This window comes from Helianthus annuus, chromosome 6, assembly GCF_002127325.2.
Source record: "Helianthus annuus cultivar XRQ/B chromosome 6, HanXRQr2.0-SUNRISE, whole genome shotgun sequence".
In the NCBI taxonomy this organism is placed as follows: domain Eukaryota; kingdom Viridiplantae; phylum Streptophyta; class Magnoliopsida; order Asterales; family Asteraceae; genus Helianthus; species Helianthus annuus.
Window position 1 is genome coordinate 118,606,646 of NC_035438.2, and position 72,089 is coordinate 118,678,734.

General features: G+C 38.1%; 1 protein-coding gene and 2 long non-coding RNA genes across 5 annotated transcripts; 1 reads left to right on the top strand and 2 right to left on the bottom strand.

Moving 5' to 3' along the window:
- Positions 1-40,311: 40,311 nt before the first annotated feature.
- On the bottom strand, positions 40,312-41,829 carry LOC110864150. Its single transcript, XR_002549672.2, has 3 exons — positions 41,444-41,829; positions 41,307-41,356; positions 40,312-40,455 (listed from the first exon to the last, which is right to left on the bottom strand). It is a non-coding gene; the product is annotated as an uncharacterized LOC110864150 (long non-coding RNA).
- A 3,555-nt stretch (positions 41,830-45,384) lies between these two features.
- Positions 45,385-52,529, top strand: LOC110865829 (polyadenylation and cleavage factor homolog 4). Of its 3 annotated transcripts, none has more exons than XM_022115150.2 (7): positions 45,385-46,454; positions 47,201-47,302; positions 47,717-47,965; positions 48,552-48,653; positions 48,744-49,127; positions 50,123-51,418; positions 51,983-52,529. In XM_022115150.2, the coding sequence occupies exons 1-7, from the start codon at positions 46,059-46,061 to the stop codon at positions 51,992-51,994; spliced, it is 2,541 nt and encodes an 846-aa protein (XP_021970842.1). In that variant the 5' UTR covers positions 45,385-46,058; the 3' UTR covers positions 51,995-52,529. The 3 variants fall into 3 exon arrangements, with proteins under 3 accessions (XP_021970842.1, XP_021970843.1, XP_021970844.1); XM_022115151.2 differs by having other exon boundaries at positions 48,753-49,127; XM_022115152.2 differs by having other exon boundaries at positions 48,765-49,127.
- Positions 52,530-65,561: 13,032 nt separating this feature from the next.
- Positions 65,562-68,527, bottom strand: LOC110864149. The gene is made up of 3 exons (XR_002549671.2): positions 68,324-68,527; positions 66,571-66,621; positions 65,562-65,713 (listed from the first exon to the last, which is right to left on the bottom strand). It is a non-coding gene; the product is annotated as an uncharacterized LOC110864149 (long non-coding RNA).
- Between the last annotated feature and the right edge of the window lie 3,562 nt (positions 68,528-72,089).

The window sequence follows — 72,089 nt, forward strand, 5'->3', positions numbered from 1 at the left end:
CACTTTTTCCAACATTAGTACTAAAAAAGGGTTAGTTTTATGCCATTATTGATGTAATTTATATGTTGCATTTTGTGCACATCAAATACCCCCACACTTAAATCTTTGCTTGTCCTCAAGCAAAACTCTTTATAATGTGGCTTTATTCACTCCCAAATGGAATGGGTAGAAGAGAAGGTTTTTGGGCTTGTCATAGAGTGTCGGGATTTTCCAAGATCGTTTAGGTTTTATTTTTATTTATTTACAATCCTATTCTTCATGATTTATTAAAAACATCTCATAAGTAACGTACCTCTTTAAAATTCCATTTATATACAAGTTCACATACCTCACGGGAGAATCACTCAACACTCGGCCGAAGGTGTATTTTTAGTGAATCACTCGAGAGCGGCATGGAACTTACTTCTACCATAAGCTTGCCAAGCAATCAATCCACCTTTTTAACTTTATATCTTTGTAAATATCAAGAGGACTTTCTGGGTGAAGGGTTAGGCTTGGGCTAAAGGTGAGTGGTTGGATTAGTGGTTAGTAGAAAAAGGGCGAAAGGCGTAAAAAGCGTCGGTTTTCGTAAAACATTTTGTTTTTGTGACTTTTTATTTTTAATGAATTATTTATTCAAACAAGCCTTTGTTTGAGGAGCTTTGTTTGTTTATTTCCAACTTCATTATATATATATATATATATATATATATATATATATATATATATATATATATATATATATATATATATATATATATATATATTCCTAGGAAGTCACACGAAAACCGAGCTTTGTTACTAAAATAAAGGGTTAAAAATAAAAAAAAGGTTTAGGTGGGTAAAAAGGGTTCTTTTGGGTTAAGAAAATGAAAAAGTTTAGGCTCAAAGGGGTTAACTAGGGGGATTTTGGGTAGGTGGTAAAAAAAATTGAAAATAATGGTGTTGAAAGAAAAGGGTTAGTCCTAATGCCTCCATCATTTACTTACTTGGGTTTAAGTTGGTAAGGACCGGGAATGCATTGTCGTGGCAAGTTCTAGAGTTGTAAGAACCAAGCGGCTATTCACACAAGAAACGAAAAATGAGCATTTAGTGTAAAGGTATATTTGTATGCTCGTTAAAGGCTCAAAACTCACTTTTGTGGGAAAAAGGGTTTTCATGTGATCAAGCATATATAATCAAATTTTAACTAAGCTTGTCGTGCCTTTTCATAATTTTCTTATGTTGGTTCTTTTTATCACGACGCTATCGGTTGTAAACTTGTAAAAATATAACCTTGTTAGAACTTGAATTCCCCAACTTAAACTTAGACAAGTAAAAAAAATGAAAATTTTTGGAAAAAAATTGGGGTGATTAGCGGTTCCAATTAGAGTTTTGTGTAAGGCTTGTTATTAGGACTTGCAAAATTCAAGGTTTTAGCTCCCCCCCCCACACACACACTTAAATTACACATTGTCCTCAATGTGTCCTAAAAATAAGTTTTTAGGTTGATTGAATGTGTAAAATGGTGTTAAAAAGCAAGATTTTATGTTATTGGCAGTCTGGACACGGCCTCGTGTTCAGGTGCCAGTAACAAAAATTAAAGAAAAGAAACAGAAGCCTGGACACGGGGGCGTGTTCAGCGAACACGACCCGTGTCCAATTACCTGAACTGGGCAATTCTCTCCAGGATGTGTAGCACGGGGCCGTGTTGGCTAGGCACGGCCCGTGCTGAGCTTACTGTTGTTGGTGCACTACATCTGTCGACTTCGTCTTGGATCGAGTCCTATATTATATTGTATAGATTAGGGTGCATTTTACGAGAAAACTGGGAAATGTATGTGTTTTAGCTACAGGTTTCGCTCATAGGGTCTTTAGCTGAAGGTTTTGCTTATTTGTACATGAAGGTTTCGCTTATATGGACATCATGTCCATATGAGCGAAATACCCTACCCTATATATAGGCGCATGAGCGAAACAATATGTACGTGTTCTTGTGATCCATACCGAGGTGTTGCCGGTGTGAGATTTGGCTGTAAACATTGTCAAATCAATAAGATCAATAGATTAAGTGAAGAATCAGCTATTTCTACCTTCGTTTCTTGTTATTCCGCACCTGAAACGAAGTTGAACACCTCTAAACGACTCAATCGGGTCAGATCACGATCCTACAATTGGTATCAGAGCTCAGGAGGAGGAGTTCTGCAGAGAATAGCTGGAATTCATCGAGATTTCTTACTTCTACACCTTCTTTCATCATTTCAGAAAGTTTTACCGGTCGAAATTCGCTCAAAATTTCACAGATCATAGACAATTGGACATAGACAAACCCTGGAAAGTTTCGGACCAAAATACGGACTAAAAATGGATCAAATTGACCTCCGATTAGGTTTCGCTTATTCGGACATTGTATAGTTTCGCTTATTTGACTACCTAGTTTCGATCTTGTGTCATAACATTGAGAGGTTTCGCTCCTGAGTAATCAGAGGTTTCGCTCCAAAGGCCCATTATTATCTGATTTCGCTCTTGTGTAAGGCAGGTTTCGCTCTTGTGTCGCCATTATCTGAGGTTTCGCTCATAAGACATATCTGGTTTTGCTCGTGTGTCAACAAACCCTAGTTTCGCTCATTTGAACATCAGCAGTCTCGCTCATTTGAACATCATAGTTTTGCTCCAGTGGACATCCTTGTCTAAGGTTTCGCTTTTGTGTGCAATACCTAGTTTCGCTTATTTGTCACTGAGTTTGAAAAACGCGCTAAGTCATCATGGATACCGAGTTCTATAATGCATTTGCAACACCGTCTGGTCCATCAGCTATTGTTCAAGCCATGACTATAGAAAACAAGACGGGAACAACCCAAAAGTCCCCGAAATTAATGAGTATCGAAGAATACTATGGGTGGAAAGATAGATTTGAGAACTGGGTTCAGGCTAACCATCTTAGGTCGTGGGAATGTATCTTAAAGAAATACGTGTTACCTCGAACAGATTTGCAAGTTCTTAAAGAGTTATCAGAATTCAGTGAACAAGAAAGAAACATGTATAAAGCCGAAAAGATGATGATCAGTCTGCTTCAATAAACGATCAAAGAAGATATCTTTATCTTGTTGCAGCATGACAAAACATCAAAGTCGATTTGGGATGCTCTTCGTATCAAATTTGAGGGTAGTGAAAATATGATAAAGAGCAAAAAGGCACTGCTAAAGAAAGAGTTTGATCTGTTCAGTAGCTTACCGGGAGAGGATACAAAGAAGTTAATTGAACGGTACTGTCACCTAGTGCGATCAATGTCAATGTTGAGTATTACCAAAGATCGTGAAGAGTGGGTAGACAAGCTAGCTGATGCGTTACCGCAGAAAGAGTGGGGAACATATTTGATGATTCTGAAGAACACGGGTGTTTATGATGGGTTGACTATATCTCAGTTTATTGAAAATATTGAAAGTCAGGATTTGGAACAACAGAAGATTGCTAGGATGAACAGTCCGAGTGGTCAACAGGATGTAAAGATGTACTATAAGGGTAGTATTCCGGTTCCTGAATCTGAGAGAAGTCCGAAAATCCAAACTGCATTCAGTGCTGGAGATTCATTAGAAAATGCTGATCAGGTTCAACCAAAAGCAGTGGATTCTCAGCATTTCCAAGTGTCAATCCTAAAGAGTCAAATACAAGTTTTCAGTCTCAAAGCACAAAGACAGGAAATGGATACGTGATTCAGTGCAACATCGCTCTAAATCTTCCAGAAGGTCAAAGTTTTTCAGAAGACACTGCTAAAGACCACATGGCTCTACTTGGTTCTGTGTTGTTATCTTATGAGGGTCTAATAGCTGGTCGAATCGGAAATCCTATGCTTACAAAGGAGGATTACGACCAGATAGACGCTGAAGAGATGGAACTAATGGATATCAAATGGTGTCTCGCGAGTGTTCTTAGACATGCTGAAAAGTTCAAAACGATTACTGGGAGAAATGACTTTCTTGATGCTCATGTGTCTACTTTAGGTTTCGATAAATCTAAAGTTACTTGTTTTCGATGCAGGGAGAAAGGCCATTTCAAACGGGAATGCAAGAACAGAGAAGCTAGTGGAGCTCAGAATCCGTTCGGAAAAGACGATTACTACCGGAAAGCCATTTATTAGTAAGTTGGTCAATCACAAGATTCACAGACGGCTCATGGTAGAAAAATTGAGGATTCAAAGAGAGCGTGTTTAGTGGACTTCAACTGGAGCAATTACATATCTCATGATAGCAAAGCCTGTTTAGTTGATCAAGATGATGAACAATTACCTGAAGGCTTCAGCTGGGATATGTTTGTTGATGAAAGGGGAGAATTCAAGGCTTTCATCGCTAAGATTGTTAGAGAACCAGACATGTTTGCCACATGGATGAAATCTATTGGAGAGACTGTGAAGAGTGTGGATGAAGATTCTGTTGTATCTGATGAAAGTATAGAAAGTACTGATGAAGTTTCTTAGAGTACAGATGAGAGTGTGCTAAATGATGTTACTTCAGAAAAGGAAGTTGTATTTGATCAAACACCATCAGATTCTGGTTTATCAGACGCTGATTCTGAAAAATCTGTACAATTTGATCAGTCACCAATTGATAGCAGTAGTGACGATGAAGAAGAAAAACATATCAATATTTCTAAAACTCATCTTTCTTCTGAAAGTTTCATTTCTATTTTGCAGATCACATGGAGAAACTGAAGGAAAAACGAGCTGCTAAAGAACAACAACAAATGAAAACTGAAGATGTTGCTCAGAATGTGAAAGTTGAAAAAGTTGCTGAGGAGATGGTTGAGACTGAGAAAGTGAAAGAAGCAGAAAAGGTGAAAGAGGAAGAAAAGGTGATTGAAGTGGTAAAAACAATCGAAGTTGAAAAGATTGTTGAAGTTGTCAAGCCTTGCCCAAAATGTTTGGAAGCATGCAAGGGATGTGCAGCAAAAGACGGAATCATTGCTGAGTATGAGAAGAAGAAGGAGCAGTTACTGTTCAACCTTAACTATGTAAAAAAATCTTATGATATCTTGAACAAAACAGTAACTGGGTAACTGGTCTCCAAAAGACAAATTCAGAAAGAGAACAAGCACTTACGATGATGAATGTTGTTATGATGACAAAGCAGAAAGCAATCAATTTCTACATCGAAGAAAGTGCTAAATGGAAACAAGAGTTGCAGACCGAAAAGATCGAGAATGAGAGAATTAGACGTTTATTACAAAGTTATTCTAGTTCTGATTATCTCATTGATCGTATTTACCCAACTGTTGCAGGTATGGAAGCTTTTCAAGATGAGAAGCCAAAGAAGAAAGATTGTGGTAAGAAACCGACTGTTAGTTATAACAAGTGTCCGCCTCCAATTTGGGAAGGGCATTCTCCTAGAAAACCAAATGAGGAGCAACTTGCAAAAGCAGTCAATATAAAGCTAAAAACCGACACAACTGACGTTTTACCAGATAATATTGATGTAACGTTTACCTCGTCCGATACAGATCATGAGTCTGAGTTAATCAAAAAGGTGGTCGATCAAGTGTTGGATACTGAGGAGGAATTCGAGTCAAAGTCTGAGTCTGGAGGGTCAAATTCGTCAGTCAACAGTTCAGAGTCGTCGGTCAAACGGTCTTACAGTAAAGAATTTTTGTTATCGAAAGCAAATTTGGATGATGAAACATTTGAAGTTGCATACACTTTAAATGATTCGGACAAATTATACTATGACAAAGAATTTCCAATAAGAAGTGTTCGTTTGGACATGATCGAAAAGGTTTTCAAAATGACAGAAATTAATATTTCTGAAATAAAAGATTTAAATCTTACTAGAAAACCTAAAAAATACACTTCAAGAGTTCAACAATGTTTAAACAAGAAAAAGGGTTATAATTCTGGTTCTGGTTTTCAAAAGAAACCTAACCAAAATCGTAGCTACAAAAAGAAAGGTTTAGGATTTATTCCACCAGAAAATCATAAAAATGATAAAAATTCTAAAACTAAAACAGAATTTGTGTCAGGTGGAAGCTCAGAAGAGGAACAGAAGAAACCATTCTGGAGACAATCAAATCAAGAGTTTCTTGCTGAAAAGAAGAAGAATGAAACTGAAGTGTCATATCTAAGAGAAACTCGTATCTGTTACAGATGCAATGAAGCTGGTCACATTGCATGCAATTGTCAGAAAAACGCCAAAACAAAACAGGGAGTTTCTCAGAAATTGAAAGAAAAGATTGTTGATGTTGAACCACCAACCAACAGATTTAAAATTTTTGAAAACTCAAAGTATGAGGTTAGTGAGTGTTCTAAAAAGAATTTTTATAAAAAGAAAGAGAAAGACAACCAAGTATGGGTTGCTAAAAAGGTTAATGATAATGTCGGCAATGAATCTGGTTCCACAAAGCCAGAAGAGCCACAAGATGAGGTGAAAATTTCAGTGAATGATGATGAGTTTCCATCATTGAAATTTGAAGAAGTTAAAAAGAAAGTTGGAAAGGTTGAAATCTCGAATCAGTTTTACAACGAGAAAACTAAGTTTGATGTCGAGAAAACATTCAATGGGAATGTTAAGAAAATTTTTGGGAAAATGCTGAATGGGAAAGCAAAGGGGGTTAAAGATTTTTATGCTACTAAAAAGGCAACATACAACCCCACTATGCAAGAGTTGAAAGTCATCAAGTCTGAAAAGACTTGGATGGAAGTCTGTTTCCCTTGAAGTCTTAGGACTACGCCGGAGATCCCAAGTTTATATCGTGGATCAGGAATCAGCATCATTCTAGTGTTTAAAAAATTTGTTTTTAAAAAGGTTTGAAAGTTGTTAAAATTGTTTGAATAATTACAGGTGAAAGGACTACGCCGGAGCTTCCAGGTTGGTAAGTGAGAAGCAGGAATCGGCATCTGTATGATCAATCCTACAAGTGGTAAAATGGTGATGTAGATGTAACATTCCTACAACTGGTATAGCTTGGTCATATCTACAAGTGGTATTGTTTGTGATTTTACAAGTGGCTATCTTTACAAGTGGTACAGAGGTTGCTTAACTGCAAATGGTAAATCAGGGACATTAAGTTGTACTTGATTTACTACATATGATAGAAATAGACAAGATAATGAACCATATCCCCATACTTAACAAGTGGTAAACTTACAAGTGGTAAAAACAAATTCATTTTCCGAAAAAATCATTTCGATTAAAACAAACTTAAGTGTTTTGAGATCTAAATGAGAAAATGGTTTGTGATAGGGGGAGTTCTGATTGTTTATGCATAGAGAATGATGAACTGATGTGATTCGATATCAGTTGTCAAGTTTTGTATAGTTTGTTTTACATTTCATGTTTCTAGTGGGTCAAGAGTTTAGGAAGTTTTCAAATTTCCTTTGAAATGTGTTTGCATTTTAGGGGGAGTAAAAAAATTTAAGAAAATCCAAAAACATTAGAAAATTTGAAAAAATTCAAAAACATGACAAAATCGAAAATGAGTTTTGTTGTGAAAAGAGGAAATGATAGTACATCAGTGGACTGTTACAACATGCTAAAGAATTGGAAAGATAAAAATGTGATAAACAATCTCACTGAGGATATGCCAGTAGGTTTTTACACATTTAGTAAATTATGACGAGTTATAAACTAAATTTCAAACTTGCTTGTTCTGTGGGTTAACAACTTCTTGGATATATAGGTAACCCCTGAAATCTTGTTTGAAAGGTCCCTTATTCTGAGATACTAGGTCTTTATGCTCAGTGATATCTGGGGTATTATCCCGGGACTTCTGCTGTATGGAAGTACTGACCTAGTCCCCGGATAATGCTTTCCGCAAAAGCTTGAAACATAGCTTCGCCCTCAGCATGCTGATGAAACAATAAAATTGATAGTCGCTGCTGTTGAAATCAAAAGATCCTCTAAAGGGGACACACCAAAAGTCGAAGCCGTCATCTCTCTGCGTCTATGGAAGTATCGACCTGAGCTCTCACGGCCCTCGCATCTAACCCCTGACATATATCAGCTGTGGTATACTCACCTGTAAGACTGAATATTGGGATCTGGATACGGGAGTATATTCAAGTAGTAGGACACACGAATAAGTTAGTATCTAAAACATTAATATTTTATCTCAGATCAATTGAATTTTGTGTGAAAATTTAAGTGGACCAATATACTGACAATCTAGGTGAATTGTTTAGAACTTATAATGTAATGCAGCTTAACGATGTTAGTGACATGTCTCAAAAACTGATATGATCCTCTTACACAAACTCACAAAAATATTGTTTGTAAATATTTCATTTCTGTATCTTGTTATTTCTACAATTGATGTCAGTCTTTGTCTTTACAAGTGATGTCAATTACTTTCTTTCAGAAAATCCAAAAAGATTTTGTGTGTGTTTTAGCATAAACTTTTGAAAATGTCAAAAAGATTTTCGACAACTGATATTGGGAAGCTGATTTTCAAAATTCCGGGTGCTAAACATGATGACATTGTTGTGAAGGGGAGTGTATTGAACATCAAATGTGTTTTGAAAATCAACAAGTGGTTCATCATAGAGAAAGTGATTTGAAAGAGAATTGTAGTTGGTGCATATGTTTATAACAGGGAGTTAGTGTTGGTGCATTCAAATTGTTAAATTTAGAAAATTTACTTCTGGGATAAGAATGTGCAGGAATAGCCAGGTTTCGATCTTGGACATAAAGATAAAGAGCCAGGTTACAATTCCTGATTGAAGAAAGCCAAGTTTCGATTATGGAAATTAGTCAGTGGACAAGGTTAAAGCCAGACAATGATCCTGATGCAGATGTTGCTGAAGAACAAAAGAATGCCAACAAATCGAGAGGGGGAGTCTGAAGATAAAGAGAGAGAAATGCCCAGAGACAGATCAAGACTGAAGAAGTGAAGACACAGCATTGTCGTGACTCGATGGACAACTCCGTCAACATCTGAGGGGGAGTTTGTTGGTGCACTACATCTGTCGACTTCGTCTTGGATCGAGTCCTACATTGTATTGTATAGATTAGGGTGCATTTTACGAGAAAACTGGGAAATGTATGTGTTTTAGCTAGAGGTTTCGCTCATAGGGTCTTTAGCTGAAGGTTTCGCTTATTTGTACATGAAGGTTTCGCATATATGGACATCATGTCCATATGAGCGAAATACCCTACCCTATATATAGGTGCATGAGCGAAACCATATGTACGTGTTCTTGTGATCTATACCGAGGTGCTGCTGGTGTGAGATTTGGCTGTAAACATTGTCAAATCAATAAGATCAGTAGATTAAGTGAAGAATCAGCTATTTCTACCTCCGTTTCTTGTTATTCCGCACCTGAAACGAAGTTGAACACCTCTGAACGACTCAATCGGGTCAGATCACGATCCTACAACTGTAATGAAGAAATTTTTGTCGGATGGCCCTGTTTTCGTGCATGAGGCTATGTTTCTTGTTTCCCTTGTTATCCTTGACCATCCCATGTGTGTTTTATTCATTATAACACCATCCAAACCTTAAAACCATCATTTCATTAAAAACCATAGAGAGATACATAGTCCTAAAATGCTACTAAGTTAGATAAGCAAGCACAAGAAGCATAAACCATGGAGTTCTAGCCTACAAGTTATTTTAATTAGCAAAATTTCCAAGCAGCTAATAGTCTTGGTTGGATGTGGCTTTATAGAACTCCTTCTTTCGGGCATGGACTCCTCATATGTCGGCGAGCCACTCCTCTATCTCCATTGGGAGGAGAAAAGAGGGCTCGTTAGCGTTGGTTTGAGGAGTTGCAACTTCCACCGGGACTTCTTGTAGATGCTCAAGGGAAGGTTCCGCTGGAATGTCGTCCCACCCGGTAGGGTTGTTAATCCCGAGTGCTAGGTTCCAATCTTCTTGTGGGATGATTGGCTCCACGGGAGGTGTTACAAGAATATTTAACCTTTGGTGCAAAAGGTTAATTTCTTGAAAGCTATTCTCCAGCCCCACCATAAGATAGTTGATACGGTCAATTAGGACCTCCTCTACTGAAGTCATTTCATCGAGAGCTTCCCTTAACGCTATGACATAGTGTACAAGTGTGGCCTCAATGGAAGGCCTTCTCCCTCTTCGACTGTTTGATGAATGCACGGAAGATGTCTCGCTGTTTTCACTTGACATTCTACAAAAATAAACTAAAAATAACTTATTTTGCTGAAACAGTAGTTTGGACACGGCCCCGTGCTCAATGAGCACGACCCCGTGCTCATCTTTCTGCAGAATTTTGAAACAAGGAATCTTGAAGTTCTAAGTTATTTTCTTGACTTGTGAAGTCTTTTTGAACATTAGTAACTTAAAACAATGTTATACAACTTATTTTTAACAAGATTCTTTGAACAAAACTCAATAATCCTTGCCATTAAGCTTGAAACTTCAAACTTTAATGGAGATTTTTGGAGAAAGATGAAGAACAAGGAAATGGATAAAAGAGGAAAGGACAAGATGGTTGTTGGAACCTTCTTTTAGAACATACCTAGGATGGTTAGGAGAGAAGATTCTTTCAAATCTCTGTCCCTAGATAGTCCAAATGTGCAGAATTCTTGGCTGCATTTATAGAAAACGACAGCATGATGGACACGGCCCCGTGTCGGATGGACACGGCCCCATGTGCAGATAGAATCCTGACACAGTTTGTCCGTATTCTGACGTAAAAGTCAGAAGGGAATCTTTTGGTGGACACGGGGGCGTGTTGGCTGGACACGGCCCTGTGTCGAGGGGCTGACTATGAAGTTTGTCTATTTCTAAGGAACATATTCGGATCGGGCGGTTCCTTACTGGATGGAACAACCCCAAAGTGCCTAAGATACCTTAATTGCTCTAGACTAAGACGAGAACGCAAGAGGTTGTCGGTGAGGGTAATTCCTATGTTTATTGTAGGTGGACAAGTCCAACCCTTTTCCGGGCTCTCGTTAAAGAAGGTACATGCCGAATCGCTCAGGTCTATGTATGCACCGAACGAAGTCGATGGAGAGTCCTTCACGGCACAATCGGCACAGGGACGACTATCGTCCAAGTCTTTGCTAGAGTTGAAGGTAAGATTGGAAACAACAAGGTTGTTTTCATGCGACCCCAACAATTCTTCTTGGTCATTGTCTTGGGATGAATTAATGAAATCCTTCCTAAGCTCTTTTAACCAATTAAGAGCTAGATTTTCTAATTGAATTAACTCGTCAAGGAGCATTTCTACTAGAATATCCGGTTGGGCGCATTCGAGTGAGAGATAGTGATTATTTTTACTTTCGCCCCTCTTAAGGTTATGGGGAGACGATGGGTCTATATAGTGGGGCTTATAATTTAGAAAAGAACATTCTAATTCTTTATGGTTGCCGCCACATAATCGACACCACGTACCATAAGAGTGCCGAAAGTAAAAAGAATTACCATCACTCATGTTTGTGTCAGAAATTACCAACCGCCGGGATCTAACGGTTCTGTTTTCAGTAACTGAATCTTGGGCACGGGGGCGTGTTGAGTGAGCACGGCCCCGTGTTCAGCTTACTGTCTGACTTAAAACCAGATTACCAGTTCCAATGATTGGGCACGGGGCGTGTTCAGCGGGCACGGCCCGTGCTGAGTTCTGCAGAAGCTGAAAAATTAAGAAAATCCAAAAAATAAAATAAAATAAAAAAATGATTAGGCCGTTGATTCCTAACTTTCTTAAAATCCTTGTGTCCCCGACAACGGCGCCAAAAACTTGATGTGCGTGAAGTGTAATATGTTCTAGGTGTATATTTTAAGCCCCTTTTACACTTTTTTAGCCAAGTTTTAAATTTATAAAACACGATATTTACTAACACTAAACACACATATGGGCAAGTGCACCCATCGTGGACGTAGTATAGTGTTGGTAAGATACCGAGGTCGTCCAAGGACACAAGAGCTTTTAGTACCGGTTTATCCTCAACGTCTAATCAAATAAAAAATGTTAGAAAAAGATTTTTAAACAAAGAAAATAAAATTAACTAAAATGCTGAAAAATAAAAATAAAAAAAACAGATAGACAAGATGAATCACTTGGATCCGACTCGTGTGTTAGTGTAACCTTTGATTATTTTTGCACTTTTGCACTTGTTTAAGAGATTATCTTAGTTATTGTAGTAGGCCCCTCTTTTGAAGGTGATGTTACCCTCAATCCAGTAGTTTGAGTCAGCAAGGATACAATCCTAAAGGGTCGGATTATTGAAAGATAATTAATTAAGTTATTAATGCATAATATGGTAGGCCCCTCTTTTGAAGGCGATGTTACCCTCAGCTAAGTAGTATGAGTCAGCAGGGATATAGTCCTAAGTAGCTGGGTTAAAGTTTTAATAGTCGTTTAACTTATGAGGGGATCAAAGAGTTTGGACCCCCGCCATCCAACACCTTTGGGCATTGAAGGAGGTCCTACTAAATTTGACCCAGGTCCTTTGCAGGATCTATACACTGAACAATGGCAAGACTCTTACCAAACCGTTCCCTTAACCCCCGACCAGGTAGCCAACATACCTCCATATAGACCGTGAAGATATGAACGGTGAAAATCTTTTATTTTATATAGACAGTAAAATAATGCCAAGACACCACGGACAAACGATAAGGAAGAATCACCTTCAACACAAGAAACTAGTAATTAAAGTCATTAATACAAAACCAATTAAAAAGTGCAAAAGATTAAAAATAAAAAGTATTACACTAAACACTTGTCTTCACCAAGTGATGTAAGAGACTTAGGCAAACATGCCCTTTGATTGTCAAGAACTCTTACGATCAATCTTGGATCCCGAGACGACTCGCACACTCTATGATGGACAATGGATGATGGTGGTGGATGATGGTGTTATGGTGGTGGTGGGTGGTGGGTGAAGTGTGAGAGAGGTGATGTGCCAAGGGATGAGTTGAAATGGCTCCAAGCACTCCTATTTATAGGCTGAACAGAAGCCTGGGCACGGCCCCGTGTCCATCTGACACTCTCTCTCTTCATTAATTGTAATTCGCAATTACAATAAATGCGCCTGCAGCAACTGGACCACGCCCCCGTGTCCGCTGGGCACGACCCCGTGGTGGGCAATAGAAGCTTCTGTAGGTTTGTCTTTTCTGCTGCTTCCTGGGCACGGCCCCGTTCCGCTGAGCACGGGGCGTGTTCAGTCTTCTGAGTTCTTAGTTTTGCTTGGGAAGGTGCTGTCGAGGGGTCGGGCAATCCACTTTTGTTCCTTTTCTTCTATTTATGTTCGATTTTGCTGTCTTTTTGCTTCTTTTGTTAATTTGAGCTCATTTAATCCTGAGAATACAAAAGGAAGACAAAAGCACACTTTTTCCAACATTAGTACTAAAAAAGGGTTAGTTTTATGCCATTATTGATGTAATTTATATGTTGCATTTTGTGCACATCACAAATCCTCCCTTAGGACCAAGGTTGGAGCGTTCCCATGACTTTTCTTTCCACCCTTTCCACTGTTTTTTTCCCTTTGAAGATTGGCCATGTTCAACAAGATTGGCCTTCACTGTTTCAGGACCATCAACCTTTTTGGGGCCACTTTGTTGTCTTCTTCAATCTGAAGACGAACAACAAGATCTTCAATGGTCATTTCCTTTCGCTTATGCTTGAGATAGTTCTTGAAATCAACCCAACTTGGTGGCAGTTTTTCAATCATTGCAGCAACTTGGAATGTTTCGCTGAGCATCATTTATTTTGCATGAATATCATGAAGGATAACATGCAATTCTTGGACTTGGCTCATGACCGTTTTAGAGTCTATCATTTTAAAGTCCAAGAACTTAGCCACCACGAATTTCTTAGTTGTTGGTGCATTGAATGTCTGTTTACTACGTCTGTATCGAGTCTTAGGTCTAGATAGGTTAGATTGGAGCACGTAAATCAAATTAGGGTTTTAGTTTGTAATTTCGCTCCAATTGACATTCATGTCATTTGAAGCGAAATCAGGTTCTAATGTAATTTCGCTCCTGATGCATAGTTAGATGATTTCGCTCCTAAGTATATCAGGTGATTTCGCTCCAACATATCCAAGGGATTTCGCCCGAAATCACAAGGTGATTCCGCTCCTGTCATTTGGAGAGAAATCAGTTCAACCATAAATACCTGATGTGTACTTTCATTTAGAAACGATTGGAGCGAAATCAGAGTCGAGGTGCTGCCGGATTTTTGTCAGAATTCTTGTAAATGACTCAGAATACAGTAATAGAAAAGGAAATTAAAGGATATAGCTGTTGTGGCTTTGTCTACATTGATTCCGCCTTTGTATACGAAGATGAACTACCTTACACTGACTGTTTAGGGTCATAACACGGTCCAACAACTGGATGAAATCGCAAAATTAAAACTTAAAGTTCAAGAGGTTGAAATTGAAAATGAGCGAATCCAGTTGAAGCTTAGGAGTTACAACTCCGCAGGCTTTGTTTTGCAATACATTGTTCCAAAACCTATTAGCAAAAACAAAGCTGGCGAAGATGTTTACTCTGATGGAACCGGGGTGGGTTTTCATCAAGTTCCACCACCAATGTTGGACAATTATTTGAAAAAACAATCTGGGTTGGTTGAAATTGAAGAAGAAAAAGAAGTGAAACTTCCTGATACAATTGATGTCACGTTCACATCTTCCGATGACGATAGTGTCCAAACTGATGTTGTAAAAAGTGTTGTTGATAATGTGCTAAAAACGGACAGTGACACTACTGAGGAAGATGGATGTTTCTTGGACAAATACATTCCGAAACAAAAGTCCAAGAACAACTTACATGAAGAACCAAATCTTGTCATGTACAAGATGTTGGGTTCAGATAAGTTGTTTTCGGATTCTGAGTTTCCCATTGAGAATGTAAATATGAACAAATTGACAAACCTTTTCAAATTGGTTGAAGTTGAGTTGTCAGAAGTGAACAATCTGAATCAAACAAAGAGACAAATGAATTTTGAGAAAGATAAAGCTTACTAAAAGAAACATGTTTTTCCACCGCGTTTTTATAATAATAAACGAAACAATTGGTCGGGTGGTTATCAAGGGGGTAAGTCTTATCAGAAGAGAATGTTCATAACAAGAAGTTTGTTGAAAAGAAAGTATTTGTGAATAGTTCGAGTTCATTGACTGATGAAGAGAAAAATATCTTTTCAAAATCAAATGAAGAATTTTTCGAGAAGAAAGCTTCACAATCTCAGTCTGAAGGCACAAGTCGGGTAGCTGACACCCGAACATGCTTCAGATGCAATCAAGTTGGACATATTGCACGAAAGTGTACCAACTTGAAGCCTAAGACTGAAGTTGTAAAGGCTCAAATGAAGAAAGATGATGTGAAGGGAAAAGCACCAATGTTTGTTGAGAAAAAGGTGCTGAAAAATCAAATCACCAAGATAAAAAATGAACCTTTAAAGAAGTTGGTAACTAAAAATGACAAATTTTACAAACGGGTTGCATCATCTCAACAAATTTGGAAACCCAAAGAAGAGAAACAAGCTTTATCTTCACAAGAGAAAAAGGTGGTGAATTCTGTCCCAATTGTGGATGATACAAACTTTCCACCACTTCAAGCTAAAAATTTTAAGAAACAAAACGGGAAAGCTGTAGGCAATAAGGTAACACCCAAGGCTGGTCAGGCTTGGGTGGATATATTCTTCGTTGAATAAAAACTTGACTTGCCAGAGCTTCCTTGATCGCGAAGCATGAATCGGCATCTTTATTGAAATTTTTAAATCAATTTGGGTTATATGCAGGATCTTCCAAAACTCGTTTCGAGATGGATCATGGATAGTGGAGCTTCCAGACATATGACAGGGAAGACTGCATTGTTGTATGATGTTAGAAATATCAATGGAGGTTATGTAGGATTCGCAGGTAATCAAGGTGGTCGAATTATTGGTGAAGGAACGTTATCCAATGGGATTGTGATGTTTGAAAGAGTTAATTACATTGCTGAGCTGGAGAACAATCTACGGAGTATCTCGCAGATATGTGACAGGATGTATACCACTCACTTCACTGACAAAGAATGTTTGATCTTGAAGCCAGGATTTGTTATCCCTGAAGAATGGATTATCATGAGGGCACCAAGAGTCAATGATCTGTACGTGTTGGACATGAGCGTAGCTACTACTACCACGGGTCAGGCTCATTGTTTTGTGTCCAAAGCAACTGAGAAAGAATCGAGATTGTGGCACCGCAAGATGGGGCATATACATCTGAGAAAAATGAATCATTTGGTTCATAATGATTTAGTATTGGGTGTTCACATCAAAGGTTTTCATCTGGAAGGGGATTGTATTAGCTGTGTCAAAGGCAAGCAGAAGAAAAAGTCACACCCTACAAAGCAAGTCAATTCAGTATCAAGACCTCTAGAGAGACTTCACATGGATTTGTTTGGTCCTGTGAATGTCAAAAGTATTACAGGAGACTACTACTGTTTGGTCGTTACTGATGTTTATTCCAGATTTTCGTGGGTCTCATTCTTGAAGATGAAAGATGAAACGTTTGACAGTCTGATAGCGTTGTTCAAGAAGATTGAGAATCTGTACCAAAGGCGTATCAAAAGAATCAGAAGTGATAATGGTACTGAATTTAAGAACAACAAGATGGAAGAATTTTGTGATGAAAAGGTATATTGCATGAGTTTAGTGCTCCGTACACTCCGCAGCAGAATGGAGTCGCAGAACGCAAAAATCGGACGCTAATCAAAACGGCTAGAACAATGCTCGCAGATTCAAAGTTACCGATAAATTTTTGGGCTGAAGCTGTTTCCGCCGCATGCTATACACTTAACAGAGTTCTCACTGTCAAGAAGTTCAACAAAACATGCTTTGAGCTAATCAATAACCGCAAGCTCAACCTGAAGTATCTTGAACCGTTTGGGTCACCGTGTACATTTCTTGAACCTTATGGCAAGTTTGGTCTCAAGTGCATTGAGGGTATATTTGTTGGTTATGCAAGTCCTTTACGACGTGTCTTCGTTCCAAGTGAGAAGCGGATTATTGAGCATGCAAATGTTGAGTGTCAAGTTTATACCATGCCACCACAAAATCCTGGAGATTCATGGCGTTACAATTATGACAAGTTGTGGGATTCGTTTGACATGATGGAAGAACAAGAAGAGGAAGAAGATTTCTTTGATGAGTTGGATATTTTGCGAGAGTATGAGTTGCAGCAAAGATTCCCAGCTGAGTATTCTAGACGACCACGGGAAACTTCGAATGATGATGAAGCTGGTCCAAGTAATGCTGGTGAACACGATGATGTCCAACTAGATGAAGTTGCTCCCGGTAATCAGTCGACAGAGAATGATACTCAAGAAGCTGAGAACATGCCAGTATTTGATCATGGAGATTCAGATTCTGAGGGGGAGCAAATCCAGATTTCAAGTCAAACAAATCCAGTTAGTGAACATGATGCAGATCAGAATGTTACTAATCTGGAAGGCAATGTAGATGTTCCAAGCGAAGTAATGCTACGAACTCTTTCATACCATCCAGAGGAGCTGATCATTGGAGAACTACAAGCAGGCGTTCGCACGACGTCAAATTGACCAGGGCCTTACATGTTTTTATTCTACAGTAGCACCTTTACAAACTGAATTTTCATTGAGTTGTTTCATTTCATAGATCGAACCGCGAACTTACAAAGAGGCTCTTACTGAAGATTCTTGGGTCAATGCGATGCAAGAAGAAATGAGTCAATTTGAGAAATTAGGAGTGTGGAAGCTGGTAGATTTACCCGAAGGTCATAGGAAGATAAACACAAAATGGGTATTTAAGTGTAAAAGAGATGATCGTGGAGTTGTTGTACGAAACAAGGCTCGACTCGTAGTCCAGGGCTTTAGTCAATAGGAGGGTATCGATTTTACTGAGGTTTATGCTCCCGTGGCACGACTAGAAGCAATCAGAATTTTCCTGGCATTTGCATCATGGAAGAACTTCAAAGTGTATCAGCTAGATGTAAAATCGGCGTTTCTTTATTGGAAGGTTAAAGAGGAGGTTTATGTCGGACAGCCGCCGGGCTTCACCGACCCAATCCACAAAAACAAAGTTTATCTGCTGGACAAAGCGCTGTATGGTTTACACCAGGCCCCGAGAGCTTGGTACGAGACTCTATCTCAACACCTACTAGCAAACAGCTTTATCCGAGGGAAAGTGGATGCCACTATCTTCACTAAAGAGGTCGACGGTCATCTTCTGATCGTACAAATTTATGTGGACGATATAATTTTTGGGTCAACAAATGAGAAATTGTGCAAAGATTTCGAATCAGTCATGAAGCAGAAATTCGAAATGTCATCAATGGGGGAGATGAAATTCTTTTTGGGACTTCAAGTTGAACAACTACCTGAGGGAATTTTCATTCACCGGACGAAGTACGTGCATGATATTCTAGAGAAATTTGGGATGTCAGGTTCTACTCCAACTGCTACCTCACTTGCGACGAATCATGGGATACCCCCAGATCTCATCGGAGACAGGGGCAGATGAGACATTTTTTCGTTCCATGATCGGTTCGTTGATGTATTTAACTGCTTCAAGGCCTGATATAATGTACCCAATGTGCCTCGCAGCAAGATTTCAATCTAACCCGAGAGCTTCACACATGATTATTGTGAAAAGGATATTACGCTATCTGAAAGGAACTCCTTCATTGGGGTTGTGGTATCCTAGAAAAGGCGATTTTACACTCGAAGGGTATTCCGACTCGGATTTCAGATGCTGTAAAGTCAAAGCAAAATCAACAACAGCAGGTTGCCAGTTCTTTGGACCTCGGCTGGTCACCTGGCAGTGTAAGAAACAAACTTCTGTGGCGCTATCCACATGTGAAGCGGAGTACACATCTGCTAGCAGTTGCTGCTCTCAGATCCTGTGGATACAGCAACAGATGCGCGATTACGGTTTGCAGTTTCTTAACACACCTCTCTTTGTAATGAGGCCGCTATAAATATAACTAAAAATCCAGTACATAACGCTAAAACTAAACATATAGAAATTCGTCATCACTTTATTCGAGATTGCTTCGAAAAGAGATTGATACGAATTGAGAAAATCTACACTGACAATCAGAAAGCTGATTTACATACCAAAGCTTTTGATAAAACACGGTTTAAATTTCTTTTGAAAATAAATGGTATGAAGCTTTTCTCAGTGTTGGATGACATTATTGGCGTTGATGAGGGTACTGTTGTAGATGATGATGAGAAACAATCTGCAATGGTTTGTCGATTTTTTTACCTGTTTTGGTATGTAGGGGGAGTAGATATAATATTTTTCAGAAAATACAAAAACAGTAAAAAATTCAAAAATACAAAAATATGATAAAATTTCAAAATCCAAAAAACAATATAAAATCTGAAAAAGAGTTTGTGTGAAATAGGGAAAATGATAGTACATCGGTTTGACAGTTACTGTACGCTAAAGATTTGTATAGTATAAAGATTTAAACAATCTCACTGATGATGTGTCGATAGGTTTTCGCACATTTAGTAAGTTTGTTCGGGATATAAACATAAAATTCAAACTAAACTTATTTCGTGGGGAACACTACTTGGATATATAGGTAACCCCTGAAATCTTGTTTGAAAGGTCTCTCTTTCTGAAATACTAGGTCTTTATACTCAGTGATATCTGGGGTATTATTCCGGGACTTTTGCTGAATGGAAGTTCTGACCTAGTCCCCGAATAATACTTTCCGCAAATGCTTGAAACATAGCATCGCCCTCAGCAAACTGATTATACAATAAAATTGGTAATCATTGCTGTTGAAACAAAAGATCCTCTAAAGGGGACATACCGAAAAGTTGAAGCCGTCATCTCTCTGCGTATACGGAAGTATCGACCTAAGCTCTCACGGCCCTCGCATTTAACTCCTGACAGATATCATCTGTGGTATACTCACCTGTAAGACTGAATATTGGGATTCTGGATACGAGAGTATATTCAAGAGGTGGGACACATGAATAAGGTAAGTTCTTAAAACATCTAATTCGTATCCCGAACAGATTGAAAAGTGTGTGAGAATTTAAAGTGGATCAATATATCGACAATCTACGTGAATTGTTTAATTCTGAGTATGAATTAAAGCTTAACGGTACTTGTGACTTGTCTGATAACTGATATGATTCCCTAACACGCTCACCAAATATATGTTTGTAAATAGTTTACATTCTGCAATTGAAGTTTCTGTATTTCATTTTCTAGTTTAGAAACTTTATTAAAAATCCAAAAAGATTTTATTTCTGCTTTATTTTAGACAAACCAGAGTAGAAAGTTGATTGTCTGATTCTCAGAAGTTGAAGCAGATGCAGGAAGTTCTGGACCGGAGAATGAGAAGAGCTTATCTTGATTAAAATCTGAGTGTTGAAAAGTCAAAACAAGTTCATTAACTTGATACTTGTTATTTTCAGAAAATGTGTGAAAAATTGTTGTTTTTAAATCAGTTTAATTAGTCAAAGATCAACCAAGGTCATTAAATTGGACTTGGTAGATTAATTAAGTAATCAGGGTCATTAACTTGACCCTGAATACTTGAGTGGATTTCTAGAACTGATAGATAGTGTGATTTATTGTTGAAAAGATAGATTGTAATGTTAGTGGTTGAGTAACAGGTTGTGGATTTCATCATTCCTATGGCTCATAAAGTCAAAGTTTGAACCAGATCAAGATCCTAGGTCCCAGCATACCGATAGGGGGAGTCTGTGAAATGGGGAGTCTAGAGTTCTGGAACAACAGTCAAAGGGGAGACAGAAGACAGAGCTAAACCAGGATCCTGAACCTGTGAAGGAAAGAGTTGTTGAATTGAGAAGACAAAGTTTGGAGAAAAGACCAAGACTGAAGACTCGATGCCGAAGACTTCGTCAACATCCAAGGGGGAGTCTGTTGGTGCATTGATTGTCTGTTTACTACGTTTGTATCGAGTCTTAGGTCTAGATAGGTTAGATTGGAGCATGAAAATCAAATTAGGGATTTAGTTTGTAATTTCGCTCCAAATGACATTCATGTCATTTGAAGCGAAATCAGGTTCTAATGTAATTTCGCTCGTGATGCATAGTTAGATGATTTCGCTCCTAAGTATATCAGGTGATTTCGCTCCAACATATCCAAGGGATTTCGCCCGAAATCACAAGGTGATTCCGCTCCTGTCATTTGGAGTGAAATCAGTTCAACTATAAATACCTGATGTGTACTTTCATTTGGAAACGATTGGAGCGAAATCAGAGTTGAGGTGCTGCCGGATTTTTGTCAGAATTCTTGTAAACGACTCAGAATACAGTAATAGAAAAGGAAATTAAAGGATATAGCTGTTGTGAATTTGTCTACATTGATTCCGCCTTTGTATACGAAGATGAACTGCCTTACACTGACTGTTTAGGGTCATAACACGGTCCAACATTTGTGCCAGCATCTTCTGTTTTATATTTGCGATCCAAAGACTCCCACAATTCTTTGGCAGTCTTTGCTTTGCAATACACATTATACAATGTGTCCACCAAACCATTCAAAATAAAGTTGTGGCACAGGAAATCCGAATGATTCCAAGCATGCATCGCGCTCACGGATTGAGCATCCACATCCCCTTCATCAACATGGGGTTTAGGTTCAGTCAAGAACCTTGCCAAGTTCAGCGTGGTCAGATAAAAGAAAATCTTTTGCTACCACTGTTTGAAATTCACACCACGGAATAATCTATTCTTTTGTTCCTACACCTATGTGGGACAAGGAGTTTTACCAAATTGAGATATTCATTCATACAACCAATTTCCAACACGTTTTTACCTGTCCTTTAACACCCCGTCGTAACACCCATCCATATTGAATCGACCACTAACAAGAGACACAAGTTTTGTTAGTGCACTACGTCTATTCACTTCGTCTTGTATCATGTATTAGAATAGGATAGGTTAGAATAACCAGTGCACGAGGTTCGAGAAACGAAAGTTGGTGAAATAGCAAGTAGGTCCGCTTATATGGACATTGTCCATATAAGCGAACCACAAACACATAGGTCCGCTCATTTGGACGTCACTATGAGCGAACCTGACTCAACTATAAATAGTGCACATGTTTAGTTCATTTGGTACGGTTCTGAAAATTGTTTGTGATTCATTTGTAACGTTGGAGCAGACCTAGACCATTGCTTGTGGAAAGGAACTCTGTCAAATTGTAATCAGAAAGCAATAAAAGAGAAGAAATTAGAAAGGAATAGCTGTTGTAACTTCATTTACGTTGATTCCGCCTTCGTATGTGAAGATGAACTATCTCGGCTGACTTTTCAGGGTTGGAACACGGTCCAACAAGTGGTATCAGAGCTCAGGACGAGGAGTTCATACTACTACAACTTGATTCTACCGAATTCTCTGATTTCTACTCTCTTTCTCTCATACTTTTTCGATTTGAGGTGGTTCCTACGGTTGAAATTGTCTGATTCTTGAGTATTACGTGCGGAACATACAATTAACAAACCCTAGAAAGTTTTAGATTAAAACTCGAATTAAAAATGGTTAAAATTGGGTAAATTGTGAGATTCGCTTTTACGAACATTCGTAGGTTCGCTCAAAATTACCTATCAGGTTCGCTCGAAATTACATATTAGGTTCGCTTTTTCGACACTTTCGCTCGAAATAACTGAATTGGTCCGCTTGAAAGTGCCAATTCCGCTCATACGAACTTGGTAGATCCGCTCGAAAAGACAACTTCGTAGATCCGCTCGAAAGAACTTGAGAGGTTCGCTCGAATAGACATCTGATAGGTTCGCTCGAACGGACAAATAGATGGGTCCGCTTGAACGGTCCGCTTATTTGATCATATTTTGGTTCGCTTATCAGGACATTTTCTGTTCCGCTTATCTGTCACTTGCAAACATAGTTTCGCTTTTCTGTCACTGTTCAAAATCTTGAAAATTTTTCTAAGTGTTGGTTGAATTTTCAGGTAATTCACGAATATAAGAACATGGCTAGTGTTGATCATGATAGATGGTGGAAAGCAGATTATGCAAGATGGGAAATCGGAAAACTCAATGAACCATTCAAAGAAGCCAAGAAAGCCGAAAGATGGAATGACGTTTTGGAATGTTACATGGATCCATGGGAGAATCCAGTTGTTGATCCATCAAAGGTGAATTTTGAAGCAGTAATGAATTTGCTTCCAAGAGAAGCTACTTTTAACACACGAAGGTTATCAGATAAAGAGTATTTGCCGGATTTGGAGAAAAAGATAAGAGAAGTTTGTTTAGCAAGTCTACCGAAGGTGGTAGAATTGAAGAAGAGAACAGAAGAAAGGATGAAAAAGATAGTTGAAGATATGAAAAAGGAAGCCTTAGGAAAAGTCGAAACTGAAACAGATAAAACTGATAAAGAGTGTGCTGATGATAGCAAAGAAGTCGATGATGAACAGATTCTGGAGTTACGCTTGAACTGTGAAAAGCTTAAATCTGAGAATGTTAAACTGTTAAACGATTTGAACAGTTTAACATCAGAAAACAAAATTTTGAAAGAAAAAGAAAAAGATTTTGAATGCAAAAGAAAATCTTCAGAAAATGAAGATTTCTGGATAAAAATGGAGATCAAGAATTTGAAAGAAAATGAAACAAGATTTCAAGAACAATAAAAAGTTTTGGAAAATGAAAAATCTGTGCTTGAAAATCTTAAAATTGAAAATGAAAAATCTATCAAGTGACTTGAAAATTGAAAAATCTGTGCTTGAAAATCTTAAAATTGATTCAAGTCTCATCTTGAAAGAATATCTCAGCTTGAAAATGAAGCTGAGAATTCATGAAACAAGATTGATGAACTTGAAAAGAAATTGAAGGGTTTTGTGACTTCATCAGATAGATTAAATTTTCCCTGTCCAAAACCAATCAATTCTGTTTCAATAAGTGACAAGGTCACAAATTTTGACAAGGTCAAAATTGAAGATTGTGATGAAATATCTGATGATGAAAAAGAAAAGAAAAGAAAAATATTTTTAGATTTACAAGAAAAATTTCAAAATACTGTTTTGCAATCTACTGAAATAGGTGAATGCTCAAAGCAAAAACCTGTTAAGAAGAATGCAGAACAGAAACAAAAAGATAAAAATTTGAAAAATGTTCAAAAAGATAATAAAAGCTCATCAGATCGGTCATCTAATCAAAATCAAAAATCACAAAAATTTAAAAATGAAAACTCACAAAATGTTGGTAATAAGTGGTGCAGGTTTGACCACAGTGCTCAAATGCCAAATCAAAGATACAAGAGGAGTGTTGACTACCACAAAGCCAGACAATGCTATGATCTGAGCGTTTGGTGTGAAGGTGGTACATGGTATGATAATAGGGTGTGTTACAACTGTGATTATCAAGGACACATCGCTGTTAACTGCCAAAGATGGAATTATGAGATGAGAAGATGCTTTAACTGTCAAATCAGAGGCCACATTGTCAGAGATTGCCCAAGGAGATCGATGGGAAGATCGAGGGTTGAATCTCAGAGAATAGTAAAGAAACCAGTCAACGTCAAGCCCAAAGAACAGAAGGTTCAAGAACCTAAAGTTCAGGAAACAAAAGTAAAACTTTCTCAGGGGCAAAAAGACAGACTGCGAAAGAAGAGGAAGAAAGCCAGAGAATATATGGAGAAGATCTTGTCCTCGGGTTCACCGGACAGATCGAATAAGAGTACTGATGAATCGCTTCACTCGACAACAAAGTCAAGTAAACCGAATTCGTCAGATGCAAATCTGAGGACAAAAGAGAAGATAAAGAAGAAGGTAAAATTTGGTGGCAATGATTCTATTTCTTCGGAAACAAAGGAGCCACATGTCGGCGATGAATCTGACAGATCAAAGTCAGACAAGCCACATTCAGGCAATGATTCTGGTTCGTCAAAACTAGAAAAGCCAAGTTTTGAGGTAAAATTGTCAAAACACCCAAGGCTGGTCAGGCTTGGGTGAATCTTTTCAAATGAAAAACCCTGACTTGCTGGAGTTCCCAGGTTGGTAAGTGTGGAACAGGTATCGGCATCTTTCTTGAGAAATTCACAGGTTGGTAACTGTGATATTTCGAGTTACAAAAGACTAATCAAGGACATTAAGTTGTACTTGATTTCTCTTTCCGACAAGTGATTAAAGGAAAACAATGTGATGAAAGAACCCCGAATTTATGAAATGATACACAAAACTAATTTTCCGGAAAAACCATTTTGATTAAAACAAACTTAAGTGTTTTGAAATCTAAATGGGAAAAGAGTTTGTTGTCAGGGGGAGTTCTGATTGTTTATGCCAAATGAATGGCGAATTGAAGTGATTCGATATCATGTTGTCAAGTTTGTACAGTTTGTTTCAAATTTTCCCAGAAAATCAAAATTGAAACATATTTTGATTTTAGGGGGAGAAAAATTTTAAAAAAATTAGAAAATTTGAAAATGCCAAAAACATTGAAAAGGTAAAAATGAGTTTTGTTGAGAAAAGAGGAAATGATAGTACATCAGTGGACTATCACAGCACGCTAAAGAAATGAAATGTCAAATGTGATAAACGGTCTCACTGATGATGTGTCGATAGGTTTTTACACATTTAGTAGATTTATTCGAGATATAAACCTAAAATTTCAAACTTGCGAAATTTGTGGGGAACACTACTTGGATATATAGGTAACCCCTGAAATCTCGTTTGAAAGGTCTCGTAGTCTGATATACTAGGTTTTTATACTCAATGATGTCTGGGGTATTATTCCGGGACTTTTACTGAACGGAAGTTCTGACCTAGTCCTTGGATAATACTTTGCCTTAAATGCTTGAAACACAACATTAGCCCTCAGCTGATTAGACAATAAAATTGATAATCATTTGTTGTAGCTAAAAAGATCCTCTAAAGGGGACATACTGCAAAGTCAAAACTGATATCTCTCTGCGCATACGGAAGTATCGACCTGAGATCCCTCAGTTCTCGCATTTAACCCCTAATTTATGTACAGATATCATTGTAGTATACTCACCTGTAAGACTGAATATTGGGATTCTGGATACGGGAGTATATTCAAGAGGTGGGACACTTGAATTGAGCTAAGTTCATAAAACATCTAAATCGTATCCTGAATAGATTGAAAATTGTGTGAAAATTTAAGAGGATAACTATATCGTCAATCTACGTAAATCGTTTAGAACTTAACATGATTAAAGCTTAACGGTGCTAGTGATTTGTCTCATGAACTGATATGATCCTCTTACACAAACTCACAAAAAATATTATCTGTATATATTTGTTTACTGCATTTCATTCAAAAACAAAAATCCAAAAAGATTTTCGGAGTGTTTTAGCATAAAAAATTTTTGAAAAATCAAAAAGATTTTCGACAACTGATGTTGAAGAGCTGATATTCAAAATTCGAGTGCTAAACATGATGAACAGGATTGGGAGAATATGTTGAAAACTTTGAATGTCATATACAAATATTTTGAAAGATTGTGTGCTTAGTTAATCAAGGTCATTCATTTGAACTTGATGTAACTATACAGATTGATGAATTAATGATTTCTACCTGTAAGTTTCTTAAATTCAATTGTCATAAATTTGTGAAACTTATGTTGAGATAGAGAATGTGTAGGTTAAACAAGTTTTGGACTTCATTATTCCCAACGGAAGCTAACTGTCAAAGCTTGAACCAGATATCTCAGATTCTAGCATATTGAGAGGGGGAGTCAATGAAAGGGGGAGTCTGGATCAACAGTCAAAGGGAAGATGGAAGTCAGAGTCAGGTAATGATCCTAAAACCTGTGAAGAAAGATTGAATGATGTGAAGACAGAGAGTTGAAGAAAAGACTAAGACCAAAGACTCAGGAGCTGAAGACTGCTGAAGACTACGTCAACATCCAAGGGGGAGTCTGTTAGTACACGGAATGTCTGTTGACTTCGTCTACATCAAGTCTTAGGTCAATATAGGTCAACATAGGGTCTAGAATGTCAAAATCATGAATTATGTTGTAGGTTCGCTTATGTGAACATATGTTATAGGTAGGTCCGCTCATAGGGTCTATATAGGTTCGCTTATAAGACATCAGGAGGGTTCGCTTTTATGTCAAAGTGATTGGTTCGCTTATATGTCATGTCACTACAAGCGAACCATGCTACACTATAAATACCTGATGTTTGTGATTCATTTGTAACGTTGGAGCGGACCTAGACCATTGCTTGTGGAAAGGAACTCTGTCAAATTGTAATCAGAAAGCAATAAAAGAGAAGAAATTAGAAAGGAATAGTTGTTGTAACTTCATTTACGTTGATTCCGCCTTCGTATGTGAAGATGAACTATCTCGGCTGACTTTTCAGGGTCGGAACACGGTCCAACAAGTTTTAACAAGTCTAATCATGTTTAACATTACTTATACATACCCGAACCTAGAATTTACCCTAACTACTCTATTATAATCCAATCACAAAATGCAGCCACATTAATTTAACCTTTAGTCATAGCCACAACCAAAATACTTCATATTAAGCCGTAAATCAAAACCCTAACAAACATATACATGACTACCCTTACATATATAGTAACATGAACCATTATATTTGATCTTCATGAACCCTAAACTAACGGTTAACATCATAAACATCAAGGTTATCCAGAATCAACACAAACACAGCCTTATACAAAACGACTCAGCCGAAAAAACACCAACCAAACAAGTATCTTAGTCACCCTAGACCACAAATACACATCATAATACATCAAGAGTTCAAGTTACACAAAAAACACAACTATGTTTATGCAAGCATATGGAACCGAAACATCCGAAAACACAAACTAACCTTAGAGAGTAATGAGAAAGAGAGAAAGGTAGCGAGGGAAAGGAGTAGCAACAAGGGGGTCTGCTGTCATACGTAAGGGAGAAGAGGAGGATTAGGGTTTGTTTTCTTCTTTTTTTGTGATAATGTATATCATGCATACATACGTAATTTATTTGGGGGACCAAGGGACTGTTTTGGGGTTGGGCCAAGAATTAGAGAAATTAAAAGGTGGGGTTTGGGCTGGCCAAAAATGTGAGAAGAGGGGAGGGGCTGCAATTCATTGGTGAAGAAAATAATAGATATTATTATTATATTTTTTTTTTCTAAACTAATCTAACCCAAATCCTAATAATTCAATCATACACTAATTAACAGTGTGTACTTAGCAAGTTGATGTAATTGTATAGTTTTCATGCTCTGGTTCGGGCCCTATAAGTTCGAGTTACGCGAGTGGTTTGAATCGACAAGTGAAACATACGTTTTTATAAACTAGCGGATATAAAGAATTATATATATATATATTTATATATTTTTTACGCTAAAAAATGTAACTAAAGTCGCTTAAGTACCTGATTATCCGGGATATCACATTATTCCCAAGTTGAAAGAATTTTCGTCCTGAAAATTTAGCACGTAGTTACTGAGGAAGCTAGTTGTGTTGTGTGTTTTCTTGGGGTATCACATCATCCCCCCGTTGGTTTGGAATTTAGTCCCAAAATTCCGTAGTAGCTTCATTGCTGGAGTCATCTTTCTTAAACAACTGAGGATACTTGTGTTTCATCTGGTCTTCTCGTGCCCAAGTGAACTCTGGCCCACGACGGGAGTTCCAACGAACTCGAACAATAGGTATCTTGGTTCGTTTAAGAGTCTTGAATTCCCGATCCCTAATTTCCACCGGTTCCTCGACGAAGCGCAACTTGTCGTCGATAGTGAGTTCCTTGAAAGGAACTATGAGGGTCCCATCTGACAATCTGACAGACACTTCTTCAGATTCGACACGTGAAAGACGTTGTGAACACCATTGAGTTCTTTAGGCAATTTCAGTCTGTAGGCCACCTTACCGATTTTCTTAGTGATTTCAAAGGGTTCGACATAATGCGGATTAAGCTTGCCCCGTTTGCCAAAGCGAACCACACCTATCCAAGGTGAGACTTTAAGTAACACTCGATCCCCAACCTGGAACTCGAGAGGTTTCCTACGCTTATCAACGTAGCTTTTTTGACGGTCACGAGCTGCCGCCATTCGTTGTCAGATTTGGGCAATCTTTTCCATTGTGTCGATAACGAGTTTTGGGCCAGTGATTTGGCTATCACCAACTTCTGCCCTGCATAGAGGTGATCGGTATTTCCGCCCGTACAAGGCCTCGAATGGAGCAGCTTTGATGTTGGTGTGGTAACTGTTATTGTATGAGAACTCTACTAAAGGTAGGTGTCTTTCCCAACCGTTACCAAAATCGATAACACATGCTCGAAGCATGTCTTCTAGGGTCTGGATGGTGCGTTCAGTCCGCCCATCCGTCTAAGGGTGATATGAGGTGCTCATGTCTAGATGTGAGCCGAAGGATTTGTGCATTACCTACCATAACTCAGATGTAAAGCGTGAGTCTCGATCAGAGATAAAAGAAGTTGGCACTCCGTGCCTAGAGACTACTTCCTTCAGATAGATGTATACGAGCGTAGAAAACTTGTCAGTTTCCTTGATAGCCAGAAAGTGTGCAGACTTAGTTAGTCGATCCACGATCACCCAGATGGTGTCGTTTCCCCACTGAGATTTGCTCCCATTTCCATGTTGGGATCTTGGCTTGCTGGAGTAGTCCTGATGGCTTCTGGTATTCAATCTTAACTCTGGCGCATGTCAAGCATTTACTAACATACGTCGCTATGTTAGCCTTCATACTAAGCCACCAGTACAGAGTTTTGAGGTCTTGGTACATCTTGTCAGAACCAGGATGCACTGAGTAGCGAGACTTGTGTGCTTCGCCCATCACAAGCTCTCGTAAGTTCCAAAGAATGGAACCCAGACACGTTCCATGAAGTAGTAAGTGCCATCTTTCTTGTGGTCTACTTTCTTCTCCATGCCCCGCAAGGACTCATCTTTGAGGTTCTCTTCCTTTAGTGCTTCAACCTGAGCGTCGTGAATTTGGGTAGGAAGACTGGTGTGAATGGTAAGCTATAACGCACGTACACGCTTAGGTTTGGTTTCCCGATCACAAGGTTTGGTTTCCTTCAACCTGAGGGCATCAACCCCAACGTTGGTCTTGCATGGATGGTACTTGATTGCGCACTCGTAGTCGGTTAGGAGGTCGACCCATCGACGCTGTCGCATGTTCAACTCCTTCTGATTAGAGATATGCTGGAGACTCTTGTGATCGGTGTAGATGGTGCACTTGATACCGTACAAGTAATGTCTCCATATCTTGAGTGCAAACACTACTACCCCCAACTCCAAATTGTGGGTAGTGTAGTTCTTTTCGTGAACCTTGAGTTGGCGTGATGCGTAAGCAATAACTTTCTCGCGTTGCATTAACACATAACCGAGCCCTTGTATGGAGGCGTCACAGTAGACAACGAAGTCATCTGCGCCTTCAGGTAACGAGAGAATGGGTGCGCTACAGAGTTTCACCTTCCACTATTGAGACGCGGATTCCTGAGCAATCTTTCGAGTTAGAGCTGTGAGGGTTTGTGAATGCGATCAAGAAAACCGGGCTTCGTGACGTCAAAGTCGCACGTTGGAAACTTAACATAAGGTTGTTTGTGTTGTAGGAGCTCCATGGTAAGGCGTAGGTATCGTCCTACTAGTTCTTGGAGTAGATTCGGATGTCGTCGATGAAATCAACTAACATATCCGTTAAGGTAGGATAAATTCGAATGTCGTGACTGGGAACCTATATCGGTCGCACTGGGTTCTAAGGACAGTGCGCGTGATATCTTCATATCCGTGATATTTATGGCCCAATGCTCCTCGAGTAACGTTCGTAGAGAGTAACTCGTCCAAGCGAGAGTTTGCGAAGACTGTTGTTAGGATAAGGATCATAGGATTCGAGAAGTATATCGTGAATGGATGTGGAAACATGCAAAAAGGGTAGTCGTGATTGATCCGTAAGCGTGTAAGGATCCGTAACAGGGGTTTACTTGATGTCAAGGGTATAGTTGTTCGTACACAAGTTGCATGAGGTTAAAATGAAGAACGCCGTTTGCCGAATAGAGGCATCACGCTAGTATATCAATCATAACAAGATTTTACCATAGAAGAATGGTTGTAGCACGAGTTTGTAGTGTTATGGTTCACTGAAACTTCCGTCTTAGTTGTCGGGCTCGCCCACACGCGAAGGAGGAATAATTCACCCTGATCCATGAACTTGAATAAGTTTGCGATTTATCGAGTCGGTAAGCAACCAACTTCGGAGGAGTTTCCTTAGGTTGTGTGAATGAATCTGAAATATGCCTGTGTAGTCAAGAGGTTTCAAGGAAAGGACGCAAAAACATGTTCAAGAGGGTATGATCATATCAACAACACATCACCATACTCAAGGTTTCAAGAAGTAATCACCAATGATAGAAATTCGAGCCTTCCAAATTCTCTAAACTAGAGTGAGTTCGCATTAGTGTATCTGCATGGAGAAGCGAGGACGTAGTGTCAATGTGGTAAAGGAATGACGGTTTGTAGAAATTAGGCATGGCATTAGTCAACAAGCATAGGTCGGTACAAAGGCTAGTGAAAAGATTTCACATAATTAAGTTAAACTATCATAAACTCAGAATACGACTCTTGTAGCGTAAGGGGGGTAAGGTAAATGTGTAGATCATCGTATTCGTCTGTAGGTTGAGTAATCCGTATCTCCGTCCTCGAATGTCACGAAGACTATCCCATTATTAAGTGGCATCCACTTGCTAAGTTGGGTATATGAAGGTGTAAATCAAGTTAGAATAAGAATTAACCACTCAACAGGGTAATTGGGGGGGGGGGTGTAATCTTGTGATCGGTGAAAATCGTGGTATGGTTGTTAGCGTTTCATTAGATCGGTTGCGGATCGAAGAAACAGGAGGTTGGTGATGTTCATACGAAGAATTGAGCAAAAACAAAAATCCACAAATAACCGGAGAATTTCGCCGACTATTCCGTTCTCTAGAGGCAATTGCAGTAATGGTAGCTAGCGACAATGGCACGAAAAGAAAGTTCGTTGCATCACGGTCACGTGAGTATATCATTTGTCCAAAACAGAGTTCGGATGATAGGGTTTCGAGTTATACAGCGACAAACGTGTGTAACTGTGAGTGTGCTTCATTTCTGGTGACGACAACTAGTGGAGATGATAGGGTTTGTCAACATGGACACGTGGGTATATTGTTCTCCTAAATCCGAGTTCGTTTGGGTTGGTTTGGGTCCACGTGAATGTCGACGTGCAAACCGAATGTATGGAGGGTCAGATCCGTATTCTAGTTGTAACGGCGACGTCATGTCGAGACAATCGTATGAATAGATAGAACACATAAAAAGTTGTCGTAGTGGGGTGAGGAGAAAACATGAAAAGAATTTTATCACCATATGCTAAGTTTCAAGTAATCAGTTGGGAGTCAAAAAGAACGTATTAGGGCTAATAGACAAAATGCTACTACCCTAACTAAGCATACCATAAACAGCACAACACGCAAAAGTAATCTAGCAAGTAGGCAATATAAACATAAATCATACCACCTAAAGTGTTGAGCCTTGCACGTGGAGCGAAGCGCCGTTGTGGATCGTTGAGCACTGAACAGGTTATAGTTTGGTTTTTGTCATAAAGCTTTTTCCCTTTTTAAAACCAAGTTCACTATAACCAATGGCTCTGGTACCAATCTCTCACACCCCCAAAATCCACAAGCGGAGTATCACCGCAGGGAGCGTGACTGACCAGGATCATACCACCAATCATACTGAACAATATAAATAAATAAATAAAATCCAAACCAAACAATATAAATGGTGTCAAAACAACTTAACAAAGTCTAAGTTATCAGCGGAAGCATTAAGTTCAAAACCCAAAATTATAAATTTAAAGTTCATAAGTTTATCATGAACACACAACCGTCCATTTTCCACAACGACTCCTTCCCTTTGTAAGCTCCAGCTAAGTACCTAACGACCTACAAAGCATGTAGTAACAAATCAACAAAAATGCTGAGGGAGTTCACAGTTGGTTGTCTGTTTTAAAGTTGTTCCAAAAACCATAAGATGTTTTGAAAACCATAAGTTACCCAGTTCCTTGTTTCCCAAACCATATACCGTGGGGCTACCCCATGTTGTAAACCACTAGACCCGTTACCATATCGACTACTGACTGAAGTCATGTTTATGTGCCCTGACTCAATGTCTATCATCATTGACTAAGTGCCCAAGTACATTAGTCCACTCCCGTCCTTTGCGGCACGGTGTGAGGCTTGTCAGACCTAATAGCGCTATTTAACTAATGACTCGTTCGCCAATGGCCCGACGATTAAGTCGATATAAAAATGAGGGACTTCATGATAGAGTTTTGTCTAGTAAGTTCTATGTTGTTATCCTTCCCAAGGAGGATGGAGGTACGTATTCTACCCAAGGAGAACACGCAGGTTTCAATGTTGTCATCCTTCCCAATGAGGATGCAGGTACGTAATCTACCTAAGGAGAATACGCAGGTTATCAAGGTTATTCCCTAACCCATTCCCAAACCACCGGGAATCCCATGCCATGTAGAAAGTGTGAACTCACCTTAGATTAGCTCGGCAGATTAAGTTATGGAAAGAAATATGTGAGGTGGAACTCGTCAATCACGTCCTAACATGATTACCGTTTAAGGATTAGTGGGTGTGCTCATGCGAAAACACGAATCCTACACGTATCTAGCACGTAGCACATTATATCATACAATACTAAATATCATGCATGCATTTATTACGACATAGCTTAGCGACAACACAAGTGTCACGAAAGACTTAAAATACTCTTCAATAAAAATTTCAGCAATATAGTGCATTTTTGGCAGTTTTCGGATTGTTGTCCGGAATAGTTCGTGTACAAAAAAATTCCCAAAAAACTACAGAATGTTTTAAACGATCCATATTATTGTGTCAAAATCTCGGGATCCAATTCATCACCAATAATTTTATAAAATTCATTTACCGGGCTGCAATTAGATTCGTCACTTTCTTACTGCAGTCCACGGAAAAATTCATTTAAAATTCATCGTAAGTCCGATTGACGAAATTCGAGTTGGAGAATTACAAAGACATTAGTGGCCATCTACAGTACAAATTTCATGACCTGAATCTATACAGATTTCAAGCTATGACGAAAAACATAACACACATTTTCTGCAGAAAAAACCCAGCTTTTGCTGCTATGAAAAATGGCTCTTTAAAAATAACAAACGACCTCAGAAAAATGTGATTCCAGCGTTATTTGAAGCGTTTTCCAAAAACTTATGATTTAGACTTCAGAAAATCAGTTTTTCGATATAGAACGACCCGTTTACAGCCAACTGAAGTTGGCTGTTTATGTTGACCAGCTTTCTGTTTTCCAGCTTTTACTTCCTATCGCGAGTCCTAACGGTTCCGTTAGCATGTTTAGTGATCATATACCCTATCAAAACTTTATATATCAGTTTTTACCTGTCCTTTAACACCCCGTCTGTCACACCCCAACGGATGGCGGAATCATCGGGGCATGGCACTGAGCGAAACAGATTGTCCAGAAGTTTCCATAACAATTATCATTACTATTCTATTTATATAATACGTCCCATACCGTACTCAAATAGCAAACAAATTATTATAGGTAAAATCCAGGCAAATATTCTGTTCCGACAACTCAGATTTAAATATACATATTGTTTATCTATGTCTAAAGACTCATGCTACAAGATCTACAGACAACTATGCTCTAGACTGTTATTCTAGCCTCGCCTTCCTAGCAGATAAGCATTTTAAACACCTGTCACATACGTTAAAATAAAGTCAATACATAAAATGTAAAGGTGAGCATACAAGTTTGATAATAGCATATAGAGTTCGAAATAGTTTACGCATAACCAGCACGTACACAGCGGAAAATGAAGCATGTTAATTATCGACATGGATCTATCGATACCAATGACTGCGGGTTGACTGCCCGAGGCAGTTCACAATACATGATTACCACCGTAATCCATGCAAGTAATTGTCTTTAACAACCCCCGTGTGAACGGGTTTGACCTTTTGAGGTTTTTGTTGCAGTATTTGAAAACATTGAAGTATCTTTACCTTTTAGGTCGATCGATCGAACGGTCATTCGATCGGCCGGCTACCCGATCGGTTAGGTACTTTAGCAAACAAGTTCTTAGCAGGGTGTTACCTGATCGGACGACTGTTCGATCAGGTGGCACTCTAAACGTGTTGAACGTGTTGAAAATCGATTAAGTGTTGAAGCATAGTATTTCATGATCCGAAGAGTAATCCAATCGGACGGTAGTCCGATCGAACAGCAGTTCGTTCAATACTCCACTTCAGTGAATTGTTCAAGTGTGGGGCCATGTGCTAGCCGATCGGCTGGCCGGTCGATCGGCTGACTGTCCGATCGGCTGGCTGTCCGTTCGGACAACAGTCCGATCGGTCAGCATCCTGACCTGGTCGGCCTGTTCGTCTAACACTTGGTTGTTCTGATTTGTTTGTCGTTATATCGAGGTATTTTGACAACGAGTCGAACCATAGAACCCTCGTTCTTACTTGTTTCTCCTGATCGGACAGGAATCACCTAAACCCAGCCGGTGAACTGTTCAGAACAGAGTTTAACGTTTAACCCGAAATCGGTGAACCTCGTGGATAGAATCTGAATCTTGAACCGCACAACTACTAGGATGATTAGTAAGTCGGCACAAGCTTCGTTTCTATCGGTTTGAAGGCATTGAGTGTAAAAGAGTTGAAAGAAAGTTGGAAAACCATCTTTCAATCCCTTTTCACCACGTGTATGTTTAGATCTATAAAAGATCCTTGTTTGTTTATGTGGAAATCGGCTAGATCCAAGTTATTCTTGGTGGATTGAGGCCAAAACATGAAGTTCTTCAAGAACACCATGGTGACATCATCCTAGAACACTTGATTCTTGATGATTTCACGGTTAAAAGTTAAGATTCGAAAGATAGAAAGGTGTAAGAGTGTGTATAGATCAAGAAAGTACAGGATTGAGGATGAAATCTTACCGGAATCGAGAGAAATCTGAGAAAAAGGATGAGAGCACAAGCTGGTCGGTTAGAGGTTTCCAAAAGTGGTAAGGATGACAATGACAGGGGTATTTATAGGATGCCAAATGGGGAAAGGGCTGGCCGATCGGCCAGGCAGCTCGATCGGACAACAGTCCGATCGGCTGGCTGTTCGATCGGCTAGTAGCCTGATCGTTCAGCTGCCTGATTCCAGTGTTCGGTGCGACGATTTTTGATATTTCGATTTCGATTCAGGACGATGCGGGTACGATTGAGTTTCTTATTCAAATTACTTTTAATCCCAACTACTATATCTAGCATACAAGCATCTATATCTTGCACTATCTCTTCTCCACCAATTATGATAATTCGATTTCGATTGAGTCGATTGAATTTCGAGTTTCGATTCATTTGATCACCACACATAACATAAAGTAAACACACACAAGTAACACATAAGGCACACACACACGTATAATAACACCAAAGTTGCATAATTCGAGTTTCGAGTTCGATGATGATTTGATTAGCTCGATTGTTGACTAATTGGCTTTATCGCATTGTTACTTCCTATTATTCACAGTCGTAAAGCGTTTCGTAGCGAAAGACATTCGATTAATTCGATTTTAGCAATTACTCAACATAATGCAACCAACGTAAACATTAAATAGAGTATCTACAGTCAAAGAAGTCAAAACTGTAGTTGAACAAGGAGTGACAGATCGCAATTAGCGATCTTTTCCTCCTTTGACTTTGACTTTTGAAAACACGGGGTGTTACAGCGTCGTAACACCCATCCATATTGAATCGACCACTAACAAGAGACACAAGTTTTAACAAATCTAATCATGTTTAACATTACTTATACATATCCGAACCCAGAATTTACCCTAACTACTCTATTATAATCCAATCAAAAAATGCAACCACATTAATTTAACCTTTATCATAGCCACACCCAAAATACTTCATTTTAAGCCGTAAATCAAAACCCTAACGAACATATACATGACTACTCTTACATATATAGTAACATGAACCATTATAATTGATCTTTATGAACCCTAAACTAACGGTTAACATCATAAACTTCAAGGTTATCCAGAATCAACACAAACACAGCCTTATATAAAACAATTCAGCCGAAATAACACCAACCAAACATGTATCTTAATCACCCTAGACCACAAATACACATCATAATACATCAAGAGTTCAAGTTACACAAAAAACGCAGCTATGTTTATACAAGCATATGGAACCGAATCAACCGAAAACACAAACTAACCTTAAAGAGTAATGAGAGAGAGATAGAGAGGTAGCGAGGGAAAGGAGCAGCGACAGGGGGGGGTCTGCTGTTGTACGTAAGGGAGAGGAGGAGGATTAGGGTTTGTTTTCTTCTTTTTTATGATAATGTATATCATGCATACATACGTAATTTATTTGGGGGACTAAGGGACTGTTTTGGGGTTGGGCCAAGAATTAGAGAAATTAAAAGGTGGGGTTTGGGCTGGCCAAAAATGTGAGAAGAGGGGAGGGGCTGCAATTCGTTGGTGAAGAAAATAATAGATATTATTATTATATTTCTTTTTCTAAACTAATCTAACCCAAATCCTAATAATTCAATCATACACTAATTAACAATATGTACTTAGCAAGTTGATGTAATTGTATAGTTTTCGTGCTCTGGTTCGGGCCCCATAAGTTCGAGTTGCGTGAGTGGTTTGAATCGACAAGTGAAACGTACGTTTTTATAAACTAGCGGATATAAAGAATTACATATATATTTATATATTTTTTACGCTAAAAAAATATAATTAAGGTCGCTTATGTACCTGATTATCCGGATATCACATTATTCACAAGTTGAAAGAATTTTCGTCGGAATGCTTGTTCTCTCAGCTTCAACGGCATGCTTGTGCTCTCTCAAAGATTATCATTGACACGGTTAGGCTGAGAATTATGGGTTTCAAAATTGGTGCAGATCCGAAGCATAGGAAGACATTGGATAAATGGCAGATCTCGAAGAATATGGACCTTGATCCGGGCTAAAGAGAGTTTATTTGTTGTTTGTTTAGCCCAGCGTTTTTGTGTTTGGGTCGTGTTTTTTTTTTCTGGTTTTTAGTCTTGTCTTGGTTGTGACGTTTGGTTGGGTTTTTCCATTATTTGTTTCCCTAGGCTTGGTATGTCAAGTCTAGTAGTGTGTGTTAAAGTCTTAACACACCATGTTTTATTTGGTTGATATAAAATTTCACCGGGGTAACCCATTACCCAAAAAAAAGAATTTTCGTCCCGAAAATTTAGCACGTAGTTACTGAGGAAGCTAGTTGTGTTGTGTGTTTTCTTGGGGTATCACGCCGCATGTGCATCGACTACCCCGAGCTCAACAAACTCACCATAAAAAACCGTTACCCGTTTCCCCATATTGACGACCTCTTCGATTAACTTCAATGAGCCACACGCTTTTCAAAAATCGTCCTCCGTTCTGGCTACCACCAACTTTGTTTCTTCGAAGAAGACATCCCCAAAACTGCCTTTCGTACTAGATATGGTCACTATTAGTTCATGGTCATGCCGTTTGGTTTGAGCAACGCACCCGCGGTTTTCATGGATTTGATGAATCGCGTATGCAAACGATATTTGAACCATTGCGTAATCATATTCATAGACGATATTCTCATCTACTCCAAAAATAAAATCGAGCACGAACGACACTTACGTTTGATTTTGGAACTCCTCCGTGATGAACACATATATGCCAAATTCTCCAAGTGCGAATATTGTCTAAAGGAAGTTCAATTTCTCGGTCACATTCTGAATGAGAATGACATTCACGTCGACCCCGCAAAAATCGAAGCCATCAAGAATTGGATCGCACCAAAATCACCTTCTGAAATTCGTTCGTTTCTTAGATTGGCGGGTTATTATCGTCGATTCATCTCCAACTTCTCCAAAATCGTCGTACCCTTCACCTCATTGACCCAAAAAGATAAACCTTTTGTTTGGGGTCCCGAACAAGAGGAGTCACCCTCAAAGACATGCTTTTCAATGCTCCTATTTTCCCTCTTCTCAAAGTATCCCCTCGTAATTCTCAAGGTATCCCCTTGGAAGGGAGTCATTCGCTTTGGTAAAAAGGGAAAACTTGCTCCACGCTTTGTAGGTCCTTTCAAGATTCTAGAAAGGATTGGCAAAGTAACTTATCGCCTCGACTTAGCTTAAGAGCTTAACAACATCCACCTGACGTTCCATGTATCTAACCTCAAGAAGTGTTTAGCTGATGAAGGGCTTCATGTCCCACTCAACAACTTGTGCATCAGTGAATCTCTACACTTTATCGAGAAGCATGTCGAGATCATGGATCGTGGACAAAGTAACTTAGGTGAAGTCGAATTCCAATTGTCAAGTTCCGTTGGGAAGGAAAGTATGGTGCCGAATTCACTTGGGAACTCGAAAGTGATATGAAGACCAAGTACCCCGCATCTTTTTCTCGAGTCTTCCTTTTGAATAAATTTCGGGACGGAATTTTCTAAAGTAAGGGAGACTGTAACAATCTGTATTTCATACCTTCTATTTTTAGTAAGCTTGTATTCGTACTTCGTATCAACCTTTGTAATCTTGATACTTTGATCATAATGGAAATACATTTTAATTATACTTGTTGTCATTCATACATACATAATAGAAATACATTTTAATTATACTTGTTGTCATTCATACATACATAATACACACTCATTCATAAATACACGTTTTATATACAAAACCGAATCAAACTCGATGTTTATATATATTCGGAATCATACTCATATACATTCATATCATTCACATACTCATACATACCCTAAAATGCCCTAAAAATGCCTTAAAACACTTAACGTATCAAAGAAATGACATACATGAACAAACCACCAAACATCAAGGGCCAATTTTTTTATTTTATATTGGGAAGCCCTTACGCACCGCAACCAAGAAGCTAAACGGTTCGTAACCCCTTCTGGGTGGGAAAAAATTTGCAAATCTCGCGGATTGGACCTCCCATCCAACTCTTTTCTTCTCCAATCACCTTCCAACCTTCTTAAAACCGAACCCTAATCCTCCACTATAAATTCAAATCTTCCACAACTCCTCTGACCTTTACCTACCTCAAAACAACTCTTAAATCCTCTCAACTTTCTCATTATTTCCAAGTTCTTGGCAGATTACACTAGGGGTGTTCAAAACCGGATATCCGAAAATTCGGATATCCGAATTTTGGATATCTAAAAATTTTGGATATCGAATTTCACTATTCGAATCCGTATCCAAATTTTCGAATACGAATTCGGATAATGAAACAGATATCCGAATTTCTGAAAAAAAAACAAAAAAAAGGTTTCCAATTGAAAGTCCTAACATGACCACTTGTAGCATAGCAAACCAAATACAAGAAGTTAAAAAAAAAGGCAAATAAACACAATTTGTAGCTTCAAAATTAGAACATAATAATAAACATAATTCATTGTTCCAAACTAAAGATATAATCTTCCAAATGAGATTAACCCAAATTCCAATCCATCTTCGATTCTTCCCAACTTCCAAGGTAAACAAAAACCTGAATGAAAAAAAAGGAAAAATGATAAGCACAAGTAACCAAGTGCACAACATGTATGTATTTAAAATAAAATATAAATTGAAATATTAACAATAAAAAGAATTACTTTACTAACTAGGGAACCATAAGCACAAGTGGCTAAGTGCGCAACTTTGATATGAAAAACGGAAACTGAATAGATGTCAACCTTTGGTGAGTTGTTTAAATCAAATGCTTGCGAAAATTCTTGTCGAATAAGAGTTGAATTTGAGAACAAGTATACACAGTTGCTTAGCAATCTAGAGATCAAGAAAAACTAAAACAAAAATAAGCAAAGAATTTGTGTGCATGTAATCTATATATTTCTGAACGAATATAATTTAAGTATATAATGGCTATTTGTAGTCCCAAAGGAATTACTCAGTTGCAAGTAACAATAAACCACTTCATAATTTGATCCTAACTACTGTCATCATATTCATATCAAACCACACACACCTAGACTAGCTACCAAAAACCTCTAAAACAAGTGCATAGACACACTTACAAGATTCAAAAGTCCACCAAATGGCAGTTCGGTCAGACCTCTATAGTCTATATACTTGATAAAGTCAATGGAACGATTCTGTTTCTATACAGGGAAGTGTTTGTTAACCCTTTGGGTAGTTGACAGAGGGCAACGGACCATGTGATGATTCACCGTGGTGGGCCTGTTGCGAACCTTTTAACTACAAAAGCTGGTGTAACTAACAATTAAAAACAATCTAATAAGCAAATCTTTTAACTACCAAAGCTGGTGTAATCTCTAATTTTATAAATATATATAACTAAAAAAGTAACAAAAATATAACAAAGTTGGTGTAATGAACTACCTGTAGGTTGTGGCATGTGGGTTGTAACTTGTAACTCAGTAACTGTGTGGCTACAAACAAACAATTAAACGGTAACGACTTGATGTACGACTGTAATTGAAAAAAAAAACAAGATTGTAAGTTTGTAACAAACTAACCATGTAACAAATCATGTGGAGAAATCGAAAAACAAATCGTCTTCCAACATGTAAACTCAACCAGATTCTATGGAGCGATTAGCCAATTATCATGTAAACAAATCGTGTAAACAAGAGTAAAGAGGGTAGTCGTCATACCCGAATCTATGGACCAAAATTCGTGAAGTTTGAACGATTGAAAACTAGATCGATGAAGCCATGGTGTCATGGAGACTAGATCGATGAAATTTGAACGAGTGAAGTGAGGATTCAGATCGATGGAGGAGGAATCAGATCGATGGAGCATTGGCGAGTTAGAGAGGTGGCGTCATGTGAGGAATCAGATCTAGGGTTTGCAAGGAAATAAGGAAACATGGGTATTTATATTTTAGATATAAAATAATAAAAAATAGTATTATTTAGTATTTCGGATATCAGATATATCTGAAATATCTAAAAATTTTCAAAATCAATATCCGAATCCGAATTTCGGATATCTGAAATTTCAAATAATTCGGATTCGGAATTTCGGATTCGGTTTCGGATTTGGATTTTTTTGAACACCCTAGATTACACTTGGGTTCAAAACAATGAGTTTAAACACCTTTCTCCTACTTTTCTTCTTGTTTTCTTGTATCAAACTACTTGGATAACCTCCAAGGATGTTACCCAAAGTTCACCAAGGTGCAACAAGGTGGTACATCACTTATACGAGGCTCAAAGTGAGTTTAAAAATTCTGTTTTGTTAAAACTTTACAACTTGTTCTTGTTTACATTCATCTTGTACCAAGCTTTGTCTCCAACTAAAGTAATGTTGTGGGCTTATGTTATGGTTTATTTCCAGAAGATAGAGGTCCAAAACCTCCCTTATTTACTGCCCTAAAGGTCCCAAGTGACCAACAAAGTGTTGACATCAACCAAACTTTCAACTTTCATTGTTAAAAAGACTTGAGTTTTGATTAGGTGTGAACAATGGGAGCCTTGGCTTTCCAACTATGATTCCAACCCCTCACTTAGTTAGTTAATCCATTTCTAATAACCTAAGCCACCAAGTAAACTTTCTAGTAACAAAGTGTCTAAACTACACCAAATCTCCAAACATTTGCCATGTTTGGAATGCACTCGTCTAGTTTGAGCTCACTTGGTTACTTGGTGAATTAGATGAATTATTTACATTAACTTTATGTTTCATGACCATTTGAAATCACCTTCATGGTGGTTTGTGCATTGGTGAACTCTAAGAGGTTTGCGGATTACCCAAGCTCCATACATGACAATCTTGACTTGGACTACTAACAAAATTTTAAAACACACACACACACGTGTATATATATATATATATATATATACACATACACGTCTAATACAAACCTAACCATGATACCAATCAAATCATGATTGAATATTATGAGTTATGGTGTTACCATCTTAGTTCTCGATTCTTCAAAGTTTGGATTCTAATGGATGAGTTAATATCCATGAGAACACATTAATACATAGTGTCCAAACGAGGGTCTAAGACAATATGTATATTCTCATATATATACACATCTAGTATGACGACCAACAGCCGACCGATGTGGTTGCCGGCAAGGATACCGAGAAGGAGAGGAAGGGGTAGGAGGTTTTGTATATGTTTGAGAAGATGGAGCTCTTAGTTGTTTGTGGGTTTGGCTAAGATTGCAGATATTAGAGAAATGAGGGAAGACAAAGGGTAGCGGCTGATCCAAATGAAAGGGAATAGGGTTTGTTTCTATTTTATACTTAGGTTTTGCTTAGTAGGCTTGGGCCCAAAGCCCAGTTCCCGTGTTTCAAGTGGCTCGTCTGCACCTACGAACCCGTCTTCACACCTGAGCTCCACGGAACACCGTAAATTATTGTTTTAAGATTAAAAGACGTAAAATAGTTTCGGTAGTCACATTTGACGCGTTCGTTTGTCGATTACGGTAAAAATCGCATAAAATGCGTCGTTTGGCGTTTTAATTCGTTTTTCGATCCGGTTTGACTGCAGTTATTAAAATTTAATTACGAAGCTAAATATATCGTAAAATTTCGGTTTTGAAGGCAATACGCATCTCCGATGCTTTCGTTTCGTTCCCGGTGCGATCCTACAGTCGTGTTTTTCGTTCACGTTTGCGTCTTGTGACGCTCGAAAGCCCGATAAATTCACAAAACTAAATTTAGAAGTATAATATATTTGTAGGAACTTCGTATTTGTCGGCGTTGTCAGTATTTTGTTCGGTTTCAGTTCGTTGCCGTTTAATATTCAGCAGTTTTCCCGCATTTTACCATTCACGCACTGTAAAGCCGAATAGACGTTCCTAGGCATACTAAAGGCCTAATTAAGTAATTTGAGTCTAGTTACACTACTTAAAATTGTCTAATCATTTATTAATCATGAAAATAAAAGGTGTAAATTGCTGGTTGTCACATAAGTTCTGTGTAAGTTTTGTTTGTGTAATTAATCATGATTCGAATAACGATGTGGACGAAAGTTTGGTAGAGGCATGGTGGATACGCCACTAGTACATCCTATACATAAATGCCTCTATCAAATCATCAAAAACATCATTAGACTAATCATGAGGGATTTCATGTTTTAAATGGCGTTGGGAGTCCAATCTTATCATCTTGACGTGTTATAGGGAAGTTTTTCTCAGATTGTAAACTCTTTTGTGATTATAAGTCATCTTTGGGGACAAGATTTTCCCTTAGATCACCATCAATTCTCAATATGCGATTCTTAGGTTTTACGAGGTGACACTCGTATCGATTATGACCGGCTATTTCATGCTTTATTATGCACGTGTTTCACTCCTGCATCTCTGCCACTAAAAACGATTCCTTATCTGGGTTTACAACCCTTACTAGGAACGTTACTGCCTCAAACGGAGCTAAACCTTACTTCTGATATATCTTAGCATGAGTGTACTCTTAGCATTTTTAAGACTCGTGTTTAACACTTATTACCAGACATTCATAAGAAGCGGTATGATTATAAGATTTGACTTCTTAGTGCAATTCCTAAATCTAATGAGTATCACCTCCACCTATTAAAACACTACCCACCTTTCTGCACAAACGATTTCCTCCAAATTTTGAAACGAAATTTTCTAAAGTAGGGAAGACTGTAACATCCGTAAAAAATAGATCCCCGAAACCCGATGCGAATTGTAACCCAAAAGCCAAAGTAATTGAGTAAATGCGAATTTATTATAATCTTTGTTTGTTTATAAATTAAAATAATAAGTTATGAGGTTTTAATATAAAAGAAATATATATTTTAAAAATTAATAAAAGTTAGTTTTTTCCGTTAAAATCTATAAAAGAAAGTAACTTAACCAAGTTAATTGTGATATTAAGCATATATAAGGAGGTTATCTAACTGAATTGGTCATAAGATCTAGATAATAATCTTGAGGGACTTGTTATGTAATTTGAACTCGTGACCCCACTCGTATCAACCCAAAACTAGGGGTGTGCAGAATTCGTTTCGAATTCGAAAAATTCGAAATTCGTTTAAATTCGATTCGATTATCAAGAATTCGTTTTGATTATAAGAATTCGAATTCGATTCGATTCAATTCGAGTGAAGTAAATCGAATACAAATTTATAATTTCAAAATTCGATTCGAAATTCGAATAAAAATCATACATTTTTATTTATTATTTTTATATATAATATAGCCGATGCGCTCCTGAAAAAAGGGGTATTTCGGTCGGTGCCGGGATTTGCTCGTTATGCGGTTGCGAAGATGAATCTGTGGATCACCTCTTTATTTCGTGTCAAACGGCTTCTGTTCTTTGGCAGGAGATCAGTAGGTGGTGCCATTTACCGAATATTTTTGCTTTTTCCTTCAAAGATCTGCGGGAAATTCACAAATTTGGTAGAATGGGGCCGGTTGAAAAGAAGGTAGGCCAAGGTATTATATATATTGCGTGTTGGAGTCTTTGGAAGGCCAGGAACAAGGCGGTTTTCTCGAGTATCCAAATCAAAGTGGAAGATATCTTCAGTGAGATTAGATTCGTGGGGTTTTTTTTGGTTTAAACATAGATCTTCTTTTCGGTTCATCCTTTGAAACGATTGGTGTAAGTTTATAATTATGTAAGGTTGTTTGTTGTTGCTTTCCGGCCCGGTTTTAAGGTTCGGTTTTTCTAATGAAGTTATCCTTTAAAAAAATATATATAGGCATACCACATGACATGCCTCATGGTAATAATTTAGGGGTTTGATTGGACGGTTGTGAACATGGGCTTTGGGTCGAACATCTTTCCTACTTTATAAACCCCCAATGAATCCTTTCTTTATATCCATCCACATATTGCCCCGACACAAACTAGCTTCAAATCAGGAACACACCATACCAATGATCAATCTTCGTATAAACTCTCTATCAATCACCTAATCATTTCTATTTCAAGCATCTTCACTTGTACCTCCTTTTCTTTCCTTGTAATTTTTTCATTTGTATCTGTAATCGCCGATAGCTAGGGTTAGGGTTTCAGTTTCACTTTCAGTTTCGGATCCTTTTGTTTGTTCTGTAATAATAATTATTCAATTGTAAACATGAAATTAGCTGTTTGATCGTTGTATGTTTCTGTTTTTATTTGATTTTGATTTTGATTTGGTGAAATAATGGAGATAAATAGCACTTCTCGTGGTGGTAGACCGTTTGATAGACCTGTTAGAGATCCTGCAACAATGAAAAAACCTAGATTAATGCGCGGCGATAATAATGTTTCCAACGGTGGTGCTACTGCTAGGCCGGTTGTTGTTCAGCGGCAATCCGTGTTAGGTTTTCGGTCGGAAACCGGTGATTCGATTAGAGACGGAGGAGGTTATCATCCGCAAGCGTTATCGCAAGTGCAGCTGCAGCAGCAGCATCAGGAGCTTGTGGATCAGTACAGGACTGCGTTGGCTGAGCTGACGTTTAATTCGAAACCGATTATTACTAACTTGACTATCATTGCGGGAGAAAACGCGCATGCTGCGAAAGCTATAGCTGCTACTATCTGCAGTAATATTCTCGAGGTGATGATTTCGGTTTTTCATATTAGAATGAGCAAAAGAAATGTGTGTAGAGTTGTGGTTAGTGATTTGGTGTCATGAGTTATATAGTTTTATCTTCTAAATGAAAATGTTAAATTGTAAATGGCAATTTTTATTAGTCGAATAATATGAATTCCAAAATCATCCGGTACATTGCAAGTAGGCAACAATTGCGTTGTGTGTGAGTGAGAAGATTATGTTATTAGTGTGATGTGATGTGATTGGTTACAAGAGCCAGAGCAACTGAATTCTCTACTATTACAATCCTTATGGGATGAGTTAATGTTTTATTTGTTCAACTAGTGCTTCTGAGTGAACAATTAAATTAATGCTTCACCTTCATTTTTTAATGAATGGACCTCTCATGCACTTTAGTTTATTCATTTAATGTACCCAGTACTCTTTATCTTTACTTTCCGGCTCATCCACATGATCAATGCATTGATTCTGTAAATTAACTTTAGAGTATATAAAATGTCGCTTCTGCAAAGAAGCTAGACGTGCTTGACGAACGTGAAAACTGAGAGGGTTTTGTATATAAAGAAGTTAATGCCATTGAAGTGGATGTTTCATATGCCATTGAGGCATTTTTATTATGTATTGTTGGTACCCTCTTTGTCTTGTTTTCTCTTGGTTTATAATCGTCGCTCCTCATAAAATACGCATATTTGCTTGATGAAGAGCTTTTATTAATTGCAACTGTTGCTGACTTGAAAAATTGGTTTTAGGTTCCGAGTGATCAAAAGCTTCCATCACTATACCTTCTTGACAGTATTGTGAAGAATATTGGCAGAGATTACATCAAATACTTTGCTGCCCGATTACCTGAGGTTAGATTTTTAGTCACCAGAAGTGCCTTTAACTATGTTACTCTCTTAGTTCAAGCGGTTTTGTTTTTACTCTACATGAAAAATCCCTTGAAGATTAGGAAAATAAAGATAAATTTCTTACATTCTTTAATTTTGTATATTTCTGATGTATACTTATGGCTACATAAATGAAACTTATGCTTAAGTATTAGCATCTCTTTTACACTTTTTTTTTTTCGTCCAGTTAAATGAGTGTTTGACAATTAGCGAACTATTTAATTACCATTTAAAATGATTTCTGTCTTCTGATCATGTACGCTCGTTCGATTATCACTTAAAATGATTTCTAATCATGTATGCTATCTTTAAATTTGCTGTTAGTCCTATGGATATTAATTATCACTGGTTAGTTGCTCCCTTGGGTGGGTCTTTTAGGTTTTCTGCAAGGCATATAGACAGGTTGATCCTGCAGTACATTCCGGAATGCGACATCTGTTTGGGACTTGGAAAGGTGTATTCCCTCCTCAGTCACTACAACTTATAGAGAAAGAACTTGGTTTCCAATCAGTTGCAAATGGATCGTCTTCTTTAGAGCCCGACCCACAATCTCAACGCCCTGCTCGAAGTATTCATGTAAACCCGGAGTATTTGGAGGCACAACAGAGACTCCAACAGTCAAGTACGGTAAGAGCCTCTTTGGAAAATCCTATGTTTTTCAGTTTTGCATAGATATTTAATTCTTCCACATGGTTTATAATTCTTTAATAAACTGATGGATTTTTCTCTCAAGTCATTTTTTTCCTAGTTACATGAGGTTTTTAGCGAGTATTTAGTAATTGAGTTAAGTACACTGATGGTCCCTGTGATTTATCAAAAATTTGGATTTGGTCCCTAGCTTTCTAAAAGTACACAGTGTGGTTTGCACTTTGTAATATATTTAGTCCCCAACCAACAAAGATGAAGGTTTTAGCATGTCCAAGTTAGGGACTAAATGCGTTACAAAGTGCAAACCATAGGGACCATCCATGTACTTTTGGAAAAAAGCCGAGGACTAAATGCGTTACAAAGTGCAAACCACAGGTACCATCTGTGTACTTTTGGAAAGCTAGGGACCAAATTCAAAATTTCGGTAAACTGCAGGGACTATCCGTGTACTTTACTTCTAGTAATTAGTAGTAACTGTTGAAAAGCAAGTACACTTTTATTATAATTTTCAGCTTATACAGTTGTAGTTGACTTTTTACTGTCATTTTTTAACATTGTAATGAAGGCAAAAGGTCCAACGAGTGATACAAACTTGATTAACACACATGAGAATACCAATAGACAAGGCAGGACATCAGCCAATATTACTTCAAATCCTCGGCTTAAGGTGAATAAATGCTAGTTTACAGTTTACACTGAAGTTTTCTAAAGTCGCCTTTTAGTTACGTTTACCGTGGGTTTCCTTAAAAAATTATAGATGTTGCAGAACATTCCGCAGGCACAAAGAAATGTGGGGAGTGTTATCCGTGAGAATGAACGTGCACCGTATAATGATTTTGATTCAAGTGAGATAGTTAACGAGCAGGGATTTGGCAATTCGTTGTATGGACCTGCGAGCAATAGTACAGAGACTATATCGGGCCATAGAAATGGCTTCGACATGAGATCTGCAAATGCCGATGGCAAGTTACAGCCTACAAATAACATTACAAAAAGAAACGGTGAATTAAATAGGAGTTGGAAGCATTCAGAGGAAGAGGAATATATGTGGGATGGCATGAACTCACGATTACCGAATTCTGTCAAATCTAGTGGTAACTCAAAGCGAGACCCCCGGTCACACCCCGGGCCTGAAAAGTTGGTAAGTCTTAAGAAAGTAGAATGTTATATTTTATACTTGGTACATTTCATATGCAAAGTTGCAGCTTGTGTGGTGAATATGCATCTACGATTCGAAATTTACAAAAGTAACTTTGTGGAAAAGCTATTTGGGTGCCTTATTCAGTTATTCGCATACGATAACTCAAATAATCAAGTAGCTGCTTAATAGACAATTTTGGTTCTCTATAATTGATGGTTGGATATGTGTTGAAAGTGTGTATGATACTTGATTAGTCGATAACTAGAGTCAGTTAATCAGGTGTAAAGGTTGTGTTGTAGAATAGTGTTTTGATGTGCTTCCACCGTTTCGAGCAGTAATAATCATAACAATTATCGAGTCTTCAACAATTTTTTAAATGGGAGCAAAAGTCTCAAATTAGATTATAAGGGGGCAAGGGGCAGACATGTAATTTATAGTTACACCGAGATAATTAGTTCTGCTATAGCTGGTATGAAACTAATAGTTTAACCGCTAAACAGTTAGATAAGCAGTAGCAGAATCTGTCATCTGAACAGTAAAATCTGACTACTGCGACTTCGAAACTGGCCAGCATTTTAGATCATGATTCTGTTTATATATATATATATATATATATAGGGGAAGGTTCAAATGAAAACCACTTTTATTGTGAAAACTCGAAAACTAACTAAAAAAAACCTAAAAAACACACCAAATTTATTTTTTATTAAAAATCGCTAATTTTTATATATAAAAAAACTTAAAAAAAAAATTTGTAGTACACGTGTAATAATACACATGTGTAGTATTACACAAGTGCACTACAATTTTTTTTTGAAATTTTTTTTATATATAAAAAAATGCGAAAATTGGTATGCAAAAAAAAAAAAAAAATTGGTATGTTTTTTGGCTTTTTTAATTAGTTTTCGAGTTTTCACAATAACTAGTGGTTTTATATATATGCATGTAAATGTTGTTGTAACTCCAAACTGAGAATCTGCATTTTAACTTTGCAGGGTTTTCAGAATCACCTCCAAAAGTCACAAGGGATACAAGATACGGGGTCAAGGGTTGATAGAGAAGCTTCAACTGATTCACCATCAGTAGCAAGGCCACAAGGGCCGGCTTTCAACGGGGTATCCACATCTATTAACTCCATCTTAAAATCTTCTTTGCAGCCACAAATAGGGTCCTCTCACGTTGGAGCCTCGGGACTACTCGGGTTTCCTCCAAGTGCAGTAAAGCAACGGCATACTCCCGGAGCTGCATCACCGCTGCTCCACCATCCTCCTACACCCTCGTTCCCAACTCATACTTCAGGTAGATTACTGAATAATTTTACGGGCCAAGATGGTAAACCGGCTCTATCTCGAGGGGAAATAAACACAGGACTTTCTAATCAGTCTCCTCAAGATTCTTTCCATACGGGTGATTCTCAAAAACCCCAAATGCAGCTGCCGTTAAATACAAAAAAACATGGACCTGTTCGGTCTCCAGCTACAAAGACGTCTTCTGATGCGAACACATTGGTTGGTTCATCTTCGGATCATATTAGATCTCCTACTTTGCAAAAAGAAGCAGAATTGCCACCTGTCTCGAGTCTTTTGAGTACGCTGGTTGCCAAGGGCTTGATCTCTGCATCAAAGGCCGATTCTCCATCTGACCAAACCCTGAAAAGAAACGCGGACCCGAAAATTGATACGCCGGCAGTACTTGTACCAGAAAAGACGATATTACCCCTTCCAAAGGACGAGCCATCTGCTGTGAAAGGTAGTGTGGATACCGAAGATGTAAAAAGTGTTATTGGTTTTGAATTTAAGCCCGATGTTATTCGGAGGTCACATCCTGCTGTTATCAGCCAACTCATTATCGATGAACTTCCGCACCAATGCCACATATGCGGGTTAAGGTTTAAACTCGTAGAACGTTTCGATAAACACATTGAGTGGCACACACTTAATAATCCTGAACTGAACACTCCCAATAAAGCATCCAGGAGATGGTTCACAAAATCTGACGATTGGGTTAAAGAGAAGCCTGAAGTGCGGTCTAGTGATGAGACCACTGGTCCCGTGCAGATTGACGGTGAGCAGATGGTTGTTGCTGATGAAAGCCAATGTGCGTGTGTTTTGTGTGGTGAGGTGTTTGATGACTTTTACTGGCAAGAAATGGGCAAATGGATGTTTAGAAGAGCTGTGTACCTCAACACCAAAGATGAAAATATTGGTGATACTTACGGTCCCATAGTGCATGCGCATTGTATATCCGGAAATTCCCTTTCAGATTTGGGCCTATCCAATGATGTTAATAAAGTAAGTATTGTTTTTAAACACCACCTATATTCTACCATATATTGTAAGGGTAACTTTGTAGAATAGTAACCAAGTTTCAAAAGTGTTCCAATTAGGTCACTCAAGTTTCAAAAATGTTCTAATCAGGTCACTCAACATTCATTCTTCATTAAAATTAAGGGTTTTTTCATCCATTTCATAGGTAACTGTGGTGATGTGGATTTTTGTTTCTTTTTTCTCTTTTATTTGATGCTAACGTCGAGTGATGACGTGGATTGTAACTTGTTTTTTTTTTTTTTAATTTTTAATGTAATTAGATGGTTTTTATTTTTAATAAATATAATTTCATATATTAAAATATTTCGTCCCCAACATCTTATGCTCCATTTTTTTCTTAACACGTGGAAAAAAAGACATGGCTCGATTTGAATGTTAAGTTATCTAATTGTGACAAAAACGACACCAGTGACCTAATTAGAACACTTTTAAAACTTGGTTACTATTCTGTGAAATTTCTCCTATATTTATTGTAATTTGGTATTTATGTTACTTACGCTTTGTTTTTATCTTGTTTTTGACTCTCAGGAAGGCGAGTAATGCTTCCAAGTCAAACCGCGTAGAGCATCATATGATGAAGCCGAAAGCGAGTTAAAACCAGGTTTGGTATTGTACTGCAGATACATGCTTAGATTGTTATGCGTCTATGCCTTCAAATTTGGTGCAAATGCTGGAAACACATGCATCATCTGTTTTCTAAATTTACCTTTTTTGGTCAACCTTTGACAGATAGAAAATTAATACATCTCTATGGTCTCGCACCATATCTTTACTTATATCGTTAACTTACTGCTTGTTCATTTCTCGTTTGTTCGTTTTTTTTTTCTTTCTAAACTCTATAGTTTTGACTTTCTTGAAAGCAAAAATGGGCTGCAAGTTCCAGCATCTTGCAGCATGAGAGAAAGCAGTGTGTAATTGCTGAAGACATGGGTTGTATCCATAGAAATAATATATATGGTTTTGGTTTGTGTTCGCTTATCGGCAGCATCATGTGTTCATTAAAGTTAAAAACATCATCGAATTTGAATGCTATTTTATTAGTTGTGATATGCTATACATTAATGAACTTTAGTTCGATTATGGTTATTGTTTTTGTGCGTGTTTCATTGCTCATGAACTATGTTAATGTGTTTGATTGCTTTTGCGTCAACAAACTGTTTAAAACATCATCGAAAATGCAGATTTGGAAATCTGACCTGACTTATGATACAACTAAATGGATATGGTTCTGACCTGTTAGTTAGCTCATGGATCTCGATGTGACCTGAGTAACCCCACTTGTTTATTCGCAGGGGTGTAAATGAGCCGAGTCTCGGCCCAGCCCAAGCTTGCTAGACTTGCTAAAAACTAAACATTGATTCGACCTTTGACCCCGTAAGGCGACCGGGTCGACCTCCGGTCCGGTCCTGAAAAAATTGATTTAAAGTGAATCAATAAGACAATATATGTGGAACTCCCAACCATCACCGACTAAGTGGAAAAGCCCTCTCCATTGTACTTGCTTTTTTTTTTAAGAAATCATAAAAGATACTTGATATCTTTCCCTCTCTCGCAATTCTGGGACTAATGTTTTTCTTAAAACAAACATTTTTCTAGAAAAAAAAAAAATAAGAGAAAGGAAAGAAACAAAATGAAAGAATTCTATATGTACTAGTCTTCTCAGATTAAAGCGGTTGGAGGCTAGCATCTAGTTGGTGTCGGATATAAGATTAAGTGATACTTCATGCTCAAAAGTGTGGGGGTGCCACATTAGCCCAGGGGCGGATTCAAGGATGGTTTGGGGTTCTCGGGAATCCCCTCGGCCTTGAAAAAATTAGTGGTAACTTTGTATGATTTGGAAAAAATAGTGAGAATTTACCAAAAGGAACCCGGTGGAAAACATTCCTGGATCCACCACTTCATTAGCCCAAGGGGCGTTGAAGAGGTATGGTTCCAAATTAGTGCATACATGGCATGGGGACCACACCACTTTTCCAGCATGGCGTCCACATCATCCGAGTACATCCAGAAGTGTTTAGAAGCTTCTGGAAGAAATTGCAGGTGACAAAGAAGATGCTCCTTCAGACAAAAAGGACGACACGTGGCACCTATAGATGGACGCCAGCCTTCATTGCAAGATTTCTAGAGAGCAGGCCGACAGCCAGTACCAGTGAGCCCCCGGTTGGACGAATGAGCGCGCGCCATGTCATCCACTACACTGGCGACAGCAGAGGGGACAAAAAGGATATTCCCCTTGGTCGGACAGCTGACATCCACTGGCTAGCTGGCAGGTCTCCTCCTCCTCCTTCATCCTCCGGCTATAAATAGAGGACTCCACCTTCAGGTTTAAGGATTCTGCTCTCACTCCTTACTCTTAACACACATTATTCTCCTCAGAACATTACTTATTCTCACAGCCGGAGGGTGGTCACAAGGAGAACCCCCATATTCCCCTCCTTGTGGCAAGTCATCGGTGTTCTGTTTTGCAGGATATCAGCTAACGGCGAGTGGAGGAAGAGATTGAACCCTTAATCTATGAGACAGTCAGCTGGGATAACTTAGTGTTAACTAGTTTTTCATCATTGGCGCCCACCGCATTTTTTTACAACCATTTTTCATCTCTTTCTCTTTGAAACACTCTTCAATGGCTGAACCAAACCCCTTTTTTCAGATAGACGGGGAAAACTCTCCGTTTGGCCCGGTAATGGACAACGCGCACGTCCAAAACCACCAAAGGGACGAGCCCGTCAGAGAGGAGTCAGCAAGCGCCGGAGTCCCTGATTTCTTTGGAAGTGCTTCTAGGGTAATCCAACAAACGACTCCCGACACACAAAACCCAAGCCAATGGCGCTGGCCCATCAGCACCATCGGCACCGACACAACCAAATGTCTCTGCATTACTACGACTACCAGAAGGAGCAATTCTTGCTTCCTAGTATACAAAGTCGCAAGCAACACTAAACTTGGTCTATGGGCAGGTGAGTGCGCAACAGGCATTGCTACAAGCGCAAGTACAACCGTCTCCTTTCGTAACTCCAGCTCCATGTCACGTCACGTCACGTCACGTGAGCAGTCAGACTCCGCTGCATGCGCACGCGCAGACCCAGCAAAATGAAAGATCATCCACGATAAGAAGGCAGAGCGCGCATGACACGCGCGATACTTACGGGGATACAAAGAGTAATAATGAACAACACACCCATCAACAGAGAAAGCCCCCATTGAGCAGCCAGCTAGGGTCGCGCAACATCAATAAAGAATGGGAACACAACAATGAAGAAGAAGATTCTACTTGCAGACAAGAAGAGACATCTGTCTTCAGTAGACTGCCACCAAATCACGAGTCCTATAGGCCCCGCGCGTTCGCAGGGTATAACCCAGCTGCAGAACACGACTTCACCTTAAGCTACCGCCCAGAGGGCGTAACTGAGAAATCCAAATTCATCAAGGAGATTGCTATGGCTCCATTAGAGCAAACAAAGCTACCACACAACGTGGGAAAATACAATGGTCTCACAGATCCAGATGACTATCTCCAAGTATTCACAACTGCAGGCGTTGTACATTACCAGTTTGGTGTCACCTATTTGTTCAGACTTTCGTAGGCGCGGCACACACATGGTTTGATAGTTTACCAGCTGGAAGAATCAAGTCTTTGATGGACTTGCAAAAGAAATTCTTGTCACACTTCAGTCAACAACGAAGGTACACCAGAGACTCAGCAGATGTCTTGAACATCTGGCGTAAAGCACATGAGGGTATAGAAGATTTCATCACTAGATACAACAAAGAATGCTTGGAAATTGGGAACGTCGGAGATGAGATCATGCGCGCGCACTTCATGCACGCCGTCAAATGTGACGATCTGATAAGAAGAGTAAAAGGAAGAGATGGAGGTCCTAAAGACTGGGAAACCTTCATCGAAGCAGCAAAAATCATTGCGCAGATAGATTAGCAGTTGACCGACGATGAAAGCCGTCACTATAGCTATAGCTAGCACGTCAACGATAAGCGCAACAAAAGCGGGCGAGGCCCATCATGGAAAGTGACTGGCTATAGTGAAAGAAGCCCACCAGTGGAAGATGCACGCATGACCATCAATCAGATAGGCTATCGAAAAGAAGTCAAGAATGAGAACAGAGAGAACCAATGGACACCTCTCACCAAGACTCATTCTGAGGTTCTATCCATCGAGAATCATCAGTTCAAGGCTCCTCTACAGATGCACAACAAAAGAGGGCAAGACCCAAACCTTTTGGCGCGTTGAATATACAATGATACATTCATTAACTTTGATCACGCCGACCGGTAGTATGTAGTGGTACCATAGGATTGACAATCCTGTTCTCGCACCCTAGGTTTGTTTGGATGTGAACCCTAGGGAAAACATTTTGTAAAGATTCATGGCTGATTTTCAATTAAACATTTCTTTTACCATACAAAGTCATGAATCTCCATCACAAAACCTATGTTACTCACAAGCATTTTTATGCTGACGTATTTACTTTCACATATGTTCCAGGAGCGAATGTTTGATGTTGAGCATGCTTCACTTAGTGCGACTTAGGCTTTAGCGACTTAAAATCAAGAAAAACGTTATATTTTATGCTATGTTTTCTATTTGAACCAAGACAATGTAATCATTTTATTTTGTAAAACTAAACTTTAAGTATCATGTGTTGTGAAACAATAATTCTGTGACATGACTCCCCGACGTTTCCGCCGCGGTTTGTTGTTTTACGCGGTCGGGGTGTGACAGAAGAGTTGGTATCAGAGCACATGGTTATATGGAATTATTAATAATTCTTTGGCCTAGACTATAACCTTTCTAGGACCCTAACACAAGTTATCTTGTGTTTAGTTCTTAAAACAATATCACTTATCCTTAGGTGATTACCAAAACAAGTCCACCAATTTTAAAATGATTTTGAAAATCAATCATCTATCCTTAGATGATTTGTTTTTAGGCTTTGTGCTTTCAAAGTTTTCAAAATCTTATCAAAGTTTGGGTTTTAATAATGTGAACACGTGCAATCTGGAAGGGTGGGTGCCTGTACCCTGAATTTTCTGTCAAAGGCTACAGTGTTCGTACAAATCCGCATTAACGGAACAATCACTTTTATTTGAGAACTCTTGGGGTGAGTGTCCACTTATAGGCTAAAGCATGTCTTTGCAATACACTATAAAGACCCATTTACTTTGATTAGTCACTGTGTGTGGATTGTTTGTTTTAAGTAATGAACAAATGAACACATTCCTTATGTCTTGACGATGTTTTCAATACCTCTTTTGATTATCCAATACCAATCTCACACATCTCCTTGTGTTTCCTTTTCTTATAGAATGCCTCCACGACGTGATCAAACTCAAGATGCCGCAATGGTAGCCATGACCGCTCAACAAATCGCTGCTGTACTCCCGAACCTAGTAACCCAGTTAAACCAAGCAAACAACAACAAAAACAACAATAACAACGCACCTGTTTCGTGCAACTTTAAGACTTTCAATTTGGCTAAACCGCTCCAATTTTCTGGGTTTGAAGGAGCTACTGGGCTCCTATAGTGGTTCGAGAGTCTCGAAAGCACGTTTCGTCACGTACAATGCCCGAATGAGCGGAAGGTTGAGTTTGCATCAAGTGTATTTCCGAAAAGGGCGCTTACATGGTGGAATGGTGTGATGAGAGACAGGGGTGCGGATGTGGCAATGGTTCAAACTTGGGAAGAGCTTCGCGCTCTTATGAAGAAGGAATTTTGTCCTCGTCATGAACTACGGGCACTGGAAACGAATTCCACGATCTTAAGCAAGATAGTGGAAAGCACCGTGCCTACACGTACCGATACAAAGAACTGAGCTTGCGGTGTCCCACCATGGTCACGCCTTTGGACAAGGCGATTGAGAAGTACATAGAAGGTCTTCCTGATCCTGTTCAGGATATTGTCACCGACAACCCTACCACTGTTAGACAAGTCATTGAGCTAGCCGCAACCTTAACTGAGTCTCAAGTCAAGAAAGGTAAACTCCACCGCAAGGGTGACAAGAAATCATCTCCTAAGACCGAGAAGAAGAAGGGAAACAAGGTTGAAACCTCAAAGAAGTCTAGGAAACGTAAGGCTTCCAAGAACTTTGCCGTTGTAGCACAGACCAATTAAGCTGCTCCTAACCAGCCAGCACAACCACCCACCAAGAAACAGTATGCTGGTACTGCACCTCTGTGTAACAAGTGCAATTGTCATAATCAACCTTATCTTCAGTGTCGTCTTTGCACCAACTGTGGAAGATTTGGCCATTTGGCTAACACATGTCGCTCTCCACCTGCTCCGAATCAAGTGGTACAAAACCCTGCCCAACAGCCAGCAAATCCTGCACGACCTCACTATCCGCCTGGGTCTTGCTACAATTGTGGGAATCTGACCCACTACAGAAACAATTGCCCGAAGTTGGCTAATGCGAACCCGACTCATGTACGAGCATACAATATCAATGCCAATGAAGCACATGCCGACAACGAAGTGGTGAACGATACGTTCTATGTTAACAACCAACTTGCTTCTATTCTCTTTGATTCGGGTGCCGACAAAAGTTTTGTATCCCTAGCCTTTGAACCTTTACTTGCAAAGCCTAGAACAAAACTAGGAAAGCCCTTGAAAATAGAGATAGCTAGTGGTGAACCCCTTGTACTTGATTCTGTTATTCGAAGTTACCAGTTGAACCTCAATAAACACCTTTTTTCCATTGACCTCACGCCAATGCAACTTGGGAGTTTCGACGTTATAGTAAGAATGGATTGAATGACCAAATTCCATGCAGAGGTGACTCAAAGGAATCTGAGACAGAGTGCAAACTGGAATCAGAGGATAACTCAATAACAGGAATCTCAGGAAGTGGAATAGCAACAACGTTCTCTTCTAGCTCTCCATCACCATGGGCGCCAACAGGAGGACCATCGACAAATAGATCAAAGTCATCATCAAACAAATCATCGAGAGGCCAATCCTCGGGTGGAATAGCCACAAGAGGAACATGATCGAGGATCGGAGCCATGATGTGCTCATCATCAGAATGTCCAATGATGAGATGATCATGGACTGGAATAGGAATGAGAAAAGGATCCTCGTCTGGAATACCATCAGCAAGCGGTGGGTCGTCTCCAAAGTCAAGAAACGCGAACGGCTGAAAGTCATCATCGTCGTCTGATAGCATATCTGGGTCGATCTTAGTATCTGATGTAAAGATCTCCGGCTCTGGTGCAATCTCGTCATCTGAGACTACAGCCATAGGGTTATCGATATCGGACAATCCGCTCTCGGATGAAGACATAGTGTTTGTAACAGAAAAATCTTAACATATGCACATATATTAACCACTATCATTTAGTATGCAATCAAAGACAATGCATCATGAAATCATGTATCCTTGTTATTCCTCATGAAACCTTTCCATCCTTTCTAGTCTCCCAGACTAAACCACAAATGTAACCTCACAATTGTGTTTCTTGTCTTTCCTTTTGTAAAAATGTTTGTTCCATGGATCTGGGCGTTTCGTGTATGCAATGAAAACATGTAAAATATTTTCTTGAGAGCCCTAAGGATTGTAGTCTAGACTCGAGAAAGAATCTTAGTTCGCTACAATCGAGGCTCTGATACCAAACTGTCACATCCTGACTTTTGCAGAAGCGTGATTTGGTGTGACTTGCTTAATATCATTGCATTCAACCATAACAAACAACTATATGATAAAACCAAGATGTTCATCCATTGATTTAGTTTAAAACATTATGAACAACATTGTTTTAGAATCCAAACATAGACTTCAAATCCAGATTACAAACCATGCAATTTGTTTTAGAGTTCCACAAGGACTCGACAAAAGACACTAGTGAAAACCAGGCTTTGAACTATGTATCCTACCCAGGATAAGATACACACTCTCAACCATTCGACACCGGATGACATCTTTTATTCCAAACAACATTTGAAAACTTCAACGTCCGCCAAATCCATACTTAGATTCCTGAAATACATGTAGTTTGAAAACATCAACAAAAGTTGAGCGAGTTCATGTGTTTAGTATGTGTGCACGAATAAACCTTTATAATCATAGTAAGTATGTATGTTTTGTAAACCTTGGCATGAAAGCAAATAAGGAAACAGATCAATTAATGTGTAGCTAATACATTAACATGTGTGAACTGGTGTAGGAAGGCTCAAACCTTTGCGTATTTCGTACCGGGCCACCCGGCTGGAACGACATAGTCACCACATGCGGCCAACTCGCGGACCCATGGGTGGGGCTCACAGCACCCAAATAGATCTATCACTCATGCCCCTCGGTCCTTATAATAGGATTAATGGTCTCAAATTAACGCCTACCCATTCATATGATCTAACAGTTCATTCCTTAGCTAATCATACCATTTGTATTCATTGTAACATTGTAACATGTATTTCACCTCCGAAGTTATAAAACTAAAAACAGTTAAAAGAAAAGGGGGACATGAACTCACAGTTTTGCGTTCTTCGAATCCGACTATAACTCAAAGCCTTTTCTGGTGTACACGACTACCTACAACGTACTACGATCTATTAGACGAGCGGGTCGTGCCTTGACTTGGTATTAATTAGTGTCTTGGAGTTACGTTTCATCATGTTTTCAATATTATTCCAAGTTATATAATTATTTGTTAAAATAATAAATATTTTAACTTAAATTATATTTATTAAATTTTGAAATAATAGTTAAAATAATATATTTAACTTGTTACTTTTTATGTATTTATACATGTATATCCTTCACAAGGATTGGTGTATTTGTGTTCGTATTCTTATACTTGTATATTTTTGCCAAGTATCGGTGGTGTATTCTGGTGTGTATTTATACGTACGAGAATACATATTTTTATTGTGTTTATTATGTATCCTTATACTTAACTTTTGTATTAACTTTTCCGGAATAATATCTTTAATAAAAATACATCAATATATATTTCCAAAATATATATTTTAAGAAATATTACTTAGAAAATTATTCATAATCTTTCCCTTGGCAAAGATATTTATAAATCTCATATAAGTCTCAAAAATAATATATTTCCAAGCCTAACTTAGAAAATGTATATAAATCCATTTTTCTTCCCAAAATAATATATTTCAAGTTTATGTAAGAAAATACATTTTCTCCTAAAAATGATGTATTCCAATAATTTCAAGAAAATATATATTTTTATCTTCCCAAAAAATAATATATTTTCTCCTTGTAAAAAATATGATATATTCTTGTAATAATTACGAAAATCACATTTTCATTCGCTTGTTGTCCAAATTACCAATTACCAAAATATACTAGTGAACTAATTTTCCGGAATATGTTGTAGGTTATATTCCTTCGTTCGGTTTCTCCAATATTTTGGGTATAATTTGTATATTCATATTCTTGGGATTTTGGTAATATTTTGGATTGTAATTTTTGGTATTTTGATGAGTTATATTATTTCAAGTCCTAAAATAATATAACTAATACACATAATATACAAATAATCACACACTTGGTGACTTCTAAATATATATTTCCTAAATACAAATTTAGTCACTTTTATTTATAAAAACCAACCTCCAATATAATAATTTTTTAACAAAATTTATGGCAAAACTTTATGTGAAAATTCATGGTTAAAAATATACTTGTAAATATTTGTTCAAAAATATCTTTCTAAGTGTTTAATTTTTAGAAAAAAATTGACACAGTTTCCCCTAAAAATGGAGGTTTCCATGCCTTCAAGGCATATCATTTTCTTTTGTGAATCAACACAATCAACAATAAACAATCTACACTTACCATCTTGCCAACAAAAAAACAAGCATAAACTACTTCCTCATGAACTTGGAAATTTATGAAAATGTGTAGTAACGTACTAGTGTATTTAGTAAGTCTAGTTACCCTTTAAAGTGTGGTTGTTTATTTAAAATCATCATTTTTAAAGAAATGAGATCTTCACAACTTGTATATCAATTTTCTAAAAATATTTCTCCTTGGATTCTTCTTGTTAAATACATGATCCTACACTTGATTAACTACTAAAAATGTGGTTTATTTCTTTAAGAACCAAGATTTAGTAAACGTTGTATTTTTAACTTGGTTTCTTGAAAAATCACTCTTGAAGTTATAGATTTACAAGAATTTACACACACTTTGATCATCACTTAACAAGAAAACAACTTATTCTTTCAAGTTCATGATTCACATGAGGATGATCTATGGATCTTTAACATTTTCATCCTCTCATCTTGCTAGATTATGTTTTTAATCATTATCTAGCAAGATCATATGATGATCTACATCAATAACATGAGTAAACACGTTCAACAAGCATAATAACACATAAACATCATGATTTCTTATGTATTTAGTCTTATGTTTAACTTTCAAGTTCAAGATTGTGTTCATCATGATCATCAACTTGTATCTTCTTTTAACCACTAAAATAAGATGTAAAATGAAGAGTATGATGTTCTTACTACTAGCTCAAGGCTAGGGAAGACCACTAGATGAAATGGAGTGGATAAAAGCACAAGAGAAAGGTCCTTCAACTTCCACAAGCTTCAAGCTTCCTTATACACCTTCTTACACCTTTGAGATTACTTGAAATTGGATGAAGATGAAGTGAAGGTGGTGGTATGGTTGTTGTTGTTCTCGGTCGTGAGGTGAAGGGAAGGGAAGAAAGAAGTTCAAGTGTGTAGTGTGTGAAAGAATGAATGGTATGGACCTTAAGGTTTCTTATATAATCACTAACGCATAATTTTCCAATGGTCTTTGTGTTTAATAATGGGAAATAAGATCTACTATAATAATAAGATAAAATCAATAGTGGGGCCTTTGTTGGGTCGTGAACTAGGTTGTGGGGGGGGGGTCTTAGGCTTAGGTTTCAACTAAATAGTTAGTTTAGTTAGTTACAATTCAAGTATTAGTTAGGTATTTAATTACTAGGTGTTATATAGTGTGTTATGATGTTCGGGGACCATAACTAGCTTGGTAATGTTAAAACAATACTTCTAGTGAAAATTTGGTGTTTCGGGTAGTGTCCGGTTGGTTACCGGTTCGTTAAGGTGCTAAACTATGCAGTTTTGTGTCCTTTATGTTTCCTTTTATGACAGTTTTAATTCCCGACACTTATGAAAGCATTCAGGACCATTTAACCATATTTCTGCATGATATTAGTGTGTTTAAATGCTGTTTATTGCTGAATTTTGCTGAATTCAGCACCTTAAATGAGTTTTAGTCACTTTTCGGCACTTAAACTATCTCTAGGAAGGCAGTTTTGTGATCCTTACTTTCCTACACACTATACTAGTATAACTCTTGGTTTCTGGCCTATTTTGTATCTTAATACCATATCTGTCTATGTACCGAACTCCGTCAGCATTTTTCTGATTTGTCTGATAACTGTGCTAACTGTGTTTCGTGCATCATTTGAATCAACAATGTTTGCATGCAATAATGATATGTTATTTTCAATATATGATGCACATGTATATATATATATATGGCAAAAATCAGAAAGTAGTTTAAGTAATTAATTATAATTCAGCACAGTCTTTAAGCACTAATCATTGTTTAATAATTGTACGGATGCATGCAAATTTGACAGTTGTCACGCGAAGGTGGGTCTTCGTACACGTGTTGCTTCCGTTGTCCAAAATCAAGTGCCTTTGCGCCTGTCTTCGGAAAAAATCGAGTGTTCATCCCTCCAACCTTAAGCTACTGATCAAACTTAGAGTCGGAGAGGTCTTTGATTATGTCACGAGTGGGAACCTAGTTGTTAGGTGTGAAACCAGTGCCTTTGTACGAAGGCAGCGCCTTGGTACGAGGTCCTGTGCCTTCGTACGAAGGCAGTACCTTCGTACGAAGCTGGCTTCGCACAGAACAGTCCAGTTCTAAACGTGGCTGTTCTTGGCATTAGGAGCTGTGTTTTCGCTTGAATTGGATGTGTTTCCGAGTCCAATTCAAGACGGTTTCGACATTACCTCGTTCCACTATTCAGTGAACGAAATACATGTCGTTTTTGGTCCGGTTTGGTGTAAAAATCAAGTTCAAAAGGTTTGAAAGAGTTTTCACCCAGATCCAACACTTGGTGAGTGTGAAATCAACTGATTTCTAACTTGGGAAAGCGTAGCTAGTCCCAATACACCCGGTTAAGTGTAGATTAGAGGTGAATTAAGAAGATTTTGATGAAAAAGATGAAGATTTGCTTGAATGGACTTGAGTTTAGATGAAAAAGAAGAAGAGTTGTGTATAAAAACAGGAATTTATGAAGAAAAGAAGAAGTTAAGTGAAAAGATGCATGTTTTTATGTGAAAACATAAGAGTTTAGATGAAAACATAGTGATTCTTGTGAAAATTGAAGTGGAAAACGTTGTATAATTGAAGAAAACTGTTAAATCTTACTTGAAAATGGTCGGACAACAATTCGGCAGAGTTTCGGCTCAAAATCAGCAAGTGAGGAATGAATGAGGAAGGACTTGGGTATTTATAGAGTTGGTGGGTTCGCACAGAAGACCTAGTTCGAACCGGCTGCCTTCGTACGAAGCTGCCTGGCTTCGAACAAAGATGTTGTTTTGTGCAACGAAATCCTCGTTTCACGTGTAGGATGCTCGTTTAATGCGTTTTGTTGCGTTAGTTAGCCTTGGTACTATACGTATTTTAGCGTAGCACTGAGTTTCGAGTTGCGTTGCGTTTTAGAGTGATAAATCGAGTTGTGCGAGTAGCGTTGAGTTTGCGTTGCGATAGCGTTTGCGAATAACATTACACATAGTAAGCACACACGAGTAAAACACATATGAACACACGTTATTACATTACTACTACTAATAACAACGTTTGTGACTTAGCGTATTAGTCGTGATAAGCGTATGCGGGGGCGTATGATAACCAAACAAACAAACACGACAATTTAAATAGCATAATTCTCTGTAATTCATGTTGCGTAAGCGTTGCGAATATAAAGCGTTTAAGCGTATAGCGGTGCGGTGTGATGAAAAGTATTTAGCTTAACATAACCCTTTATTTATATCGAATCCCGGAATACAAAACGATTACAAAAGGAAGCAAAAGCAAACAGGCAACGATCCGAAAAGTCGGGTTGTTACAACATAGTTCCCCTCTTTTACTTTTTCAAATGTTTTGGGGTGACGCATATGTGCATAACTTTACTTTCTGTTTTAATGACATTATACATGCTTTTTTTACATAATACATATAGCACATTATTTCAAAGACATTATTACTTCGTATGTTTACCTAGAATACCTAGTACATAGTTTTCAAACATTTTCATGACACGCTTACATTGTTTAAGTTATATTGGTGCGTTGAATATACAATGATACATTCATTAACTTTGATCATGCCGACCGGTAGTATGTAGTGGTACCATAGGATTGACAATCCCGTTCCCGCATCCTAGGTTTGTTTGGATGTGAACCCTAGGGAACGACAGAATCCAATGAACATTGATAAACCTTGATCCTAATAAGGGTTTATCCGACAGTCAAGAAGGCTTGAATGTGTTCGCCAACAAACCTAATATATGTTTACGCAATAAAGGTAGTCATATATAAAACGATACTTTTGATTAAACAATACTCTTGTTCATTCAAAAACATTGTTTTATATAAGACATTGGTTTATACATGACAACTTGGCTTACATAAGACATTGCTCGATACATGACATTTTGTTTACGCATGACACATTTCTATACAAGACATGACACTTTCTGTACACGACATTGTTTTACTCACATCATATTTGGTTATTCAGTTAACCTTACATTACTTCTTTAAATCATTTGATTTTCATATGATTTTATAAATGAAAACATTTTGTAAAGATTCATGGCTGATTTTCAGTTAAACATTTCTTTTAACATACAAAGATGAATCTCCATCACAAAACTTATGTTACTCACAGGTCAAGGGTATTGTCACACCCCAAAAACGTCGCAGCGGAATATTAAACGTTGTGGAGACGGAAGTTGGTGCCCATTTATACCTTGTTGGACGATGCACTCTTTTGTTGGACATTTTGACATATTTTAAAACATAGACATTAAACATTATATTTTAAAAGTCACGACACGACCACATAAGTTAAGTTGTTATGATCCTCACGGATCTTATTACAAACGCCCCAGGTAGTTTAAAAGTTGTCCAACATAATTAAACATAACATCATGCATCATCAAACATAAGATACGCCATGATTTTTCCCGAAGCCGAACTTAAGTACCTGTAGAACACGTTAAAATCAAATGCCAACACAAAGGAAGGTGAGTTCGTTTATTCGTTTACTAACAAATTTCATTCCAAGGAAAACTTTCTGATTAGGTGTTTAATTGAAAACATCCACGTAGTTTTAGAAAGTCCATTTTACTCCTTTGATAAAATCCATGGGCCTTCCATCGGGTCATTACTCCGACAATAGTAATACTGCCCAGGTTTTGTATATTAAATTATAGCGTCAACTTTCAGACTCGTATGTTAGCTAGACGATACGAACTATATATTAACCATGCAGGGATAATCAAAGCTAGACAATGAACATAATATTAATTCGTCGTTTGACATTGACACGGGGCGACCGGTCACGACGGGGTTTTCAACCCGATAGATCTACCAACAATTCCTCGCGTGCAATACTTAAACTGATTAAACGATATCATGGGCACAGGGTTCTTTCTCGAAGAACAATATGATGTCTGCCTCACGTACAATATATATATCCTACTAATATGACAATTTAATACACGATGTTGTACGAATCCCCTGAAATCCCCCACGAAATGTAAGCCTATGCTGATACCTACTCTCTTGAGACCAAGCAATATTCGTACCAACTACACGGTCGTTTTCCCCCAAACACCGTGCCCAATCCCGCTTCCACCCGAAACATATTTATTCTTCAAAACCATTTCATCCCGAAATATATATAAAATTTCCCAAAAATCCATATATTTTCAATGAAAATATATAATTTATATCAAAAGGTATGTTTTATTTCAAAAACATTATTAAACCCTTTTATTGTCGTGTTCTACCCCCAAAATATATATAAAGCAGTAAAAAGATGGGTTTAGTGACACTCACCTTTGGGTGCGTATTTTAATACTGCAATCCCAGAAATTGATTATATACGTCCTAATATGGGAACAATTCTAAATCAATATACATTTAATCACAAAAATCCTAAGTTTCTCCGTTTCTTAGAATTATCACATAACTTGGAGATTTTCTCGAAAAGTTGTCATTTGTGATTATGTTGGCACGTTATAATATATATATATATATTATGATTTTTGCGTTTTGAACGATTTTATTGGTGACCACTATTGTGCAAATCCGTAAACACTTCCGTTTATACGCAATATATCTATGATTTGCGCGTCGTAATATATATATATATATATATATATATATATATATATATATATATATATATATATATACACGTTCACATAATTTAACACCGAAACACGCGAAACATTATTAACTTAACTATTTTGTCATTTTTATAGCAAACATACATAAAACATCTCACATGTACCAATTTCATGCTCCACAAACAAGTTACACTTTTAACGAAATTTTACCATTTCTACCGCACAAAACGTACATGCATACATGCATAGTCTAATTTTCCCACTATCGAGTTAACACTTAACATATAATTGCATTTACATGCTCAAATCACTTAATTCATTTTATCACATAAGATTCACTCAAAATTAACCCATACTCATGTTCATTGAAAAATGCGTATTTTAGCGATTCGGTAACGTTTTCGGGCGTCGGAAGTCACGTATGACCAACCGAACATCAAGTAAACTTAAAATTAGTTAAAATATTTATTTTTAAACTAAAAATATCAGTTTATTTACTGATCTAATTTGGTTTTATAGAAACCACCCGAAAAGCCGATTTTGACCGTTTTAATGCATAGTTTTGCGTTAAACGTTACCGTAACCATCCCCACTCAAAGCGACTTGATATTTTAACACAATACATGTTATTTGCTGATTAAAATAGTGGTTATATTCAGATTAGTGCAGTTTTTATATAAGTCACATAAATCATGCGATTTCATGTATTTTACAACTTTTTATGCACCGAGTATCACATGCAAAGTTAGTAAGCATTATGACAAAGTTATATACTATTAAACACTTCAAAATAACTTTATTTTAAGGTTTATAATCTGCTCATAACCGATTTTTACTTAATCACATTCAAATCATCTTTTTAAGATCATATATCATCATGCATGTCTAAGTATATGCATCTAGTATGCTCATATCATAAATTTTATCATCTAATATGATCTTAATGCATCAAAATCTCACTAACATCTTATTCTTTCAAATATCATACACGACACCTTAGATCCTTCAATCATCCATGTTCATTCATACTTAAATCTTTCACTTTTATGATTACATATCAACTTTAACACACATGTATACACATATACATACATATATACGGATTTACAAATACACACATATACTTCCAAAATTTCACTTTTTAATATACCACTTTCAAATCTCTAATCACCTTAGAACCCTCTTATTTTACAACTAACACTTACTTTAATCACCCTATTTTTCAAGAAATCAATTAATCAAGAAATCTTTCATCAAAAATTCAAAATACAATATACACATACATACACATCATTCTCGGCCATGTGTACATACACGCACCCACTTATTTTTATTTTATTCAAAACTCATTTGTTTGAAATTTTCAAGTTTATGTTTGGATTTTAAGAATCAAGAGAAACTTCTTACTAACTTCTTTATCTATATGAACCAAGAACAATGTTTAAAGATATATTTTATACCTTCACGTTTTCAAAGTGGGTTTTTAAGAAAAGATGGTAATATGAGACTTGTTCTTGCTTGAAATCACTTCCAAACCTTCTTACAAGCTTGGAATCACCTTGAAAGGACCTTGAATCTTCATGGAATGACTTGAAATTTTTGAATGTGTATGTGTGTGAGCGTGTTCGGCCGAGATTATGAGAGAGAGAATGAGTTAGAGTGTTTTGATTTAGTTTCTTGGAAATGAGAAGAATGTAAGAGATTTGAAATGATTCTTGCATGCTTACTCATTGCCCACCTCCACTCATAACCAATGAGTGGGTGCAAGAGGAGAGAGAGAGAATTATATGGCTGCCAAGTATCAACATACACACATACTACACGCTTATATATGTATATATAATACTTTTAGTGTAAAAACATGTATTTTACTGGAAACCGGGTATTTTATCTAGCGTTTTAATCCCGTTTTAGTGTGTTTTAAATTATTTCTATAAAAATAATCACTTAAAATTATTACTGAAATAATTACCAGTTGCCTCGACTGGCTATGTTGTCGGTATTTGGCAGTATTCGCGCTGTGTTGCGCGGTACACGTTAAAAATCGCAAAAATAGGAATTTAAGCGTTTTTATTTATTTTTGTCATTCTATAAGAATAAACTTATCAAATTATTGCTAAAATGATTTTCAGTTGTCTTGACGGGCTGTGTTGACAGTATTTTGTCGGTATACGCGCTGCATCGCGCGATACACGATTAAATTCGAAAAATAGAGTTTCTTAGCGTTTTAATTCATTTTTCCTCACGTATAGGATTAAAATTATTATTTTAATCATAACAGGCTGTTTTTAGGATTTTAGCACTGTCCAGTTGGTCACCGATGTTCGTTTCGCATTTTAATCTTTACGCGATAAACGTTTATCTTACCGTTGCCAACATATTTTTTTTTTATCAAAGTTTAATTTTCCAATACACTAAATTTCACATATAAAAATCATAATCAGTCAAATATAGTCCTGTTACCTATTCACAACACGTGCTATAATTGTACGGTACGACCTGAAAAGCCGGGTGTCACAGGTATGGTTACTGCGGCGAATCTCGATAACTTACCACGGATCATCCGTCTAGCCCACAAACTTACTGATCAGGAAGTCGAACGTGGTTCACTACCAGAGCGTGGTGCTGTGACTACTCCAGCTGTTAACAACAAGCGTAAGTGGAATGATTCAGACAAGGCTTCTAACTCAAGCCAGCAACAGAAGAAAGCTGATAACAACAACTATCACAGCTTCAACCAGACTCCGGCTGCAAATCAGAACCAGAAGAACAACCAGAGTCAAGGTTCTTACGCAGACAAACAACTGAAGTGCAACAAGTGTAACTACCATCATCATGGGCAGTGCACTCGAGTCTGTCAGAGGTGTGACAAGGTAGGTCACATGACAAAAGACTGTAGAGCTCCGTTCCCGAAAAAACAGAAATAACAACCTCAACAGCAACAACAGCAACAGCCGCAGCAACAACAGAGACAACATCCATAACAGAATCAGGGTTATTGGAAGGGATGCTTCTAGTGTGGAAGTGAGGGTCATATCAAAAAGAATTGCCCACAGTTGAACAACAATAACAACAACAACAACGGGAACAACAACAATAACAACAATGTCGGGAATCACAACAACAATGGTAACAACGTCAGAAATGGTGCTCATGGGAGAGCATTCACTATCGGCGCGGGTGACCCAGGAAAGATGGCAACGTCGTGACCGGTACATTTTCTGTGAACAATCTTTACTCCACTGTTTTATTCGATTCCGGTGCCGATTGGAGTTACGTGTCCTTGAAATTCAGTAGATTGTTAGGGTCGACCCCGACACCTCTTGAAACCAAACACATTGTGGAATTGGCTGATGGTACGCCAATAGAAGCGTCTCATGTTCACATAGGGTGCAAACTCGATCTTCTAGGTCAAGTTTTTGACATTGATCTTCATCTCGTCACTCTTGGTAGCTTTGATATAGTCGTCAGTATGGGCTGGTTGTTCAAACACCGAGCTGAAAATCTCTGTAAAGAGAAGATCGTGCATATTCCTCTCCCTAGTGGAGATTCACTATCCGTTCAAGATCATCGGAGTGGTGCTACGGTTGGCATCATTTCAGCTATGAAAGCCCAGAAGTGTTTCCGAAAGGGTTATCCTGTTATTCTAGCGCTCGTTACCGATACTGAGTCTGAGGAAAAGAAAATCACAGACATTCCAGTCATTCGTGACTTTTCCGATGTGTATGTCGAGGAACTTCTAGGATTACCTCTGCATCGACATATGGGATTCCAGATCGAACTCACGCCAGGAGAAGCTCCGATTGCTCGTGCTCCTTATCGTCTTGCACCGGGAGAGTTGCAAGAACTGTCGAATCAACTCCAAGAACTGTTGGATAGAGGTTTTATCCGACCTAGTTCTTCGCCATGGGGAGCCCCCGACCTAGTTCCGCACGTGTATCGACTATCGTGAAGTCAACAAGGTGACGGTCAAGAATCGTTATCCTCTTCCTCGTATTGACGATCTATTTGACAAGCTGCAAGGGTCATGCTTCTATTCAAAAATCGATTTAAGATCGGACTATTATCGAATGAGAGTTTGATAGGAAGATGTTTCCAAAACAGCCTTCCGAACGTGGTACGACCATTACGAGTTTTTGGTCATGCCATTTGGGTTAACTAACGCACCTGCGGTTTTCATGGATCTCATGAACCGTGTGTGCAAACTGTATCTTGATGACTTTGTCATTGTGATTATCATTGACATTCTAATCTACTCTAAGAGTAAGGAGGACCACAAGCGGCACATGCGTCGTATCTTGGAGCTCCCGAGGAAGGAGTAGCCTTACGCGAAATTCTCCAAGTGTGATTTCTGGATTCGAGAAGTCCACTTCCTGGGTCACGTGGTCAACGAGTCCGGAATACACGTATATCTAGCAAAGGTCGATTCTATCAAGAATTGGGCAGCACCTAGGACTCGGTGCGACAATTTCTTGGTCTTGCGGGGTACTATCGCAGATTTATTGAGGGATTCTCAAAAATCGCTCAACCTCTTACGGCTTTAACTCAAAAGGGTGTCACGTATTCGTGGGGAGCGAAACAGGAGAGTGCCTTTCAGCTTTTGAAACAAAAACTCTGAAGTGCACCAATAATGTCTTTACCTGAGGGTACGTACGGACGAATTCGTGGTGTACTGTGATGCTTCTATTCAAGGTCTTGGTTGTTTTTTGATGCAACGCGAGAAAGTGATAGCCTACGCTTCTCGACAATTGAAGATTCACGAGAAGAATTACAAGACTCACGACTTAGAATTGGGAAGCGTGGTGTTTACACTTAAAATCTAGAGGCATTACTTGTATGGTACTAAATGTACTATTTATACCGACCACAAGAGCCTTCGGCACATTTTCGATCAGATAGAGTTGAACATACGACAACGTCGCTGGGTTGAACTCTTAAATGATTACGACTATGCCATTAGGTATCATCTAGGCAAAGCTAACATTGTAGCTGATGCCCTAAGTCGGAAAGAATCCAAACCCGAACATGTTCAAGCCTTGAAACTCACAATCCATTCCAATCTTCCTGACCAGATTTGTTCTGCCCAGGCTGAAATGTTGAAGGACGAGAATCTTCAAGCTGAATCCATGCAGGGCATGGAGAAACAACTCGTAACCAAATCTGACGGTATTCGCTACTTCAAGGAGCGGATATGGGTCCCATTAGGTAATCTAAGAGAACTTGTGA

Excerpts from the sequence above, each read along its gene's own strand:
- LOC110865829 (XM_022115150.2), top strand. The coding sequence starts at position 46,059 with ATGGAGATAAATAGCACTTCTCGTGGTGGTAGACCGTTTGATAGACCT. Across the intron at positions 46,455-47,200 it reads TCTGCAGTAATATTCTCGAG|GTTCCGAGTGATCAAAAGCT; the intron begins GTGATGATTTCG and ends AATTGGTTTTAG. Across the intron at positions 49,128-50,122 it reads ACCCCGGGCCTGAAAAGTTG|GGTTTTCAGAATCACCTCCA; the intron begins GTAAGTCTTAAG and ends TTAACTTTGCAG.